This window comes from Mixophyes fleayi, chromosome 3 (assembly GCF_038048845.1).
Source record: "Mixophyes fleayi isolate aMixFle1 chromosome 3, aMixFle1.hap1, whole genome shotgun sequence".
Taxonomy (NCBI): domain Eukaryota; kingdom Metazoa; phylum Chordata; class Amphibia; order Anura; family Limnodynastidae; genus Mixophyes; species Mixophyes fleayi.
In genome coordinates, this window is record NC_134404.1 from 88,256,501 (window position 1) to 88,328,589 (window position 72,089).

Sequence of the window (72,089 nt, forward strand, 5' to 3'; positions counted from 1 at the left end):
AGTCTGGGTGAGAGATATTCTGCTCTATCTATAAAATCCAGCTGTGTCCTGGGACCAACAACTTACCATTTATTCCATCTCCTGTCTACCTGCGTTCATCTACCCGGCAGTACCAATCCAATGTAAACGGTCAGAAGGTTTTAGCAACCAGCAAAGAGGTGCTGTAGCAGCTACACCCCACAGAGAAGTGTAAGCGGCTCCTGGTAGGCTGGTGATGGAGCTTGGTGGTGACAGTGATTACCCACCTAAAACACGGGATACGTTTAGTTTAGTTTGGCCAATGGGGAAACTAGGATTAGTCAGTGACAACAAGTTGCTGAAAACCAGCAAAAATTATAAAGCGTAAAGGAGGGCGGGGCATCACAGCACAGACAGGGACTTGTCACTTAAAGTTTTTGTGTAATCAATGGCGAAACGTTTTTCATAGTCTGGATTGGTTGTCCCACAATAGGTCCACGTTCCAGTATCTGATATATCAGATATAGAGATCATACTGGATGTCTGACCTGAGTGATATTTATATGGTTGTAATCCTGCATAATATCAGAGTGGGTTCTTGTTTCATGTTCTATATAAGTTGCTGCTAAATGAACTCTTCAAGACAAATTTCTAGACCAAATCAAAATATATATTTTTTTATTAAGACCAATTTGTTAATTTTTGCATTAAATTATTTTCTCTCGTTCTGCTGTAAAATGTATAGTAATCTGGTAATAACCTGCGGGGACAGACTGTGGCCGGCTTATCCGAGTCCCATGGAACTTGTCCTAAAGATTTGTTGTGTATAATTTATTTCACTCTGTGTCTCTTTCCCTAGATTATCAACAGGAACCTGCGGGAGTGGCAGCCGCAGCCAGAAGCACCTTCTCTGTTAGTATCTATATGGTTTATTCCATGTACACATACATTCTATACGGTTCTAAAGAGGAACATTTGTGTATATAATCAGTGCTGTCCGTACTGTAATAGAAATATCAGGAAGTCTTTAAGTCCTGTACTGGTGACTCCAGACAGGATCTGTCTATACTGTTCTATTAATTGCATTCAGACTCTGTCTGTAATTTTCTAAAAACTCCAGAAATATCTATTATATACTGTTAAATTGTTGCTCATCCTACATTAAAAAAATCGTAGAAGAGAAACCTCCAGATAGGAACTATGACCATGGACTGTATCAGTAACTCTTGTGAATAGAAGACATAAGTTTAAATAATAATATTTTCTGGTCCTTCAGGATGAAACCTGTGGAGGAGGCTGCGGAAGATCCTGCAGAGATTGTGATGGCTGAACTGGTGAGTCCATGTCATCAGCCCCTTCCTCTATGTTATATAAAGTGAGATCATATTTACTGTCAGCAGTAAGACATTTGTACCTGCCACCTCTGTCACAGGTCATCTTTTGTAACTACTAAACATCTTCTATCAGAACGAAAGGTTCCCATCCCAGGAGAGGGACAGATAGCTAAGACGCTCAATGTGCTAATAACATACGTGCTCTGACCCTACCTCACCAGGTCTCCTGCACCACACCAGAGCTCTCACTAGTATAGTGCATTGACGTGGAGCAGGAGGCCAGCAATGGCAGTGATTAGCATGATACCTGGTGGTTACAGTCATTACCATGAGGAAGGACTTCTCTTTCTTTTCCCTACAGGCTGTAAGCTCTCTAAGCTGGGGGTATATTGCAGCAAGACCACCATCAACAAAATTGTGGCCAAGATCCAGGCACTCTGGCCAAGCAGCCAGTTTACCTCTGGCTTACACTAGGGTCTGTTAGTACAGTTGGGTGATGACCAGAAACACCTAACCATGCAGGATATTGAACTAGTTGATTTCAATTGGATTATTAGCAAATAATGTGCTGTTCATTTTGGGGCAACTTGCTGCAATATGGGACCAAATGGTCAATATCGTAGCATGGCCGGCCAACTCTGACTTCCCTAACTTCAGTGGCTGATCTTGTGTTGTACTCCTCATAATCCCACCACTGATTTTCCTTTAGGAGCGGCAACTGCAGATGAAAAGTGCTGTAAAACGAAAAGAGCAGAAAAGGAGCAGCATTGCAGGACTGAGGTAAATTATTCTCCTATTATTATTTCAAAATGATTGCAACTGTTCATCGCTATAACATAGTTTTCTTTCAGATTGCTATTTAACATCATATGCAATCTCATGCGATGGTCCTGCAAGCTGCTGCTCCTGTCTGGCATTCTGCTCCTGCTCTTCTATGTGCTCCTGCAGACATACGCGACCGTTACCACCAACTGCAGGAGCTGCACAAGAGGGATGATGGAGACTATGGAGTTAATCCTGAGGCCCTACCTTGCTATCAAGGTTGAGGGCCCAGTTCCCATATAATAGCTTGTCCCATCAGGAGAAAGGGTGCAGGCTCCTCTACCTGGTTGGTCTACTCCTTGTCCCCCAGTCCATACGGTGTAGATGTCCTGCTGCAAGGAGGCAGTGACCAACAGGAGAGGTTGTCGCTCTCTGTAGAGACCCATTCGTTCCAGCTCCAGCTGGGACGTATGGATCTCTACAGAGAGTGACGACCTCTCCTGTTGGTCACTGCTTCCTTGCAGCAGGACATCTACACCGTATCAGATGACTAAGGTAAGAACTGGACCTGTGAGTCAGACCAACCAGGTAGAAGACCCAGCACCCTATACTTTCTGCACCTCCCTCTAAAACATCTGCACCAGCATAGGAGAACCATACCATCTGCAGGAGCTCGCACAGGAGATCCATACCATCTGCAGGAGCTCGCACAGATGATCCATACCATCTGCAGGAGCTCGCACAGGAGATCCATACCATCTTCAGGAGCTCGCACAGGAGATCCATACCATCCGCAGGAGCTCGCACAGGAGATCCATACCATCTGCAGGAGCTCGCACAGGAGATCCATACCATCTTCAGGAGCTCGCACAGGAGATCCATAACATCTGCAGGAGCTCGCAATAAACCCATTGAACCAGAGTCTAGTACTGTTTCTTTCATACTGTCATTTATTGTTACAATGTCTAATTAAATATATAGATATACATTTCTTTAAAGAAGTTCCTCTCACCAATCATTAACCAGCGCTACAGCTAGAAGCAGGCTCCCACTAGAGCAGGGGGGGGGGGGGGGCAATGAGCATGGAGACCCCCTCTCATAATGTGAACCAATACCACCCTACTCTTTTTTTATTATTATTTTTTTCTATTTCCGAGGTACATGACTCAGAATCACCCGGTGCAGTGCAAACTGTGCTGGGGAATTGGGACTTTGGACCCTTTCCAAAAGGGAAAGGGCCCTGTGCCTCCCCATCCTGTAGAAGCCAAAAGGCCCCAGAGAGGGAAAAAAAGGGAGATCTTCAGTCCCTCCTTTGCTGAAGCTAGGGAGGGCCCCTTTATATCACCGACATAAAAGGCTCCCTCCAAAAGGAGGGAGCCTCAGATGACTTGGGGAAAGAGGGTCGCCCATAAGATCCTATACCCAAACCCCTACTTAATGTGGCAAAAACAAAGACACATAATCAAAAGAGTGCTTGGTACCAAGTGTAATAAATAAATAAATAAATAAGTGCCATAAGGCCCCAGCCTTTCGGACGGAAATATAAAAATGATGCTTGCACTCGGCCAACAGGCTAGGGCGAAAAAAATGGTGCTGCCTGAAAATTAAAGGTGCAGAGGGCCTTACTCTGTGCACAGGTGCCTCTTTCTCCACAATGCATTTTTGGGCATGTAGCAACTCGGGCTCCAGGCAGCCGGCCTCTTGGCCAGAGGACCAGGTGACGGCCCATCGCCTACAGGGGGGTGTCTTTAAGCCCCACTGCATCCATGGGCATGTACACCTACTCTTAGCCAAAAGGCCAAGAAGCACCTGTGTACCTGCTCGTTAATGCAAATATCTAATCAGCCAATCATGTGGCAGCAACACAATCATAAAAGCATGCAGACAGGCTGAAAAGGTTCAGTTGTTGTTCAGACCAAACACCAAAATGGGGAAGAAAAGTGATCCAAGTGAATTTGATCGTGGAATGATTGTTGATGCCAGACCGGGTGGTTTGATCATCTCAGAAAGTGCTGATCCCCTCTGGAGTTTACAGAGAACGGTGCACAATGGTTCAAGCTCACAGGGAGGCGTCAGTAACTGAAATAACCAATATGTTATAGCGGTGGTAGGCAGAGGGGCATGTCTGACTGCACAGTGCGTAGAACCTGGAAATGCATGGGCTGCAGCAGCAGAAAACCGCACTGGGTTCAACTCCTGTCAGCTAAAAACCCTTTGATGAACAAGCCCGGTTATAATTATAATAACAAAATATCACATTGCATAATGGCTAACAGTACAGAGAGAACAGTTTTATATGTAAATTATATGCACAAAAGGGCAATCATGTGAAATCAAACTTCATCAAGACCTCCTAGTGTATGTTTAGCCAGTGCATTCATTGTAATGTAGATCGCTGTTTAACGATGGACTGTACTTAATAACGTGGTTGACCAGAGAAGAGGTGTTTTCTTTCACCCATGCTACTTTCCAAAGGGGAACATCAAGCGTCGACCCTTTTTCATATGTTTCCGATTAAACAATACTGAGTAACTTACAAAACCTGGGAGAACCAACCTTCTCTATTTAAGTAGCTTTTATTGTCACATCATTTATACGTTTCCTGCGGCCAGAAATCGATGCGCTATGAGAGTTGAGGTGGAACAAGAACATTTCAAACTCGTTTTATTGCTCTTCATTGGGGAGTTATTACAGATGATCGAAATCCCCCCAAATCATGAAACATTGTTCAAAAGATGCAGAGTGAAAATTGTATATTTATTTTATAATGCTATTTGTAAATTATACTAATCAGGACCCATATATACCATCCATGTGTGTCTGTTATATACAGTGTTATATAAAAGTGTTCACCCCATCCCCCACTCTTCCCATTTTATTTTATTTTCTTCTCTTATATTATGTAATCAAAATGAATTCATATGGTAATTCTTAACACCAATCTAAATACATTTGACAAATATAAAATACATCTCTAAAGCTTTAGTTTAAATAATTGCAAAAAAAAAAGACTGGTTGCATATATATTCACACCCTTATTTTTATACTTGGTAGAAACTCATTTAGCAGGAATTAAAGCCGTGAGTATATTTGGGCAATCTTCTACCTGCTTTGCACACCAAGAAACTGCAATTTTCGACAATTCTACTTTGTCATTTTCAGTTACAAGAGGACCCTTGGTGGGGAATTTTCAAACCATTCCACAGATTGGGAATGTGACTTAGCTTTGACCGGGCTACTCTGGATCAATGATTTGCTCGGTATTTAAGCCACTCCAATGTGGCATTTGCTGTACGCTTCGGCTCACTGACCGGCTGTTGACTGCAGCAGGTTTTCCTGCAAGATTTGGCTACATCTTAGTCCACTCATTTTGCCCTCGATTTTATCAAGTTTTCCAGTCCTTGATGCAGAGGAAAAATCCCATAACATTATACCACCAGCATGATTCAATGTAGGGATCGTTCTTTTGGAATCACGTGCTGCGTTAGATTTCTGCCTAGCATTGAAGCCAAACGTTCAATCTTGGTCTCATCAGGACAGATAATCTTTCTCCACTTGGTATAAAGATCTTCCCCATGCTTTCAGACAAATTCTAGGCAAGATTTCATGTAGGCAGGCTACTGTTGTCCAATGGATAGTTTCTATCAACTCTGCAATGGAAAGCTAAACTGACAGAGCTGCCAGGCTCCTCATGGTGGGTACCCTGACAAGTGCCCTTCTCGGAGGGATATTCAGTTTTGTTCTAGACAAATTCACAGTTGTGCCACATTATCTTAATTTCTTTATGATGGATGTGATAGTGCTCTGGGGGATGGTAAACAGTTTGGAAATATCATTATAACCTTCTTCTGACCAGTGCTGATCATTAACATGTTCTATTTGAATTTTCTTTGAACTTCATGATGAAGCTTTGACCAACTTTAAGACCTCTCACAGACACGTGTGTTTATTTTCAGATTACGTGAAACACTAATTGTACACAGGTGGGGTCCAATTACTTATGTGACCTCTGAAGACAACTAATTACAGCAGGGTTTACTTGGGCAAAATACTCAAGCAATCGTTGTCTGTTTTATATTTGTAATTACTTAAGAAAAATGTTTAGCTATTTTGTTTTGGCATTGTGGACTGTTATGTTTTTATCAGTGGGAGGGGTTCTGGGATAAATCCATTATGATTCTATGATGTTAGAAAGTAAAATGTGTAAAAATCTCAAAGTGGTAAATACTTTTAATAGGCAAAAAGAGATGACAAAATAGGAAAAATGAATATCATGTGTTTTCCCCTGTGATCATTTTACGACACCATTTACATTTCAAATCCCCCCTCCAAATGCTGCACTTGCCCCTCTTCTTCAAGGATACTGGTCATGCATACTGCAGATACCCCAGACTGTTTGTGACTATTACACTGTTTCAATGTGAGCATATGTCTGCGACTCTCTAAAGCTAGTCTAGTCTGTGGATTATGGCAGATTCCAGGGGACTTGGGTTGTGGAAGTGAAGCTTGGGAAGGAAGACTGTTTTCAGTACAGAGGAATGCAGTTGTCCAGGGTATTCCATCTCCTATGGTCAGTAATGTGGATAAAAATGAAGCATCTAAATTGATAGCTGTGATTCAGGTCCAATCAGATGCCTCATTCAATGCACACCTTAGGTTTGAGTCATTAAGGAAAGTATCCCGCAAATGGGTGCTATCGTCAGCAGAAAATACCCTGCGCTTGCCCAGACCCGGACGGTATGCAATTGAACGCAGCCACGTCCAAGTCACCTATGAGTGCAAAGACACTTACTACAGCCACCGATTTAGGGGAGTGAACAGGGTGGGGAATGGGCGAACACACGTAGGCAATATACAGTAAGGGTGTTCTCGTACAGTCATGTCCAAGACAAACTCAGGTGCACACAGAAGTACGCTGGTTTACTGATGTATCTCTTGCTCCAACTAGGGGGCTAGTTTAAGTTCCGAATACTAGTGCGGACGGCTGAGTACTCCCAGTTCTGAGCTGGTGTAAAATTAAAATTCATTTGCAGAGTGGGAAAGGCCGCACCTGGCAAGGGACACACCTCATTACAATCATTTCAAATCTCGTTCATGCGCTGCTCTGCAAAATGAGGTGCATCGGTGTACCTACTCTGTGACGCGCCAGGAACAGAACGCCCTGACTCCACCAAACGCCTCCCCGTTGTGTGCAGATGTCAATTCCTCTATAACTGTGACCATTCTGCCCTGCAAACCTATAACATTAACTGAGACTGCAGCTGTAAAAACCACTGCGGTTCCAGAGCTGCATTTGTGCCGCCGAATCTTCAATTTGCCCATTGTAAATCAAGAGGTGATGGCTGGAAACTAAAATATAGTATATTTAACTAATTCACATTTTCACAAACCATCCGACACCCATTTCACCTGCTACAGAATAGTCTGCCCCCAACTGCGGTTCCCTGTGTTAAATTAATTCATTAATGTTAAGAAAGACATCTACCATAAACATTTGTATATGATTTGTGTACATTATAAAAGATAAATATTTTCATTTTAAGCATTATTAGATTATTAGAGCTACCAAAGTAAATACCATTTATATTTTATATCTGCACCAAGAAAGTTGGCATTTTGAAAATAATAATAGTTTTTGTTCTATTGCCCCTAAATATTGCTGCCTGCGACAGCTGCCCCAGTTTGCCTCCCCCTATGTACCCCCCAATCTTTAATAAATATCATTATATCAGGACAGGGACCAAGAATTGGAAAAGAAATGGGCAAGAAATTGACCAGCGAGAGGATGGGAGTATTTATAAAAATATTCAGAGGACATTAACTTTTCAGTATATTTTCTACCCAGAAAATAATGTGGATCTTGGAGGGGAAAACACAGTAAGCTGCGTATTACACCTGTAATAATGCAGTTTAGCAAAACATCAATGTTATAATGCAGTTACATCACAGATTACAGCATACTTGCCTACTTTCGGCAAGTGTAGTCCGGGAGAGGGGTGTGACTAAAGGTCTGGAGGGGGCCAAACACGTCAGGAAACTATGGACTACAGCGGCACAGGCTCACCAAAACTGGACATTTGAAGACTGGAAAAACATTGCCTGTTCTGCCGAATGTCGATTTCTGCTCCTACATGTAGATGGTATCCATCCCGCATGTGTCAGTGGTACTCTGGCTTCATATGATTTATATATTATGCTAAATGTTTTCTATGTTATTTTTAATTAATATCATTTTTATTACTACTTTTTTTAAAAAAAGAAATGTTCTGTCTCCTTTTCCTGACATATAGGAGCTTCTTGCAGAAACGGACGATTATTATGTGATTCAGCAACACTTCAGCTGTAAGTATAATCTAAATATATAGTAATTGATGGCCTAAACCATTGACATTTGGAATGATACTTTTAGTCCATGATGTATACACGCTGCAGGAGAATGTGGCTGCGATGTGTTTATAGCAGATTCTTTAGCAAAAAAAATTCACAATGGACTCAACACACGTTTCACTATGCAGAATATATTTTATCTACTCATCTGAACATGTTGCCCATCATGACTATGAACAACCTGTACTCTCATATGGACGAAAGCACTTAGACGCATATATATGTGTCAGTAAGTGAGGTTAACCTTACCTGCAAGTAAGATGCCACATCCCAGGCCAACCAGTGAAGAAGGAAGGGGAGTGCCTGGAGATCTGTCTATATAAGTCCTAGCATGTCACATGTCCTTTCTCATTTACTGCTCGAGATCCCACCCACCCATGCCCTTTATTGACCTCCCTGCTTCCGTGGCGTATGAGTTTTAATTTGGTTCCTCCCCACGTCACAGAGCAGGCACAGTTGGTAGGAAGTCACTGTGGGCAGTGGCTGATCGTTACAGCGTTATCGCTGTTTGACCACAGGTGCTATCCCCATCCAGGAACGTGACGCAGTCCTTTTTGATGAGGATCCCTTGGCCTGCATCTGAGGGCGGCCATTGCGTAGTCGGGAGGGGGCTTAGTCACTCTGACGTCAGAATTAGCATTGGCCAGGCAGTTAAGGATGTGTCCCGGGTACGTGGAGTCAGCCATCCACGCTTGGTTCCAAATATTAGTTTGATTTAGCTGTCTCACGGTTCACTTTCACCGCCATTTATTTAATAATTAATAAACTGTGACCTTCTTTAGCCACTTTCATATGTCTCAGTGTCTTTATTGTTAGATAAGTTAAGTAAGCTTGTATATGTCATTAGGAGGTTATGGTTAAGAGAGTGAAACACATCCAGGTTATGCAGTTTATAATTTTTATATATTTTTTACAATATGTTGCTGTTATTTCAGCTGGGGGCTGTAGGAGCAGAGCCAGGTCCTGAGTCCTCTGCTTCCTTAGGCTCAGGCTCACTGGGGTCACATGTGGGGGAAGGTTCTGGAGCCACGGCGAGCAGCCGATTCAGTATGGCTGCAGGGATTGGCCAAACCCATTTATAGCGTTCAAAATGCTCTCCATCAGGCCCTTCTTCTCCGTGCTAATTGGCACTCCTTCCTGGTGCTTCTTCTACCGAAGGCTGCGATTGATGGTTATTAGGAGCTCTTTGGTGGTCTTGTCCCATTTATCTATTGCTTCCAGGGACCGCACAGATGGACAATGTGCAGGACCAGCAGGCGGTGAGGAGGGCGGGATCTCTCACAGCTCCTCCTCCTGCTCCTCTGACTGGTCACTCACAGTGGGTGGTGGCTCCGCATCTAAGAAAAAGTGAATAAAATATCTTAAACCAAATTGATTTGGAGTTATCCATTTAATCCTGGAAAAGAAAACAAGGGTAGAGAGTGAACAATGGTACAGGAATATACACAAGTCTAGTGGTGTTATATTCTATATTGTACACAATAAGGGTAATTACCTGATTCTGTTTGTTGTGGTTTTGCAGAGGGGCCTGCGACACTCTCCACTCGCCCGACCCCTCATCTTCCTGGACAGCTATGCAGGCTAACGCGGTCAGCTTGAGAGACAGAGGTCCAAAGAGACAATGGGACTACCGTGATGGGGCTGCTACCAGAGTTTGTTTGGTCACCTGGTAACAGAAGAAAATGTAATTAATTGACAATGTAATGTATTGTCTTCTAAGACTGAGGTAATGTGGAGATGTTTCAATCAGCGGCTAATTCACACGATGGTATCGCTGATTGGCCGCATGTCACAACCCCTTCGAAGCAACCTGGCCCTTGGTCCCTTTGTGTGGGGGACCCCTCGTCCTGCTTTATGGGGGCACGTCCTTGTAAGCCCGGGCTGATTGCTCTCGCCGCCACCATACTTTTATTATTTAAAAAACTGGGACCTGTTTTTTTACCAAAATCAAGTTGTTGTCAGTGTGATTATATTATAGATAAGGTTTTAGGTGTTAAGTTAACAAGTAAAGAGGTTTGGTGCAATAAAGAGGTAAATCAATGGTATGCAGTTTAATACACAGTACAGAGATTCATCCCCCAAACACCTATCAGATATTCTTATCTGCATGTGAATGTGACATTCATAAAAATGTAAACTAGGCGGAGTACAGCATTTCCATCCCATTACTGATGTGTTCTGGTAAATAAATGTCCGTAGTGTATCCGATAATTTAAGAGATGGCTGATAGCGGGTGCTCACTGTGGCTCAGATATATTCAAAGTAGAGTGGCTGCAAAGCCAGTGATGGCTGTATAGTTAGTGTGTATAGTTCTAAGTGTGTATAGATACAAGTGTGAAACAAAAAATTTAAACAGCATAATTCGGAGTTATACCGGAGTTGAACAGGAGGAAACAGGAGAAGAACTTTCTGCCTATTAACACAGCTTCACAAGGACAACTGTCAGTATTCACCTGAAACTCCATATTCCACCTCTGATGTTTTCAACTCTCCCTGGCTACAAGCAACATGCAACATGAGGACTGCTTTGGACTCTGATCTCATTTTCCTCTCATCTCATGAAAGTTTGTTTTATTTATCAGTCTGCTTTCAATGCAAAATCCACTCTGTTTAATCAGACTGCTGTACTACTTGCTCAACCACTCCCTACCCATGCTACAGTTATTTCAGTCCCCTATCTCAGCACTGTACTTCAATTTTATTTAAGCTTTGTTTACCATCACAAGTAAGAAGAAATTATACTGTCTTTCAACCACTCTCCTCTCCCATGATTCTGCAAAATCTCAGCTATTCAATTACCTGCTCTTTATTACTCTCCATTCAACACTTCCACCCACTCCCCCACATGGCTCCCCACATCATTACGTTATACTATCCAGACATCCAGGAATACACTACATTTGCTGCATCCTAGCTCTGCACTACTTATCTGATTACACTGGACATTGCAATCAATTAGGCAATTCATTTAATTCCTCATTTTTGCTATTTGACTAATAGTCCCAATGCTTGCCAAAATATTTTTCTTTATCTCTTTTCATGGCATTATCTTTAGGACTATATCATCCCTCACCCATCCTGCAACACACACCTCTGTCCACATTGCCCCTTCATTACTTCACTCACCTCTAGTGAACACTCATGAACTCTTTTCCTATTTAAATTCAATAACTTTAACAGCCTCACCCTGCCGCCAGAAACTAAAAGGACACACATCTTACAATCATCTTACCTACCTTTCTTCCTTCCTTCTTCTATTAGCTGGTGATATATCACCTAATCCAGGTCCCCCTCACTTCTCCCACACACATATATCTGAACACTACAGAAATCTGGCAAACCTCAAACACATAACCTGTCTCCCCTCTCTTCCAAAGTCCTTTAAATGTGCCCTTTGGAATGCACGCTCTGTTTGTAACAAACTTACCTCAGTACATGATCTCTTCCTCTTAAACAACCCTAAACCTTCTGGCAATAACAGAAACATGGCTCACGCATTCAGACACTGCCTCACCTGCAGCCCTTTCACATGGTGGCCTCCATCTCACCCACACCCACAGACCAGGAGGCAGACAAGGAGGGGGGGTTGGACTACTTCTCTCCCCACAGTGCACATTCACAGTTATACCAAGTGTCCCATCACTCACATTCACATCTTTTGAAGTACATGCTGTTAGGATTTTTAACCCATTCTCTATGCATGTTGCTGTCATCTATCGCCCCCCCGGTCCACACCATCAATTTCTTGAACACTTCTCTGCATGGCTCCCTCACTTCTTATCTACTGATATCCCCACCATCATCATGGGTGATTTCAACATCCCTATTTCTAATCCACGTTCCAATGCTGCTTCCAAACTACTCTCTCTAACCTCCACACTTGACCTCTCCCAGTGGATTGAATCCGCTACTCATCAGGATAGCCACTGTCTTGATCTTGTTTTCTCTAGACTATGCTCAGTTTCTGATTTCCTTAACACTCCTTTCCCCCTCTCGGATCATCACCTTATTAGATACTTGCTCACTCCCAGTTCTTTACCCTCCCTAGTGTCAAACTCTTCCAAGCCTCCTCGTACCCGCAGGAATATCAACTCTATTGATTTTCAACAGTTTTCCACCTCTCTCCAACACCTTTTCTCCCCAATTTCTACATTCTCCTCCCCTGATCGGGCAGTACCCCATTTTCATCAAACCCTAGCAATTGCCCTGGATCAAGTGGCTCCAGCGACACTACATATTTCCCGTAGAATTCGTTGCCAACCGTGGAACACTACAGTAACACGAACTCTACAAAAACTTTCTCGTAAAGCAGAACGTCACTGGCGTACATCTTGTGCCTCTAATGATTTCATAACATATACTGATATCTACCACTCCTACAGAAATGCTCTGGACATTGCTAAACAAGCATTCTACCGATCTCTCATCTATGCTCAGGCTTCTAACCCCAAACGCCTCTTTAACACATTTAACTCTCTTCTGAATCCTCCTGCCCCAAATCCTCCAACTAACATCAGTGCACAGGATCTTGCTTCCTATTTCAAGGACAAAATTGATAAGATCAGGCTTGAAATGGTATCTCCCTTGACAAGCAATCTGCTCAATTCCTTTGTAGCACCCTCTGACACTCTCTCTTCATTTGATCCCACAAATGAAGAGGAAGTTTCTACTCTCTTCTCATCTTCCTACTCTACCTCCTGTCCTCTTGATCCCATTCCCTCTCAAATTGGTATGTCCCTGTCTCCTGTACTCATTCCCCCTCTAACTAAAATCTGTAATCTATCTCTTTCTACTAGTATTTTTCCAGCACTTTTCAAGCATGCAGTGATTACTCCCATTTAAAAAAAACAGAATTCTGACCCTAACTCTCTCATAAATTACTGCCCCATCTCCCAGCTCCCATGCCCCTCCAAGCTTCTCGAGAGAATTGCCTACTCCCGCCTCACACACTTTCTTACAGCAAACAACCTATTGGATCCTCTTCAGTCAGGCTCCTCTTCAGTCAGGCTTTCGCTCTCAACACTCCACAGAGACTGCGCTGACCAAAGTTGTCAATGATTTGATCACAGCAAAAAATAATAACCAATACTCTCTTCTAATTCTCCTGGATCTCTCTGCTGCATTTGACACTGTTGACCACTCTCTCCTCATATAAACGCTACAAACCCTAGGTCTTGAAGGCACTGTCCTATCCTGGTTCTCATCCTACCTATCTAATCGCTCTTTCAGTGTTAATTTCTCTGGATCCACCTTTGCTCCGCTTCCTATTGTCAGGAGCCGAGGCGGCCTTGGGCACCGCCGCGACTCACTTCCGGTGTCAGTGAACGTCCCGGCCGTCCCCATGACGACCGGGGCGTCACTTCCGGTTTCTCGGGCCCGACCGTTGCCAAGGCAACGGCCGGACGCCGTGTATAACAATCGATGCACCCCGGCAAGTGAGGCAGCCGGGCGCATGCGCTAGTGTAGCCTGCGGGCTAATTTAGCTGGGTAGCGCACCTGGGATGTATTTCAGGGCTAAGCCCTGAATGGCCAAACTCTGTATATAAGGAAGGGAGGGCTTAGCCTCCCTGCCGGTTATAGCGTCCAGTTCCTGTCTGCTTAATCTGCTCCTGTTTCTGCTGCTGCCTGAAATTGGTGAAAACCTGTTGGAATGTTACCCGTGTATGACCCTTAGCTTAGATTTGGACTTTGCTTGTGAATCTCGTGACCCTGACCTCTGGCTTGAATACCGACCTTCCTGTCTGCTCGTGACCCCTGACCTCAGCTTGTATATTCGTACTGTTGTCTGCTGCCGGCCCCTGACCTCTGCTTGGATTCCACTCCGCTTGCCTGGGTTCTCCCCAGCCGGTGCACACTTCACGACCCTCTGTCAGTCTGCAGCCCAGTCTGTCCCCACCATCAGGGGCTCCAGTGAACACCTGACTGGCAGAGTAGACTCCGGGCTATGTTGTGTCGGCTGGAGGGGTTCCTAACACCTATCAGTTGGAGTTCCACAAGGCTCAGTCCTAGGTCCTCTGCTATTCTCTATCTACACCACTTCTCTTGGAAAACTAATAAGCTCCTTTGGATTTCAGTATCAACTCTATGCGGATGATACACAAATTTATCTATCCTCTCCTGATCTTTCACCATCTGTGTTGTCTCACATTACTGACTGTCTTTCTGCCATTTCATCTTGGATGTCTTCTCGCCAACTCAAACTCAATCTTTCAAAAACTGAGTTAATAATATTCCCACCCAAAAACAGAAGCTTCCTGCCTGACATTTCTATTTCTGTTGATAACATGAATATAAATCCCACCCCGCAAGCTTGTTGCCTAGGTGTAATCCTTGATTCACAACTGTCGTTTATTCCCCACATCAACTCTATATCTAAATCATGTTACATACACCTAAAGAACATTTCCAGAATACGCACATATCTGACGCAAGACACCACAAAAACATTAATTCATGCACTCATCATCTCCCGCATCGACTATTGCAATTCCCTCCTTACTGGTCTTCCCAAAGTCAGACTTGAACCCCTACAATCTATTTTGCACGCAACGGCTAGATTGATTTTCCTTACAAACCGTTATTCCTCTGCTGAGCCACTCTGTCAGTCTCTACATTGGCTGCCTGTATTTCAACGAATTCAATATAAAATTCTTCTACTAACATACAAGGCCATCAACAAAATTGCACCGACATACATTTCCTCACTTGTCTCAAAATATCTCCCTACTCGATACCTACGTTCTGCACAAGATCTACGTCTCTCCTCCACTCTCCTCACATCCTCCCATTCTCGGTTACAGGATTTTTTCCGGGCTGCACCCACTTTGTGGAATTCCCTTCCACGCACAGTAAGACTTCCTCTAGTCTTCAAACCTTCAAGCGTTCACTGAAAACCCACCTCTTCAGACAAGGTTATGATATTCCTCAACCATCATCTTAATTTCCCTAGATTACCCTATTACCATCCTCTACACTGCTAACGCAAGACAACAACCTTCTGACCAACATTGCAACACACATAGCCCACTCAGTACTTTTACCTTTGCAGTCTGGCTGGTCCATTGTGCAATATGATGTAGCACATGCCCTTGTGTTTCTAACTCCCATTGTCCTATAGATTGTAAGCTTTCGAGCAGGGTTCTCTTACCTCTCTGTATGTATGTATTACCCAGTATTGTCTTATTAATGTTTGTTCCCAATTGTAAAGCGCTACGGAATTTGCTGGCGCTATATAAATAAATGTTGATGATGATGATCGGCGCTGGGCTCATGAGTTCAATTCCCATCCAGGGCCTTATCTGTGTGAAGTTTGTATGTTCTACCCTCTGGGTGCTCCGGTTTCCAGGTATGACCATCAAGAAGGACTCAGAAGTCCATGTTTAGCACATTTACATTAATGGTGAGAACACGTTTTCATTATTATTATCATTATTAAGCACCTGTTTTCCCCAGTAAGCTGCCTCTGCTAGAGGGAATGAAATCCAGCATCAAGCTGCCCCCGGGTCTGCCAGAAGCGAGGTAGAAAAAGCAGCAATGTCTGACATTATATAGAAGTCTAAACAGAGCAGTATATCATCATCATCACCATTTATTTATTTATATAGCGCCACTAATTCCGCAGCGCTGTACAGAGAACTCACTCACATCAGTCCCTGCCCCATTGGAGCTTACAGTCTAAATCCATAACACACAGGCAGACTAGGGTCAATAATTTGTTAGCAGCCAATTAACCTACTAGTATGTTTTTGGAGTGTGGGAGGAAACCGGAGCACCTGGAGGAAACCCACTCAAACACGGGGAGAACATACAAACTCCTCACAGATAAGGTCATGGTCGGGAATTGAACTCATGACCACAGTGCTGTGAGGCAGAAGTGCTAACCACTGAGCCATCGTGCAGTATATTAGGCGAAGGATGTAAAAGTAGTGGAAATTAATGAATAGGGGGGGGGGGTTAGTTATGTGTTACAAGTTTGGATGTTTCTCTCTCCACCTTACACAGGTGAATCTGTATACCTGAAAACAGTGCTTTTATAGGGGCAGTTCCAAAACCCAGAATAAATGGAGCACTGTAGGAGTGTTCTTATGTGAAGGGGGACAAATGGAAATGTATTACACCCCACATAGTCTGCAGTTTGTAAACAATGTTTATTGTCAGACATCCCCGCTCCCCAATCATTGATAATCATTCCTTCTGCTTTCCTCGTGATAAAACTAACTGCGCCCCCTATCTACGCAGCCATGACTCTGGTGGGGACTGTCCTACATAACCAGGGACTGCCGGGGCATATGGGTAAGGCCATAGTTGTCCTTCCTCTTTGGAAATGGGCCCATATAGAGTTCTCTAATGTGGTGGATTAAACCCTGTGGACTCTGGGTGGAGATAACGTCACCCCACTCCATGTGTCTCACTCTGAATTCCATAATATGTACTGTGGGCCCTTCCTGGACCTTAATTGTCATCAGGAAATACAGCAACCCCTTCACCTATGATATATATTCCATATATTCAACAATGAACATTCATCATCATCACCATTTATTTATATAGCGCCACTGATTCCACAGCAATGTACAGAGAACTCACTCACATCAGTCCCTGCCCCATTGGGCCCCAGAACTGTGAGGCAGAAGTGCTAACCACTAAGCCACCGTGCTGCCCACATTAAGAACATATCCCCATGTTCATTGGAACACAGGCTGAGCTCCACACTCCAAGGTCATTCTTACACAACTGAGCTTGGATGGGCAGCTCCTAAACACCCCCCATTATAATTTGCCACAGCAGTGTCCCTATTTTATCAGGTCTGCCTCTTTCAACAGGCCCTGGTGACATCACGCACTGTGACATCACGCACTTGACATCATAGTGAGTGACCACACTGCCCAGGGACAGTGCAGAGAGGCAGCTCAGAGAGAGCGAAGAAGTCAAACACACCACTGTGTTTTTCATAAGTCTCTCAATTGAAAGCTGTTTACAGGAGTTATGAGGTGAGGTCTAATTGTGAAGGTGCATGTGATAAGTATGAGAGAACCTGTTAATGTTTAGAGCACAGCACAGAGTATATCAGGAGATGAGTGATGTGTCAGTGAGGACAGGACTGCATGTGACAGGGGCAGTGACATGATGTGTGGATGGGTAATGGAGGCAGCAGGAAGCCACAGACTGAGAATTATATAGTAGAAGGAGCTGGTGCCCCATCATCACAGAGTATTTAATTAGATGATTTTGTGGAAGTTGTGGGAGGCAGTGACCTGTCCTCTCCTCGATAATAATATATAGCCCACTGCCCAGTGTAGATTCTCCTTTCCTGTATGTAAGTTTAAATATTTGTTTTATTTTATGTTGCACATTTTAAACTGCATTGAATGTGAATAATTATATGTAAATATTCCATCATTTGCTCTTTACAGAGATGATTTCTATTACGTGCTGTTTCTGAACCCTGCTATCACCTTATCGCAAAGGGGAAACATTTGTATTATCAGCAAACATTAAAGTGATAACGCCACAAAAAGCTAAAATTATATTATAATAAAAGAAAAAAATTAAACGTACCTGCACTCACCCAATCTGGTGCGTCCTGTGATGCCTGTAACGGCTGAAACAGGAAATCCCTTATTATGGTCGGGGTGGGATTTTTTTTCAAAGTTCTAGTGGTGTTGTCAAGGGCCCTCCCCCCATAGTTGTCACACTCACAACCTGTAACTGATTGTTATTTGTACCATGGATCCCGTTTCCTGTTGCTCACCGATCGGAGTATGCCTGGCTGTTTGTCTGGCACTGGTGTATATTAAATAAGCAGGTAAATAAGAATGTATTCTCTACTTGTCTATCCAGGTCGAATAATGATGAGCTTGAGACCCTGTGGAAACAACTGGGGGAGAGCCGGCAAGTGGAGGCAGAAGAACTGTGGATCAAGCAGCAGTTGGTATGACAACTATCTATAACCATTTGTATACATACAAACATACACGTACAGAGGTAATCACAACACGGTGTGGTCATGCCAGGCTGAGGGGCGTGTGACGGTCTCTGGGGCCGTGCTAAGCGCTTCTGAAGCATTAGGCTGTCTCCAATTCCCCTTCTCTAACAAACCCCCCAACTTGTCTGGGGACAAACGTGCCGACTGGTGGAATGGCGGCACAATGGCGTCAATTCGTGACTGTCCCACCTAAATCAGGACATCTGGGAGGTATGATTGGAATATGGCCATTGTGATACTATGAACCATGTGTGTGACATGTCATTGTGCATGATCCCACGCTTCATGTGTAGCCTCCAGCTTTCAGGAGCGCTTTATGTATTTATATATATATATATATATATATATATATATATAGCGGCAACATATACACATTACTCTTACGGAGACTATATACATTCACATCAGTTCCTGCTCCGACATCCGCGTGGCAGTGGGACACTAAAAGGTTAATATCCCTCACCATGCGAACGGCTGGAAACTGACTCACGGTACAGATTCAGTTTCCTACTATTCACATTATAGACGGGATTAATAATGTGATGCCCACTGTCTGTACTGAAAAATAAAAGTACGGAAAGTGTGACATACATTTATCTGTCTCTCTCTCACTCTCTGTCACTCTCTCTCTTTCTCCATCTCTGTCTCTCTCTCTCTCAACCTCTGTCTCTCTCTCACCCTCTCTCTCTCTCTCTCTCTCTCTCTCTCGCCCTCTGTCACTCTCTCTCTCTGTCTCTCTTTCTCTCTTATTTCTCTCTCACACTCTAAAACTGACCTTATATCTGCATTATTCCCTGGACAGGAGAGAAAATGCGACATCCTTGAAGGAAGAGAGGAGCTGCTATCAAGCCTGGTCAGTCCATCATTATATCACTTAATATTCCAATGTGATGATAGTCACAGCCGTGGTGCACTCTCTCCTCGCAAGTGTCCCATAAGACCAAAACTGAAGCTTTGTTCACACACTTTATTACTGTAGTATATACAGCAATCACCGTGGGTGTATTATATACCCAGCAATCACCCCGGGTGTATTATATACCCAGTAATCACCCCGGGTGTATTATATACCCAGTAATCACCCCGGGTGTATTATATACCAAGCAATCACCCCGGGTGTATTATATACCCAGCAATCACCCCGGGTGTATTATATACCCAGCAATCACCCCGGGTGTATTATATACCCAGCAATCACCCCGGGTGTATTATATACCCAGCAATCACCCCGGGTGTATTATATACCCAGTAATCACCCCGGGTGTATTATATACCCAGTAATCACCCCGGGTGTATTATATACCCAGCAATCACCCCGGGTGTATTATATTCCCAGCAATCACCCCGGGTGTATTATATACCCAGCAATCACCCCGGGTGTATTATATACCCAGCAATCACCCCGGGTGTATTATATACCTAGCAATCACCCCGGGTGTATTCATATAAACACATCAAGTAGTAATATCTCCCAATTTCATAGAACATAAACACTCTCAACCATATTTGCCTACTTTTTAAATCTGTAATCCAGGAGATCCAGAGTACAGATCATGTGACTGAGGGTAGCAGGAGGCGTTGCGATGTCGTTACGTCACTATAGCCCCGCCCCTACTATAAAATACAGAAATTCAAGGCCCGGGAGGTTTGCCTACTCTTCCGAGAGCTTTGGAGGACTCCACGAAATTTGGGAGCCTCCCGGAAAATTTCGGGAGAGTAGACAACTAACTATTGTTAAATCTAAAATTCTGACCCAAGTCAGCCTGTGGTGTCAAGTATATCTGGAAGCGCTTCAATCAGCTGGAGAGAATTGACACAGACCAAGTTCTGTATGCAAGGAATATTCTCTAGTTTATTGATACAAAGATACAGGTTTTTATAGGCTACTGAATAAATGAATCCTACGTCATATGCATACAATAGTTTATACCACTAGTTTATGAGAAGCGCTACTGATTAACTTTCTCACGTATTCTTGAGGTGTTTACTTTTCTCCCCCTTCTAAGGACAGATGAGCCTATTATTTCTTATCTCAAGGGGAGTTGGAGATATGCTATGTGCAACACCATGGATACAGCTCCCATACTACCAGCTGTATATGAAGCTCATTATTGTTTTCATAACTGGTTACATTCTTCAGGTGTTCTCTATTAGTTCAACTTCAAGGCCATAGGCTCACATATTGCAAAACTGCAAGTTAACAGAAAAATGAATAATCTCTTCTAGCAAATAATATTTCTATACAAGTTACAATAAAATGGCTGAACAAAGGCCTTATGAGGCCTTAACAAAAAATCATATTTAACATTTCCCATCTTTTATTCAATTTTCGACCCTTTCTCCTCCTACCTACCTAATCCTATCTATAGAACCACATTCTTAATAAGCAGGTACTTATACACATGTAGGAGGCCACATGCATAGAGTTGGTCCCCTTAGGAATCTGTCAACTCATCCCCCACTAATAAGCCTGTGATCCTCCCTGTCCTAACTTGATTTATGAGGAGATGCATTTTGGCAAATGTCCATGTCTAGAAAAGATGGTTTCTTAGAAGATGGTTTCTTAAAAGATGGTTTCTTAAAAGATAGTTAATGAGTCTATAGTAGTTCTGCAGGCCTTGCATGTCCTTTGTTCAATCTTTAGTAGTTTCTTGTTGCAAACTCTGCAGTTCTTTGGCTTTGCTAGTCCAAATAATTCATGACACTCATAGTCTGGTCAGGTTTCAGAAGTAATTTCTGTGATCATCAGAGGTTCGGGATTTTCAGTGGTTCCCTTTTTGGAGAGACAACAATCAAGTGTCAGTAACTTCTTAATCAGCCATATATTTAGTTTCATTATCACCTATACGATCAACAGGATTGCTAAACCATTTGCTACTAATGCCAATATTTCCAATATCCAACATGAATCATTACTGACAACTTTACCAATGAGGTTATGCATCTGCACAAAGACATTTTCAGAGTTTACTCTACTATGAGTGCAAATTGTTGAGCACTCCTTCCCATATGTTTCTCACAGTGGCATAGGCAATATGTCACTTAACTGTCTGTTTCATACTGGGTTAGGGAGGCCTTAATCCCTACTTCAGTCACAATTATTCTGGCAAGACATATCAATACAATGAGACAGTCATTTCTATTTATCAGAACAAGACTCCCCTGATTTGAAGACTTTGCAGTGTTATGCGTGAATCCAGGTGTCTCTTTCCTGTACTTTCACTGCCATGGGAGTCGTCAACAGGACTTGATAAGGACCCTTGTATCTGGGTTCAAGACTTCTCCTGATGTGCTTTCTCACGACCACCCAGCCCCCCAGGGTGCAGTTTATGGGTACCTGTATCAAAATTAGGGTTTGCAATGGAGGAGAATATTTGACCATGTATTTCAGTTAGTTGTTTCTATAATAAGGCAACATAATTCAACAAATCACTATATATGTAACGCCCCCTGCGGGGAAAAGACAGGGACAGACGCACACAAAAGAATTTACCTTGTAAACGATGGTCACCTCCAGTCCGCTTCCACTTTCCCAGCTGCGATCCTATCCCAGCAGATCCGCAGCCGCAGTCACCTCCAATCACGTCCCTCTGAGATAGAGACAGAGATTACGGCCGTGCCTACCAGGTAAGGGCTGTCCGAGACTACGGCAAAGCACAAGGACACGGTCAGTCCAAACTCCTTGCCGCCTCCTCAGTTTATTCTTGCCAAGACGCGGGGGACTACAGGCACTGAAGGCCAAGACTAATCCGAGGACTAATCCCGCCTCAAGTGCCTCACACACCTGCCGGTGAGGGCCTAACCGAAAGGAGGAATCGAGCGTGATACTCACCGGGACACTCCCACTTCCGATCCGGTTCTCCTGCACCTTCCCGACTCCTGCGGATGACAAGACACACAGCCTCCCTCTACGCTCTCCGTGAACTAAGATGGCACCCACAAACTGGACTAACTACAAACGGCGACCCGACCCTAACAACGTTCTAATGGCCGGCAACGCAACTACGTCAAACACTAGGACTAACTAAATGTGGTGCACTAACGGGACTACTAGTTACACGCTACGGGGAACACCAGCCGGTGTTCACAGCCTAAACCGGAGGGCGGTTCCTAACCCCCTCACCCAGGTCTTACCAAGAAGCTGCCTTCTTGCTATGGAGTCACACACAGGCCCCAAGTACGGGTTCTTTAAGCCCGGCTGAGGCTCAGTAAAACAGCACACTAACCCGCGGGCCGACTGCCGCACGGAACAGCCGATCGAACTGAACCGCCCGACTGCCTGTACTCGGGTATCTCACACGTGTCCCTTCGTCCGGAACCACAGGTCCACCTGCACGGAACCGGCCTTGAGGACCCTTGATCAGAACCACGGCCGCCCCTGGAACTGCCTCAAGGTGTGCTGCACTGCCACCAACTCACTCAGCCACCCCCCTTGGGTACCAGTGTGACCCCGGGGACCTAAGGGACAGGGACACTACGTGTGTTCTCCCCTGACTATGTGTATGCTGTTACTTACACTTGTCCCCACACAGCACGGGTTAGCACAGGAAAACCACAGGAAACAAGAGCCTACCTTTAATGGGGGCCTGACGTCTTGCCCCTGGACACAGTTAGAAAGCACACCAAAATACTGTAATGTAAACTACACTCGCCACACAGACAGAATAAATAGATACAGTCTACAGTACTTTACCGCTACTTACCCGAATACACCGCTGCTAGCCAACCAGCAGGTTGCTACAGCACCACGGGAGCCTACGCTCGACCGTACCTCCTAACCACGTGTGCTCACCTCACACAGGACCGCGTCTACTCTCACGAGGCTCCCACGCCTCTACCTCACACCACCAGGGCCTTAGGCCCTACACACCATGGGTCTCTGCCCAGCTACACACAGAGCCTTCTGCTCTGACTAATGGGCCTCAGCCCCCTCTCTAACCCAGGGCTCTGAGCCCACTCACTAGGGCCTTATGCCCTACTACCTAGGGGTCCTAGCCCCTGCCTGAGGCCTGTGGCCTTCCTAACTGACTGGGGGCCTTGTGCCCTTAATAGCAGATGGGCTACCAGCCCCTAACCAGGCCCTATGGCCTTCCTATGGCCTCTAGGCCACTAACTACCTAGGGCCTTGTGCCCTTGTACCTGGGGCTCAGAGTCCCCCTCTCTAACTAACAGGGGCTTGTCCCCTTTATATAGATACTAATGGCCTACTGGCCCACTACCACGTTGGGGCCTAGTGCCCAGGTCCCTGGGCCTTGTGCCCCTACTTTACAGTGTGCCACGGGCCTTGTGCCCGACTGTGCCCACGGGCCTAGTGCCCGAATTTACGTTGAGTATACTTACCTGCTCTGCGCAGGATACTCAACTTGACACGCCGTCTTCTGTTTCCTTCTGCGGGTCTTCCAGACCCTCCAGCCGGCGGCGCCTCTTCTCCGCTTCGGCGCTGGTTCTCCACTTGCAGCTGGGGCGGGGGCGCTCTCAGCCCTGACAAGGGCTCCCCGCCGACGATCTCCGCTCCGGTGCCTTGCTAGAAGTCTTCTGGCGGCAGGGTAGCTCACGGCCCTTACAAGGGCCCCCTGCCGCCGCTGCCGCTGGTCTTCTGGCTCGACGTCGTGGAGAGACGTCCTCTCTCTTCTCCGCCGACGGACTTGTGGCAAAATGGCGCCACCCGGCGACTTATATAGTCGCCGGCGTGACGTCATCCGCCGGCGCGAGCGCTGATTGGCTCGCGTCGGCGCCAATCTTTTGAATGGCCGGGCGCGAGCCGCGATTGGCTCGCGCATCCGGCCGCTGATTGGCCAGCGGGGAAAGATGAGCCCTGATTGGCTCATCCTTCCTCCGCGGACGGGACCTGCAGAAAGAAAGTTATACTCACCGCCGCTGGATCGCTGGACGGGTGAGTACTTCTCCTCTTCTTTCTTCACCCACTTGCAGGGCTCAGCTGCCGGGGGACTCTTCATCCCCTTCCCGGGCACCAGGTATATCTTCAGCCCCTCCAGGGGCATAGCGATGGCGGGCACCTTCGCCCGCTTCTCGGGCACCATCTCCACATTTCCGCCGCCTTTTTCCATTGTGGTCCCCACAATCGACGTCTTCTCCTCTACGTCCACCTCCAAGGGTCGCTTACCGGCATCCCTGACTTGCGTCCACCGGGTCCTTCGCGGTAAAGCCCTCTCGCGCAGGATCCACACCATCCTGGCAACTTCCTCGCCCGAAGTCGGTATCCAGGGAGTCTCTTCCTCGGCGCATGCCGGAACCTCCCATACGTCCGATACCTCCTCGGTTGTGCGGGAAGCTTCTTCAGAAGGTGATAACATCCACCACTCTCCAGCTGCGCTCTCTAAAGTACAGTCTTCGTCAGGCAGTACTTCTTCAGCAGCTCTCTCTTCCGGGGTACTGATGGCTTCCATCCTCTCAGGTACCACCGGGCAGACATCTTCACATGTCTCCGGACACAGCGTTGCCCCGTGGAGGGTCTGCTCAGTTCTCCCTTCGTCTTCAGGGACCAACTCTTCCACAGCCACGGACAAGTCGTCTGACGTATCCGACGTCTCCAATACCCCAGCTCCAGCATCCGGCTGACGCGGGTATTCCTGTCGCGAATCTTGCTTGGACGGGACGATCACCTGCGATCCAACAGTCAGCAGGCTCTGCCGATCCTTCCCTCCAGATTCCGACTTCTCTTGAGACCATGGATGGAAGGCTTCCTCGTCCTTCCACTCGAAGACTTCTACGTCTTCCCATTCATCGGAGACTTCTTCGTCCTCCCATTCATCAAAGAGCTCCTCGGCAACTGGGCACTGGTATGCGAAGTGTCCAGGCAACCCACACTTCCAGCACAGCATTTCTTCCACCGGTTGCCGTTTAGTACCTTTGCTCTTCTTCTTCCTTGTCTCACAACGTTCCAGGATTTGCTTCGTGAACGCTGCCACTTCGTCACGAGAGATGACACAGCTGTATCCCTCGTACAGCGGAATGATCCCCCGATGAGCCATCGTTGATCCTGCCGACTACGCCAAAATGTAACGCCCCCTGCGGGGAAAAGACAGGGACAGACGCACACAAAAGAATTTACCTTGTAAACGATGGTCACCTCCAGTCCGCTTCCACTTTCCCAGCTGCGATCCTATCCCAGCAGATCCGCAGCCGCAGTCACCTCCAATCACGTCCCTCTGAGATAGAGACAGAGATTACGGCCGTGCCTACCAGGTAAGGGCTGTCCGAGACTACGGCAAAGCACAAGGACACGGTCAGTCCAAACTCCTTGCCGCCTCCTCAGTTTATTCTTGCCAAGACGCGGGGGACTACAGGCACTGAAGGCCAAGACTAATCCGAGGACTAATCCCGCCTCAAGTGCCTCACACACCTGCCGGTGAGGGCCTAACCGAAAGGAGGAATCGAGCGTGATACTCACCGGGACACTCCCACTTCCGATCCGGTTCTCCTGCACCTTCCCGACTCCTGCGGATGACAAGACACACAGCCTCCCTCTACGCTCTCCGTGAACTAAGATGGCACCCACAAACTGGACTAACTACAAACGGCGACCCGACCCTAACAACGTTCTAATGGCCGGCAACGCAACTACGTCAAACACTAGGACTAACTAAATGTGGTGCACTAACGGGACTACTAGTTACACGCTACGGGGAACACCAGCCGGTGTTCACAGCCTAAACCGGAGGGCGGTTCCTAACCCCCTCACCCAGGTCTTACCAAGAAGCTGCCTTCTTGCTATGGAGTCACACACAGGCCCCAAGTACGGGTTCTTTAAGCCCGGCTGAGGCTCAGTAAAACAGCACACTAACCCGCGGGCCGACTGCCGCACGGAACAGCCGATCGAACTGAACCGCCCGACTGCCTGTACTCGGGTATCTCACACGTGTCCCTTCGTCCGGAACCACAGGTCCACCTGCACGGAACCGGCCTTGAGGACCCTTGATCAGAACCACGGCCGCCCCTGGAACTGCCTCAAGGTGTGCTGCACTGCCACCAACTCACTCAGCCACCCCCCTTGGGTACCAGTGTGACCCCGGGGACCTAAGGGACAGGGACACTACGTGTGTTCTCCCCTGACTATGTGTATGCTGTTACTTACACTTGTCCCCACACAGCACGGGTTAGCACAGGAAAACCACAGGAAACAAGAGCCTACCTTTAATGGGGGCCTGACGTCTTGCCCCTGGACACAGTTAGAAAGCACACCAAAATACTGTAATGTAAACTACACTCGCCACACAGACAGAATAAATAGATACAGTCTACAGTACTTTACCGCTACTTACCCGAATACACCGCTGCTAGCCAACCAGCAGGTTGCTACAGCACCACGGGAGCCTACGCTCGACCGTACCTCCTAACCACGTGTGCTCACCTCACACAGGACCGCGTCTACTCTCACGAGGCTCCCACGCCTCTACCTCACACCACCAGGGCCTTAGGCCCTACACACCATGGGTCTCTGCCCAGCTACACACAGAGCCTTCTGCTCTGACTAATGGGCCTCAGCCCCCTCTCTAACCCAGGGCTCTGAGCCCACTCACTAGGGCCTTATGCCCTACTACCTAGGGGTCCTAGCCCCTGCCTGAGGCCTGTGGCCTTCCTAACTGACTGGGGGCCTTGTGCCCTTAATAGCAGATGGGCTACCAGCCCCTAACCAGGCCCTATGGCCTTCCTATGGCCTCTAGGCCACTAACTACCTAGGGCCTTGTGCCCTTGTACCTGGGGCTCAGAGTCCCCCTCTCTAACTAACAGGGGCTTGTCCCCTTTATATAGATACTAATGGCCTACTGGCCCACTACCACGTTGGGGCCTAGTGCCCAGGTCCCTGGGCCTTGTGCCCCTACTTTACAGTGTGCCACGGGCCTTGTGCCCGACTGTGCCCACGGGCCTAGTGCCCGAATTTACGTTGAGTATACTTACCTGCTCTGCGCAGGATACTCAACTTGACACGCCGTCTTCTGTTTCCTTCTGCGGGTCTTCCAGACCCTCCAGCCGGCGGCGCCTCTTCTCCGCTTCGGCGCTGGTTCTCCACTTGCAGCTGGGGCGGGGGCGCTCTCAGCCCTGACAAGGGCTCCCCGCCGACGATCTCCGCTCCGGTGCCTTGCTAGAAGTCTTCTGGCGGCAGGGTAGCTCACGGCCCTTACAAGGGCCCCCTGCCGCCGCTGCCGCTGGTCTTCTGGCTCGACGTCGTGGAGAGACGTCCTCTCTCTTCTCCGCCGACGGACTTGTGGCAAAATGGCGCCACCCGGCGACTTATATAGTCGCCGGCGTGACGTCATCCGCCGGCGCGAGCGCTGATTGGCTCGCGTCGGCGCCAATCTTTTGAATGGCCGGGCGCGAGCCGCGATTGGCTCGCGCATCCGGCCGCTGATTGGCCAGCGGGGAAAGATGAGCCCTGATTGGCTCATCCTTCCTCCGCGGACGGGACCTGCAGAAAGAAAGTTATACTCACCGCCGCTGGATCGCTGGACGGGTGAGTACTTCTCCTCTTCTTTCTTCACCCACTTGCAGGGCTCAGCTGCCGGGGGACTCTTCATCCCCTTCCCGGGCACCAGGTATATCTTCAGCCCCTCCAGGGGCATAGCGATGGCGGGCACCTTCGCCCGCTTCTCGGGCACCATCTCCACATATACATGGTGTAGTTGCTATGGAAAATAACAGCCTGTTCTGTTTGCTGTGCCAAACAATATCTCATATGGTGTTAAACCTGTGTCTTTCCTAGCAGTATTTTTTACTGAGTGCAGGTAAACATGAGATCCATGGCAGACCTGTTTCAGCCATTATTTTCTGCATTTTCAATTTCAGTGTACCATTAAGGCGCTCCATACATCCTGAACTTTGGGATCTGTAGGGGGTGTGATAGTTTCTGGAATCCTTGCCCCGTAAAGTGTATCCCTCTGTCACTTACAATGACCTCTGGTACACCATATCATCAGATTACCTCATTCGCAATTTTCTTGGCTAATGCTTTAGCATTTGCTTTTCTATACAGCCATGTCTCCAGCCAGTGACTAAAGAAGTTGACACAGACAAGCACATTCTCAAAGCCCGAGCATTTGGGAAGTTATAAAGTCTATCTGTATCCTCTTATAGGGATATTATGTCTGGGGTGTGCTTTTCCATAGGACAGACTTACTCGGGTTACTTTGTGCACAGACTAGGCATTCTGCCACTAACGACTGTGCTGCTTGGGCGAACCCTGGTACTATCCATAAGCTGCTAGTGAGTACAACCATAGCATCTTTTCCCAGATGCACTTTCTCGTGTGCTATATTGGCCATAATGGGATAAACTACTTTTGGCAGACACAAACGCTGACCTTTACACCACTCCTTGCACTTCTAGTGCTCCATGTATTGCCCAAGTCTTTTTCTTATTTTCTGTTGCTTGTCTTTCCATAAGTTGGAGTGTGCTCTGGTCAAACAGGGGTCAGGGGGTCACCATGTAAATAGACTCCCCTTGGGGTACTGGGGCTATGGCGGCTTCTCGTGCGGCCTGGTCTATTTCACTTAGCTTCGGGGGTAGTATCTCTGTGTGTGTCTTCATCTTCATCACTGTTTGGAGGACAGCTGGAATGCAGTGAACAATGCCCTGGTATGTTCATCATATTGACTGGTTTGCTTGCTGAACCCATAAGGTCCCTACTTTTCCATACAGGGCCATAATCATGCGCAATTACAAATGCATAACTTGAATCAGTGTAAATATTTACTCTTTGTCCTTTTGCATATATGCATGCAAGTGTCAGGGCCTTTAGTTCAGCTTCTTGTGCTGACATGTGACTCGGTAGAGTCTGTTGAATCACTATTTCTGTGTGTGTGGTTACAGCACACCCTGTATACGGGACAGGATCTATGTGATAGTGTGAACCATCTACAAAAAGAGTGATGTCTGCATCTGGTAATGGTTTATCTTTAATGTGAGATAAAACCAGAGATTCTTGTTTCATTAGTTCTATGCAATCATGTTCAGAAAAATTTTGTTTGCATTTTTTTTTTTTTTCCTTTCTTTCTGTTCAAGCTGGAATGGAATTCCCCCAAATCCCTAGGGTAACCCCAATATATACAGGTACTTCTCCCATCTTTTGAAACTTGCTGCAATAAGGCAGCAGGATTCAACATTGTGCACTGCTTAAGTGTAACGTTACTGGGAGTAAGCAGTGCTACTTCATTAGGATAGGCTTCAGTAAGGAGCATGTGGAATCCAAGGAAAAGGTTCTTGGTTTCTGAGTTCCACAAAGTTTACACTCATTAGATGGAGTGTACAGTACAACGGTTAAGACAGATGTGGTAACTTTAATTCTTCTGGAAGAGAAACACTTAGCTTAAATAACCTGTTAATAAGCCACATCATCAGTTCTATTAGTGTATATAATAATGTGTTGGGCCACAATACTCACAAACACATTCCTGCATTGGGTGTAAACCCCTGTAGTCATGGGTTGCTCTTTTCTTTATTTGGTTGGGTTAAACTTTCATATTAGAATTTTCTAATTATGTATAATGATCTATACATTACTATGGGCCTGAGTCTGGTTCTTCCAAACTTGGCTTTCCTTTCTAGTCTAGTACACATCTACAGCGCACAGCAAAGGAAAATAACGTGCAATCGATATTCCTCCTGCTAATATCAATGAACTCCCCTCTCTGGTCTCCCTTGGACCTTTAAAAAACTTAAAATACAGTTTACTCAGATTCCCCTTGTCTGAAGGTCTTAACATATATCTGTGAACATGAGAGGCTCTGGGGCCTCTTGTGCTTCCTTTTTTTTTTTTTTTTTTTTTCTTCTAATAAAAAAGGAAAGGGAGGAAGAAAATACACAGTGCGCTCGGCAAGTGTTATATGTCACTCATTTCACAATAGGAGGGAATGTCCTTTGTGCTGTATATCTTCATACTTAGTAAATCTGGCCGGTAACAAATGTTTTGCTTGTGCTTGGTTTCTGTCACAACGTACGATACCGTTAAGGTAACTGGGTGTCCTAGCACAATATCTATACTCTTTTCAAGCACTAAAGCAGAGTAGTATGCAAGTGACCTTAGCTTGCGACCATGTATTTGTGTCATTACATCTTGTACATGTGCACTGACTTCATAACAAAATAATGTGAAAGGCTTGTCATAATCTGGCAAAGCCAGTGCTGGCGCTGAAGTTATTTCAGCTTAAAATTGGTTAAACATTTGGTTCTGCTCAGAGGAGAGTATAAATGGCTTGCTATGATCCAGAAGTGCTAATGCAGGAGCACATACAATTGCTCTTAAAGTCTTAAATCTTTTTCATTTCTGTAAAAATATAGAATTCCCATCAATGCATTACCATACCCACAATAAAAAGAATTATTTACAGTATATGACAATTATAGCACAGTAAATAAGGGCAGTAAATGTCTTTACAAACACTGATTTACTCAAAACTGTAATGAGGATACAAATAAAAACCTTTTGCTTTCTGCACATACAGAAAAACCACCTAGTTCATGCATTTGCTATGTGAATAGCACATAAACTCTAATATCTCTTCCAAAACAAGGTAATCATTACTCAGAAGAGTTTGCGTTATTTAAATCCTTCATTAGTTTATACTTATGTTTGTTGTGGTGCAAAGATGGTGCATTGGAAGTTAAATCAATGCAATCTGGATTGCCTAATGGGTCTTTGCAGCTGGAGACCTGTGAATAAAAAAACTTTTGCATAGAGATTAACATTTATTTACTAGGAATTACTGTAACTGTAACATGCGTGTATACTGTTATCAGGTAACCAGTGAACAGCTGCTAAAAGCTTAACTGTGACGCTATGCGTTCCATGCCTTGATTTCCTCAAAGGGGCAGTCCCTAATTTCACAAATAGAGAATGTCAAAGTGACGAGACCTGGGCGAGTGTTCAAAGCCACTCCTTTCTTATCATCTCTTAGTACAGCCCTTTTAAATGACACTAATTAAATTTCCGGGTTTAGAAACATTCAATCTGGAATCTTGGTTCCAAGTATTCAACCATTTTAAAAGCAGCACTGTCTCATAAATCAGAGTACTCTCGTTAGACACAATACATTGTGTCTGTAAATCATTCAACATTTTCTCAACAAAATCTCTCTCCCGTGACCAAATATTCACACATATTTCTAGATTCTGTGATTTTCGTGTTCAAAGTAAAAATATATTCACTTAAGTCTCGCTCACAGACGACATTTTATCTCGTAACATTTCTTTAAAGGCATAACAAACCCTCCTGATTTCTGAGAACATTCATCAGCGCCATTTTAACACAGATAAAAACAGCATGTAAGCTCACTCCCACAATTCTCAACTTCATTAAAGAGAAAGCTATATTTCTGAACTTCAGAAACAAAATTATTTTGTTCAAATACAGAAACGGCTTGTTGGATCCCAGCCAGCTTTGTTCTGACACTAGTACTTATAGTGATAATGTACATTATTTACAATCTTGTCCGTGCAATCGGACCAAACATTTTAAAACTTCTTTTGTATCTTTTTAAAAGCTTATCATTAAGCAATGAATGTACAACTTTTTCAACCTTGAAACATGTCTCTTGTAAAAAACGGACAAGACAGACAAACATTGTGATTTAAAGTAAATCAAACATCTCCCTTATAGAGCACTAAGACAGAGAACAAACAATGTGAATTATCACGGATCTCTCTCACACGCAGTAAGACGGAGACAAAACTCACATACAGAGAAAGAAAACTTAACTGACATCTTCCAGCCTACTGCTGTGGAACTACAAGTCCCAGCATTACACTAAATACAAGTTAGCTTCAACATGTTATCATCAATCAGCACTCCGGACACATTTTTTTAATTTTACATACATTGTCAAAAAACAAAAAACAGTGTGCTTCTTATCTCAACACACTGAAATCATTTACACAGAATAAGGGAGGGGCACATTTCACTTATTCAGCTGCACAGGATCAAACATACATTTATAATATACAACCTACTTGATTCATTATTCAGCTTCCGATGCATTTAGCATATCCACATATATTTCGACTTTTCAGATCTCTTAACTTTCCTGTGCCACCTCAAACAATCTCTTGGGGTTTGATCTCAATACCCCTTTGTTCTTGTCACATTACCACTTGCAACACCTTTGTTTCTCCATCCACACATATCTTTGGCTATCCCCGCTTTCTTGTCAAATTCCCTGCAGACCTTCTACTCCCCCATTTCCTTTAGTCTTTGTGCATCATATCTATGAGGGAGCTGCTGTCATTTGTTTACTATCTATATTACTCGTATTGACAGTATTCTGTTGAGTCCAAATCGGGACTCTTATCTAGTTTCTGTGGGTTGTCCTTGCACTGGACGTCCCGTTCTGTGGACTCCTTGTACTGGATGTCCGTGCTAAATAGCTTCTTTGACAGTATCTGGGACGAAGGTCTTTTGGAAATCTCTCTTACACAATTTGGGCAGATTACAGAATCTCCCTTCTTTGATATACCTCTGGGGATGGTGTCTAAAATGTTCACTCAATGTTCAAAACAATAACTCTCTAAATCCCTCTATTCCATTACATGCTTCTTTGATCAATGTCTTATGTGACTTTTATGCTTTATACATCATACATAGGTACAAACACATGCACTCAAAATTCAATCATCTTTCAAAAATCTAATCAACAATACAATTACAGTAAACAAATTGGGTTAATACTGTATTATATTAATCAGATGATACTTGAGACTCACAAATTCGCGTGTCAGGTGCCTCAGACAGACATGAGGTGACCCAGACTAGGAAGACCAACGAGTAGAAATCTACTGACCGCGGATGTTGGGGTTCAATGTGCTGGGAAACCTCCGTTGTCTGTCTTGTAGCCTGCTGGACAGCGAATCTCTGTGGCGACCTCCAAGTTGTTAAATCTAAAATTCTGACCCAAGTCAGCCTGTGGTGTCAAGTATATCTGGAAGCGCTTCAATCAGCTGGAGAGAATTGACACAGACCAAGTTCTGTATGCAAGGAATATTCTCTAGTTTATTGATACAAAGATACAGGTTTTTATAGGCTACTGAATAAATGAATCCTACGTCATATGCATACAATAGTTTATACCACTAGTTTATGAGAAGCGCTACTGATTAACTTTCTCACGTATTCTTGAGGTGTTTACTTTTCTCCCCCTTCTAAGGACAGATGAGCCTATTATTTCTTATCTCAAGGGGAGTTGGAGATATGCTATGTGCAACACCATGGATACAGCTCCTATACTACCAGCTGTATATGAAGCTCATTATTGTTTTCATAACTGGTTACATTCTTCAGGTGTTCTCTATTAGTTCAACTTCAAGGCCATAGGCTCACATATTGCAAAACTGCAAGTTAACAGAAAAATGAATAATCTCTTCTAGCAAATAATATTTCTATACAAGTTACAATAAAATGGCTGAACAAAGGCCTTATGAGGCCTTAACAAAAAATCATATTTAACACTATGCTCTCAACCCAGAGCTTTATTTATCTCTTTTCAAGGTCTTCCACAGTAGTTTGCATGGAGACGCTCTGTCCTCTGGATTATTGCCCCAGTGTCCTAACTGCTATTGTATCAGGGCCCATCGTTCTCGTTATCCTACAAGACAGTGCGCTGAATCTGTCTCCTCCATCTAATGCCCACATTGGGCCTTACTAGCATAAAAAAGTCATAATTTCTGGAATAAATGGCTGCAGTGATTTATAAGTAGATATTTATATAATATCACATCAGAATATGCTACAGAACTCCAGATATAATAATAGTTGTACAGTAAAATTCTACAGCAAAACAGTGTTACAGTAAAATTGGTCAAATTCTGTCATTTGTTTAATAAAATAGAGGACATCCAGGTGGTCTTACGTTTACTCCGTCCAAAAAATCCCCTACGTAGTCTTCTGTTTGCCAAATAATGTAATACAGTGACAGGGAACGATCCGCACTTATTCTGTTCATTTATAGTCTGATTTATGGTACAAATCAAAGCCTCCTAGAAACTTGGACACAGCGGCGCAGCAACATAACCGTACCCTGCAAATAAGCCCCTTTGTGCGAGGAGAGGGCACTACACAATGTGTTACACAAATATACAATATGGTGTGCGCTACGTATTCATATACTCAGATCTAAATGTAATTCTCTCTATTGCAGCTCAGCAGCTATATGCGGGAGAATGATCTCCTGAAGAGTAGGCTCACCAGGCTGCGGCTGCTGGCCACAGAGCAGGAGGTACAGTATAACAGTTACTATAAAGAGGTGGCGCTCAGGTGGTGGCTTTGCTTACATTACCCGTGGTGCCGCCACTTCAGAGCTGAGGGTACATTTTACACGGCACTCAGTTCATAGGTGCAGAGAGAACATGACACAGCTGTGTGACCAGTAAATAACATGGACTCATGTATGTAGTAACTGATAGCCAGGCGGGATGGAGGAGCAGGTGCTTTGCTGCCGGAAATATTTTATTGTGTTTATTACATGTGTGCCCAGTGTAAAGTGTACAGACATGTAAATGTGTAATGTATTTCATACTTGCCAACTTTTTCTTGTTGGCTTCAGGGAGATCCCGGGAAAATGGACGTACGGGCACGGGCTTGGCCCTGCCCCCTAAATTTGGGCAATTGCAGCAGGGGGCGGGGCTAAGATCACGCGATATTTGCGTCATTAAGACCCTGAAGTCATGTTGTCTTACCTGTCAGTCTTTTATTACATCTTGGTCTCCATGAAAATGGCCACCTCCATAGGCATCAATACATGGACATAGGACACAATTTCTGAACTGTCATCATGCCACAGATGGCGAAGCCAACTACGTCTTGTACTGGCTCAGCATCAGGGAGAATGCCAGACTCTTCAGGGAGTGAGGGAGATCACCCCTATTTCAGGGAGTCTCCCTGACATTCAGGGAGAGTTGGCAAGTATGATGTATTTATGTATAAACAGTAGGAGAAGTGGCGATATGGCGATACCACCATATACACCCCTACATCCACCTCTGTCTAACACTTATGGATTCCACTCACCCAGTGGTCCAATAGAGATCTGGGGGGCCCAGTGTAGATGGTGCTAGACATCAGGGACAAAATAATGTCAGTCTGGGTGAGAGATATTCTGCTCTATCTATAAAATCCAGCTGTGTCCTGGGACCAACAACTTACCATTTATTCCATCTCCTGTCTACCTGCGTTCATCTACCCGGCAGTACCAATCCAATGTAAACGGTCAGAAGGTTTTAGCAACCAGCAAAGAGGTGCTGTAGCAGCTACACCCCACAGAGAAGTGTAAGCGGCTCCTGGTAGGCTGGTGATGGAGCTTGGTGGTGACAGTGATTACCCACCTAAAACACGGGATACGTTTAGTTTAGTTTGGCCAATGGGGAAACTAGGATTAGTCAGTGACAACAAGTTGCTGAAAACCAGCAAAAATTATAAAGCGTAAAGGAGGGCGGGGCATCACAGCACAGACAGGGACTTGTCACTTAAAGTTTTTGTGTAATCAATGGCGAAACGTTTTTCATAGTCTGGATTGGTTGTCCCACAATAGGTCCACGTTCCAGTATCTGATATATCAGATATAGAGATCATACTGGATGTCTGACCTGAGTGATATTTATATGGTTGTAATCCTGCATAATATCAGAGTGGGTTCTTGTTTCATGTTCTATATAAGTTGCTGCTAAATGAACTCTTCAAGACAAATTTCTAGACCAAATCAAAATATATATTTTTTTATTAAGACCAATTTGTTAATTTTTCCATTAAATTATTTTCTCTCGTTCTGCTGTAAAATGTATAGTAATCTGGTAATAACCTGCGTGGACAGACTGTGGCCGGCTTATCCGAGTCCCATGGAACTTGTCCTAAAGATTTGTTGTGTATAATTTATTTCACTCTGTGTCTCTTTCCCTAGATTATCAACAGGAACCTGCGGGAGTGGCAGCCGCAGCCAGAAGCACCTTCTCTGTTAGTATCTATATGGTTTATTCCATGTACACATACATTCTATACGGTTCTAAAGAGGAACATTTGTGTATATAATCAGTGCTGTCCGTACTGTAATAGAAATATCAGGAAGTCTTTAAGTCCTGTACTGGTGACTCCAGACAGGATCTGTCTATACTGTTCTATTAATTGCATTCAGACTCTGCCTGTAATTTTCTAAAAACTCCAGAAATATCTATTATATACTGTTAAATTGTTGCTCATCCTACATTAAAAAAATCGTAGAAGAGAAACCTCCAGATAGGAACTATGACCATGGACTGTATCAGTAAATCTTGTGAATAGAAGACATAAGTTTAAATAATAATATTTTCTGGTCCTTCAGGATGAAAACTGTGGAGGAGGCTGCGGAAGATCCTGCAGAGATTGTGATGGCTGAACTGGTGAGTCCATGTCATCAGCCCCTTCCTCTATGTTATATAAAGTGAGATCATATTTACTGTCAGCAGTAAGACATTTGTACCTGCCACCTCTGTCACAGGTCATCTTTTGTAACTACTAAACATCTTCTATCAGAACGAAAGGTTCCCATCCCAGGAGAGGGACAGATAGCTAAGACGCTCAATGTGCTAATAACATACGTGCTCTGACCCTACCTCACCAGGTCTCCTGCACCACACCAGAACTCTCACTAGTATAGTGCATTGACGTGGAGCAGGAGGCCAGCAATGGCAGTGATTAGCATGATACCTGGTGGTTACAGTCATTACCATGAGGAAGGACTTCTCTTTCTTTTCCCTACAGGCTGTAAGCTCTCTAAGCTGGGGGTACATTGCAGCAAGACCACCATCAACAAAATTGTGGCCAAGATCCAGGCACTCTGGCCAAGCAGCCAGTTTACCTCTGGCTTACACTAGGGTCTGTTAGTACAGTTGGGTGATGACCAGAAACACCTAACCATGCAGGATATTGAACTAGTTGATTTCAATTGGATTATTAGCAAATAATGTGCTGTTCATTTTGGGGCAACTTGCTGCAATATGGGACCAAATGGTCAATATCGTAGCATGGCCGGCCAACTCTGACTTCCCTAACTTCAGTGGCTGATCTTGTGTTGTACTCCTCATAATCCCACCACTGATTTTCCTTTAGGAGCGGCAACTGCAGATGAAAAGTGCTGTAAAACGAAAAGAGCAGAAAAGGAGCAGCATTGCAGGACTGAGGTAAATTATTCTCCTATTATTATTTCAAAATGATTGCAACTGTTCATCGCTATAACATAGTTTTCTTTCAGATTGCTATTTAACATCATATGCAATCTCATGCGCTGGTCATGCAAGCTGCTGCTCCTGTCTGGCATTCTGCTCCTGCTCTTCTATGTGCTCCTGCAGACATACGCGACCGTTACCACCAACTGCAGGAGCTGCACAAGAGGGATGATGGAGACTATGGAGTTAATCCTGAGGCCCTACCTTGCTATCAAGGTTGAGGGCCCAGTTCCCATATAATAGCTTGTCCCATCAGGAGAAAGGGTGCAGGCTCCTCTACCTGGTTGGTCTACTCCTTGTCCCCCAGTCCATACGGTGTAGATGTCCTGCTGCAAGGAGGCAGTGACCAACAGGAGAGGTTGTCGCTCTCTGTAGAGACCCATTCGTTCCAGCTCCAGCTGGGACGTATGGATCTCTATAGAGAGTGACGACCTCTCCTGTTGGTCACTGCTTCCTTGCAGCAGGACATCTACACCGTATCAGATGACTAAGGTAAGAACTGGACCTGTGAGTCAGACCAACCAGGTAGAAGACCCAGCACCCTATACTTTCTGCACCTCCCTCTAAAACATCTGCACCAGCATAGGAGAACCATACCATCTGCAGGAGCTCGCACAGGAGATCCATACCATCTGCAGGAGCTCGCACAGGAGATCCATACCATCTGCAGGAGCTCGCACAGGAGATCCATACCATCTTCAGGAGCTCGCACAGGAGATCCATACCATCCGCAGGAGCTCGCACAGGAGATCCATACCATCTGCAGGAGCTCGCACAGGAGATCCATACCATCTTCAGGAGCTCGCACAGGAGATCCATAACATCTGCAGGAGCTCGCAATAAACCCATTGAACCAGAGTCTAGTACTGTTTCTTTCATACTGTCATTTATTGTTACAATGTCTAATTAAATATATAGATATACATTTCTTTAAAGAAGTTCCTCTCACCAATCATTAACCAGCGCTACAGCTAGAAGCAGGCTCCCACTAGAGCAGGGGTGGGGGGGGGGGGCAATGAGCATGGAGACCCCCTCTCATAATGTGAACCAATACCACCCTACTCTTTTTTTATTATTATTTTTTTTTATTTCCGAGGTACATGACTCAGAATCACCCGGTGCAGTGCAAACTGTGCTGGGGAATTGGGACTTTGGACCCTTTCCAAAAGGGAAAGGGCCCTGTGCCTCCCCATCCTGTAGAAGCCAAAAGGCCCCAGAGAGGGAAAAAAAGGGAGATCTTCAGTCCCTCCTTTGCTGAAGCTAGGGAGGGCCCCTTTATATCACCGACATAAAAGGCTCCCTCCAAAAGGAGGGAGCCTCAGATGACTTGGGGAAAGAGGGTCGCCCATAAGATCCTATACCCAAACCCCTACTTAATGTGGCAAAAACAAAGACACATAATTAAAAGAGTGCTTGGTACCAAGTGTAATAAATAAATAAATAAATAAGTGCCATAAGGCCCCAGCCTTTCGGACAGAAATATAAAAATGATGCTTGCACTCGGCCAACAGGTTAGGGCGAAAAAAATGGTGCTGCCTGAAAATTAAAGGTGCAGAGGGCCTTACTCTGTGCACAGGTGCCTCTTTCTCCACAATGCATTTTTGGGCATGTAGCAACTCGGGCTCCAGGCAGCCGGCCTCTTGGCCAGAGGACCAGGTGACGGCCCATCGCCTACAGGGGGGTGTCTTTAAGCCCCACTGCATCCATGGGCATGTACACCTACTCTTAGCCAAAAGGCCAAGAAGCACCTGTGTACCTGCTCGTTAATGCAAATATCTAATCAGCCAATCATGTGGCAGCAACACAATCATAAAAGCATGCAGACAGGCTGAAAAGGTTCAGTTGTTGTTCAGACCAAACACCAAAATGGGGAAGAAAAGTGATCCAAGTGAATTTGATCGTGGAATGATTGTTGATGCCAGACCGGGTGGTTTGATCATCTCAGAAAGTGCTGATCCCCTCTGGAGTTTACAGAGAACGGTGCGCAATGGTTCAAGCTCACAGGGAGGCGTCAGTAACTGAAATAACCAATGTGTTATAGCGGTGGTAGGCAGAGGGGCATGTCTGACTGCACAGTGCGTAGAACCTGGAAATGCATGGGCTGCAGCAGCAGAAAACCGCACTGGGTTCAACTCCTGTCAGCTAAAAACCCTTTGATGAACAAGCCCGGTTATAATTATAATAACAAAATATCACATTGCATAATGGCTAACAGTACAGAGAGAACAGTTTTATATGTAAATTATATGCACAAAAGGGCAATCATGTGAAATCAAACTTCATCAAGACCTCCTAGTGTATGTTTAGCCAGTGCATTCATTGTAATGTAGATCGCTGTTTAACGATGGACTGTACTTAATAACGTGGTTGACCAGAGAAGAGGTGTTTTCTTTCACCCATGCTACTTTCCAAAGGGGAACATCAAGCGTCGACCCTTTTTCATATGTTTCCGATTTAACAATACTGAGTAACTTACAAAACCTGGGAGAACCAACCTTCTCTATTTAAGTAGCTTTTACTGTCACATCATTTATACGTTTCCTGCGGCCAGAAATCGATGCGCTATGAGAGTTGAGGTGGAACAAGAACATTTCAAACTCGTTTTATTGCTCTTCATTGGGGAGTTATTACAGATGATCGAAATCCCCCCAAATCATGAAACATTGTTCAAAAGATGCAGAGTGAAAATTGTATATTTATTTTATAATGCTATTTGTAAATTATACTAATCAGGACCAATATATACCATCCATGTGTGTCTGTTATATACAGTGTTATATAAAAGTGTTCACCCCCTCCCCCACTCTTCCCATTTTATTTTATTTTCTTCTCTTATACTATGTAATCAAAATGAATTTATATGGTAATTCTTAACACCGATCTAAATACATTTGACAAATATAAAATACATCTCTAAAGCTTTAGTTTAAATAATTGCAAAAAAAAAATGACTGGTTGCATATATATTCACACCCTTATTTTTATACTTGGTAGAAACTCATTTAGCAGGAATTAAAGCCGTGAGTATATTTGGGCAATCTTCTACCTGCTTTGCACACCAAGAAACTGCAATTTTCGACAATTCTGCTTTGTCATTTTCAGTTACAAGAGGACCCTTGGTGGGGAATTTTCAAACCATTCCACAGATTGGGAATGTGACTTAGCTTTGACCGGGCTACTCTGGATCAATGATTTGCTCGGTATTTAAGCCACTCCAATGTGGCATTTGCTGTACGCTTCGGCTCACTGACCGGCTGTTGACTGCAGCAGGTTTTCCTGCAAGATTTGGCTACATCTTAGTCCACTCATTTTGCCCACGATTTTATCAAGTTTTCCAGTCCTTGATGCAGAGGAAAAATCCCATAACATTATACCACCAGCATGATTCAATGTAGGGATCGTTCTTTTGGAATCACGTGCTGCGTTAGATTTCTGCCTAGCATTGAAGCCAAACGTTCAATCTTGGTCTCATCAGGACAGATAATCTTTCTCCACTTGGTATAAAGATCTTCCCCATGCTTTCAGACAAATTCTAGGCAAGATTTCATGTAGGCAGGCTACTGTTGTCCAATGGATAGTTTCTATCAACTCTGCAATGGAAAGCTAAACTGACAGAGCTGCCAGGCTCCTCTTGGTGGGTACCCTGACAAGTGCCCTTCTCGGAGGGATATTCAGTTTTGTTCTAGACAAATTCACAGTTGTGCCACATTATCTTAATTTCTTTATGATGGATGTGATAGTGCTCTGGGGGATGGTAAACAGTTTGGAAATATCATTATAACCTTCTTCTGACCAGTGCTGATCATTAACATGTTCTATTTGAATTTTCTTTGAACTTCATGATGAAGCTTTGACCAACTTTAAGACCTCTCACAGACACGTGTGTTTATTTTCAGATTACGTGAAACACTAATTGTACACAGGTGGGGTCCAATTACTTATGTGACCTCTGAAGACAACTAATTACAGCAGGGTTTACTTGGGCAAAATACTCAAGCAATCGTTGTCTGTTTTATATTTGTAATTACTTAAGAAAAATGTTTAGCTATTTTGTTTTGGCATTGTGGACTGTTATGTTTTTATCAGTGGGAGGGGTTCTGGGATAAATCCATTATGATTCTATGATGTTAGAAAGTAAAATGTGTAAAAATCTCAAAGTGGTAAATACTTTTAATAGGCAAAAAGAGATGACAAAATAGGAAAAATGAATACCATGTGTTTTCCCCTGTGATCATTTTACGACACCATTTACATTTCAAATCCCCCCTCCAAATGCTGCACTTGCCCCTCTTCTTCAAGGATACTGGTCATGCATACTGCAGATACCCCAGACTGTTTGTGACTATTACACTGTTTCAATGTGAGCATATGTCTGCGACTCTCTAAAGCTAGTCTAGTCTGTGGATTATGGCAGATTCCAGGGGACTTGGGTTGTGGAAGTGAAGTTTGGGAAGGAAGACTGTTTTCAGTACAGAGGAATGCAGTTGTCCAGGGTATTCCATCTCCTATGGTCAGTAATGTGGATAAAAATGAAGCATCTAAATTGATAGCTGTGATTCAGGTCCAATCAGATGCCTCATTCAATGCACACCTTAGGTTTGAGTCATTAAGGAACGTATCCCGCAAATGGGTGCTATCGTCAGCAGAAAATACCCTGCGCTTGCCCAGACCCGGACGGTATGCAATTGAACGCAGCCACGTCCAAGTCACCTATGAGTGCAAAGACACTTACTACAGCCACCGATTTAGGGGAGTGAACAGGGTGGGGAATGGGCGAACACACGTAGGCAATATACAGTAAGGGTGTTCTCGTACAGTCATGTCCAAGACAAACTCAGGTGCACACAGAAGTACGCTGGTTTACTGATGTATCTCTTGCTCCAACTAGGGGGCTAGTTTAAGTTCCGAATACTAGTGCGGACGGCTGAGTACTCCCAGTTCTGAGCTGGTGTAAAATTAAAATTCATTTGCAGAGTGGGAAAGGCCGCACCTGGCAAGGGACACACCTCATTACAATCATTTCAAATCTCGTTCATGCGCTGCTCTGCAAAATGAGGTGCATCGGTGTACCTACTCTGTGACGCGCCAGGAACAGAACGCCCTGACTCCACCAAACGCCTCCCCGTTGTGTGCAGATGTCAATTCCTCTATAACTGTGACCATTCTGCCCTGCAAACCTATAACATTAACTGAGACTGCAGCTGTAAAAACCACTGCGGTTCCAGAGCTGCATTTGTGCCGCCGAATCTTCAATTTGCCCATTGTAAATCAAGAGGTGATGGCTGGAAACTAAAATATAGTATATTTAACTAATTCACATTTTCACAAACCATCCGACACCCATTTCACCTGCTACAGAATAGTCTGCCCCCAACTGCGGTTCCCTGTGTTAAATTAATTCATTAATGTTAAGAAAGACATCTACCATAAACATTTGTATATGATTTGTGTACATTATAAAAGACAAATATTTTCATTTTAAGCATTATTAGATTATTAGAGCTACCAAAGTAAATACCATTTATATTTTATATCTGCACCAAGAAAGTTGGCATTTTGAAAATAATAATAGTTTTTGTTCTATTGCCCCCTAAATATTGCTGCCTGCGACAGCTGCCCCAGTTTGCCTCCCCCTATGTACCCCCCAATCTTTAATAAATATCATTATATCAGGACAGGGACCAAGAATTGGAAAAGAAATGGGCAAGAAATTGACCAGCGAGAGGATGGGAGTATTTATAAAAATATTCAGAGGACATTAACTTTTCAGTATATTTTCTACCCAGAAAATAATGTGGATCTTGGAGGGGAAAACACAGTAAGCTGCGTATTACACCTGTAATAATTAGGGATGAGCGCACTCGGATTTATGAAATCCGAGCCCACCCGAACGTTGCGGATCCGAGTCGGATCCGAGACAGATCCGGGTATTGGCGCCAAATTCAAATGTGAAACTGAGGCTCTGACTCATAATCCCGTTGTCGGATCTCGCGATACTCGGATCCTATAAATTCCCCGCTAGTCGCCGCCATCTTCACTCGGGCATTGATCAGGGTAGAGGGAGGGTGTGTTAGGTGGTCCTCTGTCCTGGTAGATCTCGTGCTGTGCTGTTTAGTTCTGTGCTGTGCTGTGCTATGCTGTGCTGTGCTGTGCTGTGCTGTGCTGTGCTGTGTTCTGCAGTATCAGTCCAGTGGTGCTGTGTGCTGTGCTCTGTCCTTCTGAGGTCAGTGGTGCTGCTGGGTCCTGTGCTGTGTCCTGTTCAGTCCAGTGGTGCTGTGTCCTGTGCTCTGTGCTTCTAAGGGCATAGTTATTTAGCCAATATTCCCCTGTGTTTAAAAAAATAAAAAAAAGTTTTTTTAAAAAATACCAAAAACTACTTTAATTTTTTTTAATTACCACAAAATTTGCACAACCAATCCTGCAGTATAAGCCCATTGGTACTGCAATATTACCAAGTTCACACATTCAGCAGTAAAAGTCCAGTGGTACTGCAATATTACAAAATTTACACATTCTGCAGTATCAGTCCAGTGGTGCTGTGTCCTGTGCTCTGTCCTGCTGAGTTCCGTAGTGCTGCTGGGTCCTGTGCCGTGTCCTGTTCAGTCCAGTGGTGCTGTGTCCTGTGCTCTGTGCTTCTAAGGGCATAGTTATTTCCCCATTATTCCCAAGTTTTTAAAAAATAAAAAAAAGTAAAAAAAAATAAAAAAGTAAAAAAAATAAATATAATAATTATAACCAAATTTGCAAAACCAATCCAGCAGTATAAGTCCATTGGTACTGCAATATTACAAAGTTCACACATTCTGCAGTATCAGTCCAGTGGTGCTGTGTCCTGTGCTCTGTCCTGCTGAGTTCCGTAGTGCTGCTGGGTCCTGTGCCGTGTCCTGTTCAGTCCAGTGGTGCTGTGTCCTGTGCTGTGTGCTTCTAAGGGCATAGTTATTTCCCCACTATTCCCAAGTTTTTTAAAAATAAAAAAAAAGTAAAAAAAAATAAAAAATTTAAAAAAAAAAAAATATATAATAATTATAACCAAATTTGCAAAACCAATCCAGCAGTATAAGTCCATTGGTACTGCAATATTACCAAGTTCACACATTCTGCAGTATCTTGTGCTACATATAATGGAGACCAAAAATTTGGAGGATAAAGTAGGGAAAGATCAAGACCCACTTCCTCCTAATGCTGAAGCTGCTGCCACTAGTCATGACATAGACGATGAAATGCCATCAACGTCGTCTTCCAAGCCCGATGCCCAATCTCGTAGTACCGGGCATGTAAAATCCAAAAAGCCCAAGTTAAGAAAAAGTAGCAAAAAGAGAAACTTAAAATCATCTGAGGAGAAACGTAAAGTTGCCAATATGCCATTTACGACACGGAGTGGCAAGGAACGGCTTAGGCCCTGGCCCGTGTTCATGACTAGTGGTTCAGCTTCACCCACGGATCTTAGCCCTCCTCCTCCTCCCCCCCCCTACAAAAAATTGAAGAGAGTTATGCTGTCAGCAACAAAACAGCAAACAACTCTGCCTTCTAAAGAGAAATTATCACAAATCCACAAGGCGAGTCCAAGGATGTTGGTGGTTGTCAAGCCTGACCTTCCCATCACTGTACGGGAAGAGGTGGCTCGGGAGGAGGCTATTGATGATGTAGCTGGCGCTGTGGAGGAACTTGATGATGAGGATGGTGATGTGGTTATTGTAAATGAGGCACCAGGGGGGGAAACAGCTGATGTCCATGGGATGAAAAAGCCCATCGTCATGCCTGGTCAGAAGACCAAAAAATGCACCTCTTCGGTCTGGAGTTATTTTTATCCAAATCCAGACAACCAATGTATGGCCATATGTAGCTTATGTAAAGCTCAAATAAGCAGGGGTAAGGATCTTGCCCACCTAGGAACATCCTCCCTTATACGTCACCTGAATAACCTTCATAGTTCAGTGGTTAGTTCAGAAACTGGGGCTAGGACCCTCATCGGTACAGGGACACCTAAATCCCGTGGTCCAGTTGGATACACACCAGCAACACCCTCCTCGTCAACTTCCTCCAAAATCTCCATCAGATTCAGTCCTGCAGTGGGATTTAGAGGGTTGATGGAGGTATTGTGTCCCCGGTACCAAATCCCCTCGAGATTCCACTTCACTAGGCAGGCGATACCAAAAATGTACAGAGAAGTACGATCAAGTGTCCTCAGTGCTCTTAAAAATGCGGTTGTACCCACTGTCCACTTAACCACGGACATGTGGACAAGTGGTTCTGGGCAAACGAAGGACTATATGACTGTGACAGCCCACTGGGTATATGCATCCCCTTCCGCAGCAACAGCAACAGCTGCATCAGTAGCAGCATCTACAAAATGGCTGCTCATGCAAAGGCAGGCAACATTGTGTATTACAGGCTTTAATAAGAGGCACAACGCTGACAACATATTAGAGAAAATGAGGGAAATTATCTCCCAGTGGCTTACCCCACTTAGACTCTCATGGGGATTTGTGGTGTCAGACAATGCCAGTAACATTGTGCGGGCATTAAATATGGGCAATTTCCAGCACGTCCCATGTTTTGCCCACACCATTAATTTGGTGGTGCAGCATTACCTCAAGAGTGACAGGGGTGTGCAGGAGATGCTTGCGGTGGCGCGCAAAATTGCTGGACACTTTCGGCATTCAGCCAGTGCCTACTGCAGACTAGAGGCACATCAAAAAAGCATGAACCTGCCCTGCCATCACCTCAAACAAGAGGTTGTGACGCGCTGGAACTCCACCCTCTATATGCTGCAGAGGATGGAGGAGCAGCAAAAGGCTATTCAGGCCTACACAGCCACCTACGACATAGGCAAAGGAGTGGGGATGCTCCTCAGTCAAGCGCAGTGGAGACTGATTTCCGTGTTGTGCAAGGTTCTGCAGCCATTTGAACTTGCCACACGAGAAGTCAGTTCTGACACTGCCAGCTTGAGTCAGGTCATTCCCCTGATCAGGCTGTTGCAGAAGCAGCTGGAGAAAGTGAGGGAGGAGCTGGTAAGCCATTGCGATTACACCAAGCATGTAGCTCTTGTGGATGTAGCCCTTCGTACGCTTTGCCAGGATCCGAGGGTGGTCACTCTTTTAAAGTCAGAGGAATACATTCTGGCCACCGTGCTCAATCCTCGGTTTAAAGCGTATGTTGTGTCTCTGTTTCCGGCGGACACAAGTCTACAGCGGTGCAAAGACCTGCTGGTCAGGAGATTGTCCTCTGAAGAGGACCGTGACATGCCAACAGCTCCACCCTCATTTTCTTCCACATCTATGGCTGCGAGGAAAAAGCTCAGTTTTCCCAAAAGAGGCACTGGCGGGGATGCTGATAACATCTGGTCCGGACTGAAGGACCTGCCAACCATTGCAGACATGTCTACTCTCGCTGCATTGGATGCTGTCACAATAGAAAAAATTGTGGATGATTACTTTGCTGACACCATCCAAGTAGACATGTCAGACAGTCCATATTGTTACTGGCAGGAAAAAAAGGCAGTTTGGAAGCCCCTGTACAAACTGGCTCTATTTTACCTGAGTTGTCCCCCCTCCAGTGTGTACTCGGAAAGAGTTTTTAGTGCAGCGGGGAACCTGGTCAGTGAGCGGCGAAGGAGGTTGCTTCCTCACAACGTTGAAAAAATGATGTTTATAAAAATGAATAATCAATTCCTCAATGAAGTAAAGCACTGCCCTCCAGATACTACAGAGGGACCTGTGGTTGTGGAGTCCAGCGGGGACGAATTGATAATGTGTGATGAGGAGGAAGTACACACTGTAGGGGGAGAGGAATCAGAGGTTGAGGATGAGGACGACATCTTGCCTCAGTAGAGCCTGTTTAGTCTGTACAGGGAGAGATGAATAGCTTTTTTGGTGTGGGGGCCCAAACAAACCAATCATTTCAGCCAAAGTTGTTTGGTAGGCCCTGTCGCTGAAATGATTGGTTTGTTAAAGTGTGCATGTCCTATTTCAACAACATAAGGGTGGGTGTGAGGGCCCAAGGACAATTCCATCTTGGAACTTTTTTTTTGGCATTATATGACCAATCAACAGTCGTTTGCCATGTTCAAAAAGTAAAACCAAATTTTAAAAAATTCAAGAAATTAAACCAAAAGTAAAATGCCGTGTCATAATTTAAAACAAGAGTTTTTGACGTGCTCTAAAACTACTGTATTGTTGTTTATATTTTATAAACACTACACTTGAAAGCTTGAGTCTTTCAATAAAAAAGTAACTGTCCATTGCACGAATATTTGCAACAGGGACAATTTTAGGGTTAAGAAAGCCAACTGATAACACTTCGACGCTGTCTGTCTTTATAAACACTACACTTGGAAGTTGGAGGAGGTATTGTGGCCCCGGCACCAAATTTAATACCGGGGCCACTCCACTGTGCAGTCCATATTTAGGTGTATCAGATATTAAACAACGGTGACAGTTGATGCCCAATTTTTTAATTATATTGTGGCCTCGGTACCAAATTGTGTACCGGGGCCACCACACTACGCAGTCCAGATACTTGTTTGGTGGAATTCAGACCAGTTGAGGGTTTTATTATTATATTGTGGGGACCACTCTATCTATACCACACTACAACTCTATACCACTCTATTTCATACTTTAATTCTATTTAATACTTTAATTCTATTTCATACTTTAATTCTATTTAATACTTTAATTCTATTTCATACTTTAATTCTATTTAATACTTTAATTCTATTACTAATTACCATAAAGAGGAACAAAATAAACCAATTTTACCAAAAGTATAATATGACTTAGACTTACAAACACTACACTTGAAAGATGGTGCCTTTAAATGAAAAAGTCAGTCTTCATTGCACGACTATGTGCAACAGGGACAGTTTTTTGGTTTACAAAGTCAACCAATAACACTTGCACCCTGTCTGTCTTTAACATACTTGATGGGATCTCAATGACGAATTGTCTGTACCATGTTTGGAGGAGGTATTGTGGCCCCGGTATCAAATTGGGTACCGGGGCCACCCCACTACGCAGTCCAGATACTTGTTTGGTGGAATTCTGACACGTGGAGGGTTTTTTAATTATATTGTGGCCTCGGTACCAAATTGTGTACCGGGCCACCACACTACGCAGTCAAGATAGATAGATGCGTATCATAGATAAAGTACATTCAGTGGTATGGGGCAAATTGAAAAATATTCAAAATGCACTGACATTATCAAAAACAAGAGGTTGTCACACGCTAAAACTCCAACATGTATATGTGTCACTCACCGGACCGTGAGTGCCTCTTCCCGGACATTTAGGAACCGTGGCCGTCCACCATCCTGAGGGTCTGCGCATGCGCAGCCCTTTTCTATACTTCAGTGTATACCACTTTAACTTAATTGGCAGATCAGGCAACCTCCCTATATTAAGCACCTGTGGTCACTACCACGTTGCCTGATCTTGGAGTCTCATTCCTCATGAGTCTCTGAAGGTGTTCCTGTATTACTTGTGTATTCAGTGCTGCTGATTCCTGTGGTTTCCAAACCACTTCTACTACTGTGGTTCCATACCACTTCTACCATCAACTGTATCATCATGACTGTTTGCTGATTCCTATCCGCTGCCTCCGTGCACTACAGTCTTCTACACCACTTCAACGTTATTTTATATCAATGTGACTGTTTGCTCATTGCTATCCGCTGCCTCCGTGCACTCCAGCTTTTACCTCACTCACCTGCTTCTCATCAAGTCTGTTTGCTGACTACTATCCGCTGCCTCCGTGCACTACAGTCTCCTGCTTGCAACTCGCCTGTGTTCAACATCGTGACTGCCAGCTGACTACTATCCGCTGCCTCCGTGCACTACAGTCTCCTGCTTGCAACTCGCCTGTGTTCAACATCGTGACTGCCAGCTGACTGCTATCCGCTGCCTCTGTGCACTACAGTCTCCTGCTTGCAACTCGCCTGTGTTCAACATCGTGACTGCCAGCTGACTACTATCCGCTGCCTCCGTGCACTACACTCTCATCTCATCTTTGCTGTGTCTTCCTCGAGACTGCCGCTTTTCATTACCATCTGCTACACTTCGTGATCTACAGCTCCTGCCCTGCGCTGCACTCCTGTTTCCCATCGCTGTTGGTTCCTGTGGTTGCTACTGGTTACCTCCGTGTGCCGCTGAGTCCTGCCGCTGTGGTCAGCGCTATCGTCCATCTCCTGCTGATCCACTCTCCACGCCTTCACGTGTTCCACTGGCCTCTACCCTCCTGTCAGCATTGGATTTGTATCTCTTCTACTACCCTCTGCTGGATCATCTCCATTCTCCTGGGTTTCCTATGAGTCCAGTTCCACGTGTTGCTGACTCCTGTGGATTCGTGTCCCTGTCGGTCTACTCACCTGTGCGCTGCACCTGCTAGACCGCTGCTTCTCCTATCCAGGGACTTCCTATCCAGTTGGCCTCCAGCCGCTCAGGTACCGCTGCAATCCCATCTGACTGCTACTGCTGAACCACGGTATGCATACTTCTCATTGACTGTGCTGTGTATTGCATATCTTGCTGGACTGTGTTTGGTTCTCTCTGGAGTCTGCTATCCGCTGAGTCTATTGCCATCATTGACTGTGTTATCATTGTGCTGGACTACTTCAAGAGACTTTCTAGATTGCAGACCTGATCAGTCATTTACATATATATATACCTATATTGTGCATATTACTGTGGATCGTGTATAAGGTGCCTGTGTATATCCTGTGTTGCAGTCTCCCCCCGTGCACCCCCTCATATATATATAGCAGTGGTACAACTTGCTACCGCAGACCACTGACTACCTGGATACCTCCACTTGGATTCCATTCCTTCACTCAGACAGCGGTACAACTTGCTACCCGCAGACCGCGGACTCTCATCACCTCCTTGTTTCTGTTGGACATTCCTCCTCACTATAGCAGTGGTACAACTTGCTATCGCAGACCACTGACTACCTTCACGTGTCCTTGTCCATACAGTTCCTTGTGTATCATTACCTCATTATTACCAGTGTTGCTAGTCATAGACTTTCCTGAGCATCTCATCGGTCATCATTTCATGTTCCGTGATCACCCAGCTACCAGAGTACCCTATTACCATCTACATTGCTCTGGTAAGCCTACCTTCTGGTGATCCCTGGGTAAAGACTCCTAGTGCCCGTGACAGTAAGATCAGGCCATGACAGACCCAGATGTGGAACCTACCGCCAAAGAGATGCTGCAACATCTGGTTAGCCGTGTGGAGCAACAGGATGCCCGCCAACAGCTGTTACTTCAGTGTTATCAGTCATTAACCTCCCAAGGAACATCTGGACAGACTGTGACAGCTACTACTGAAGCTCCTGTGCTTTCCTCCGTTTCCCCATTGCCATCCCAGGTGTCTATAGCTTCCACGCTTCACCTGCCTACTCCGTCAAAGTACGATGGAGACCCCAAAACTTGTAGGGGTTTCCTTAACCAATGTTCAGTCCATTTTGAGCTCCAACCTCAAAATTTTTCTACCCATCGTTCCAGAGTGGCCTATCTTATCTCTTTGTTTTCAGGACAAGCCCTGGCTTGGGCCTCCCCTCTGTGGGAGAGGAACGATCCAATATTACAAGATAGTGCCAAATTCATTTCTACATTCCGAAGTGTGTTCGATGAACCAGGTCGTGTGACCTCCGCTGCTTCCAGCATCCTCCGTCTGCGACAAGGATCTCATACTGTAGGCCAGTACGTCATTCAATTTAGGATCTTAGCCTCTGAACTTCAGTGGAACACTGAGGCCCTAGTTGCCGCCTTCTGGCAGGGGCTTTCCGATAAAATTAAAGATGCACTGACTACCCAAGAGCTTCCTTCGTCACTTGAAGATTTGATCTCTCTATGCCATCGTGTTGATATGAGATTTCGTGAAAGAGAGGCTGAGAAAACGACTTCTGCTAAAGCACCTTTTCGCTCTAACCCTCAATTTCGTCCAGTGTCACCCGCTGTGATTCCCATGGAGATTGGACGTTCCAAGTTATCTTCTGAGGAGAGGAAACGAAGAGTCAAGAATAGACTCTGTATCTATTGTGCTGATTCCACTCATGTCCTCAGCTCCTGCCCTAAGAGATCGGGAAATGCCAGGCCCTAACTAGTTCTGGAGAGGTGAAGTTAGGGTCCCTGGAGTCCTCTCCATCGTCTATGAAATCTAAAGTCTGCGCTTTTGATGTGACTATTTCCTTTGCTACCAAGACCTTTGAGTCACAGGCATTGATTGATTCCGGAGCAGCAGGAAATTTTATTTCCAAATCGTTAGTTAATCAATGGTCTCTACCAATGATTACCTTAAAAACTCCCATTACTGTGACGGCTATCGATGGATCACGTCTCATCAACGGTCTCATCACCCAGAGTACGTCTCCAGTAACCCTTCAGATTGGTGCCCTGCATCATGAAGAGATATCGTTTTTAATTCTTCCTGTTACGACAAGTCCGATTGTTCTAGGCCTTCCATGGCTTCAGTGTCACTCTCCCCAGATTGACTGGCGCACCCCTCAAGTCACGTCTTGGGGGCCTGAATGTCACCATCATTGCCTTTCCCAAGTCATTCCTCTCAAGGTACAGCAAGCTTCCATTTCAGCTATTTCACCGGGACTCCCTCCTCAATATGCGTCATTTACCGATGTTTTTGATAAAGCTCAGTCTGAACGTCTTCCTCCTCATCGTTCTTGGGATTGTCCGATTGATCTTCTTCCTGGCAAGACTCCTCCCAGAGGCCGGGTCTATCCACTCTCGTTACCTGAAACTCAAGCTACATCTGAATATATACGGGAGAACCTCCAGCGTGGGTTCATTCGACCTTCCACCTCGCCCGCTGGAGCTGGGTTCTTCTTTGTCAAAAAGAAGGATGGATCATTACGCCCTTGTATAGATTTTCGTGGACTCAATGCCATTACTATCAAGAACCGGTATCCCATTCCGTTGATCACTGAGCTATTTGACCGCATCAAGGGAGCCCGTATTTTTACTAAGTTGGATCTTCGTGGTGCTTACAATTTAATCAGAATTCGTTCCGGTGACGAATGGAAGACGGCGTTTAACACCAGAGACGGGCATTACGAATATCTGGTAATGCCTTTCGGGCTATGTAATGCCCCCGCTGTTTTTCAGGGCTTCATTAATGAGATTTTTCGGGACTTATTATATGTATGTGTCGTCGTCTACCTGGACGACATATTGATTTTTTCACAGGACCTGCCTTCTCACCACCAACATGTGGCAGAAGTCCTCTCCAGGCTACGGAAAAATTCATTGTTCTGTAAATTAGAAAAATGTTCATTCGAATTACCCCAGATTCCATTCTTGGGGTATATTGTTTCCGGAGTTGGTCTGAAGATGGATCCTGACAAAGTAAATGCTGTACTACATTGGCCCCAGCCAACTACTCTTCGTGCCATCCAGCGTTTTTTAGGTTTTGCCAATTACTATAGACGCTTCATTCAAGATTTTTCTTCCATTGCATCTCCTATTGTGGCCCTGACTCGTAAAGGGGCTAATCCTAAGCAATGGTCTACTGAGGCTATTCAAGCCTTTCAAACATTAAAAGAGTCCTTCTCTTCGGCTCCAATCCTTCGTCAGCCTGATGTGACACTCCCTTTTTTCCTAGAAGTAGATGCCTCTAATGTGAGCTTAGGAGCTATTCTCTCCCAACGCTCGGAACAGCAAAAATTCCACCCTTGTGCCTTCTATTCTCGGGGTCTCCTACCCGCAGAGAAGAATTATACCATCGGAGACAAGGAATTACTGGCTATCAAAGCCGCATTAGAGGAATGGAGATACTTGTTGGAGGGAGCTCGCCATCCGGTGACGATCTTCACGGATCATAAGAACTTGTCATATCTCCAGTCTGCCCAATGCTTGAACCCTCGTCAAGCAAGATGGTCTCTTTTCTTTTCCCGTTTTGAACTAATAATTACCTTCAAACCAGCTGCCAAGAACAAAAAAGCTGATGCCTTATCTAGAGCCTTTGCTACGTCCTCTGATATAGAAGAGGTTTCCAACCATACCATTCTAGACCCCAAATGTATCTCACTGGCTGCTTCATCCACCAAAACGCTACCATTTGGGAAGACCCTCGTGCCTTCTACTCTAAGGAGGAAAATCCTTTCGTGGTTCCATGCCTCTCGTTTTTCTGGACACGCCGGTGAACACAAGACTTTTGAGATCCTCTCTCGAAGTTACTGGTGGCCTTCAATGAGGAGAGACGTCAAAGAGTTCATTGCTTCCTGTGAATTATGTTCGCAATTCAAATCCTCCCGCAGAACCCCAGCAGGGTTGCTGCGACCACTACCCATTCCGTCCAAACCATGGACCCATATTAGTATGGATTTCGTTACTGACTTACCACCTAGTAAGAACCATAACACTATTTGGGTGGTAGTGGACAGATTTTCGAAGATGGCTCATTTCATCCCTCTGTCTGGTTTGCCTTCCTCGTCTATCCTGGCTGAACATTTCATTAAAGAGATCTTCCGTATCCATGGATGTCCATCTGAGATTGTGTCTGATAGAGGAGTACAATTCGTGTCCAGATTCTGGCGAGCCCTTTGTAAAACCTTGGGCATACGATTAGCACTCTCATCTTCTTACCATCCACAATCCAATGGACAAACCGAACGTGTCAATCAAGATCTTGAGACTTTTATAAGGATATTTTCATCAGCCAATCAAGACAACTGGGTAGAGTTACTCCCTTGGGCTGAGTTCGCCCATAACAACATGTACCATGAGTCATCATCCAAAACTCCATTCTTTGTGGTCTACGGTCACCATCCGTCTTTTCCGGAATTTCCTGCCCTCCCGCCCACCCAAGTTCCTGCGGTGGAGACTGTTTGTCAGACCTTTAAAAATATCTGGTCTCAGGTTAGAACCTGTTTAAAGAAGACATCTGTCAAATATAAATCTTTCGCTGATAAGAAGAGGCGGGCTATTCCACCACTAAAAATTGGAGATCGTGTCTGGTTATCCACAAAAAATATTCGTTTGAAGGTTCCATCCATGAAATTCGCCCCTCGTTTTATTGGTCCATATAGGATCATTCAAGTTATCAATCCAGTATGTGTGAAACTCCTTCTTCCTAAGAGTCTTCGGATTTCTAATGCCTTCCATGTATCTTTGCTCAAACCTCTTATTATCAACCGTTTTTCAACTCCTCCCTCAGCTCCGCAGCCAGTTCAAGTCCATCAGGAGGAGGATTTTGAGATTACCGAGGTACTAGATGCAAAAATTTCGCGAGGAGTCCTCCACTTCCTCGTTCATTGGAAGGGCTTTGGTCCTGAGGAGCGCTCTTGGATCAAAGCTGAAGATCTTAATGCTCCTGCCCTTTTGAAGAAGTTTTACTCCAAAAATCCGGACAAGCCCGGTTCCAGGCGTTCTGTGCCCACCTTTAAAAGGGGGGGTACTGTCACTCACCGGACCGTGAGTGCCTCTTCCCGGACATTTAGGAACCGTGGCCGTCCACCATCCTGAGGGTCTGCGCATGCGCAGCCCTTTTCTATACTTCAGTGTATACCACTTTAACTTAATTGGCAGATCAGGCAACCTCCCTATATTAAGCACCTGTGGTCACTACCACGTTGCCTGATCTTGGAGTCTCATTCCTCATGAGTCTCTGAAGGTGTTCCTGTATTACTTGTGTATTCAGTGCTGCTGATTCCTGTGGTTTCCAAACCACTTCTACTACTGTGGTTCCATACCACTTCTACCATCAACTGTATCATCATGACTGTTTGCTGATTCCTATCCGCTGCCTCCGTGCACTACAGTCTTCTACACCACTTCAACGTTATTTTATATCAATGTGACTGTTTGCTCATTGCTATCCGCTGCCTCCGTGCACTCCAGCTTTTACCTCACTCACCTGCTTCTCATCAAGTCTGTTTGCTGACTACTATCCGCTGCCTCCGTGCACTACAGTCTCCTGCTTGCAACTCGCCTGTGTTCAACATCGTGACTGCCAGCTGACTACTATCCGCTGCCTCCGTGCACTACAGTCTCCTGCTTGCAACTCGCCTGTGTTCAACATCGTGACTGCCAGCTGACTGCTATCCGCTGCCTCTGTGCACTACAGTCTCCTGCTTGCAACTCGCCTGTGTTCAACATCGTGACTGCCAGCTGACTACTATCCGCTGCCTCCGTGCACTACACTCTCATCTCATCTTTGCTGTGTCTTCCTCGAGACTGCCGCTTTTCATTACCATCTGCTACACTTCGTGATCTACAGCTCCTGCCCTGCGCTGCACTCCTGTTTCCCATCGCTGTTGGTTCCTGTGGTTGCTACTGGTTACCTCCGTGTGCCGCTGAGTCCTGCCGCTGTGGTCAGCGCTATCGTCCATCTCCTGCTGATCCACTCTCCACGCCTTCACGTGTTCCACTGGCCTCTACCCTCCTGTCAGCATTGGATTTGTATCTCTTCTACTACCCTCTGCTGGATCATCTCCATTCTCCTGGGTTTCCTATGAGTCCAGTTCCACGTGTTGCTGACTCCTGTGGATTCGTGTCCCTGTCGGTCTACTCACCTGTGCGCTGCACCTGCTAGACCGCTGCTTCTCCTATCCAGGGACTTCCTATCCAGTTGGCCTCCAGCCGCTCAGGTACCGCTGCAATCCCATCTGACTGCTACTGCTGAACCACGGTATGCATACTTCTCATTGACTGTGCTGTGTATTGCATATCTTGCTGGACTGTGTTTGGTTCTCTCTGGAGTCTGCTATCCGCTGAGTCTATTGCCATCATTGACTGTGTTATCATTGTGCTGGACTACTTCAAGAGACTTTCTAGATTGCAGACCTGATCAGTCATTTACATATATATATACCTATATTGTGCATATTACTGTGGATCGTGTATAAGGTGCCTGTGTATATCCTGTGTTGCAGTCTCCCCCCGTGCACCCCCTCATATATATATAGCAGTGGTACAACTTGCTACCGCAGACCACTGACTACCTGGATACCTCCACTTGGATTCCATTCCTTCACTCAGACAGCGGTACAACTTGCTACCCGCAGACCGCGGACTCTCATCACCTCCTTGTTTCTGTTGGACATTCCTCCTCACTATAGCAGTGGTACAACTTGCTATCGCAGACCACTGACTACCTTCACGTGTCCTTGTCCATACAGTTCCTTGTGTATCATTACCTCATTATTACCAGTGTTGCTAGTCATAGACTTTCCTGAGCATCTCATCGGTCATCATTTCATGTTCCGTGATCACCCAGCTACCAGAGTACCCTATTACCATCTACATTGCTCTGGTAAGCCTACCTTCTGGTGATCCCTGGGTAAAGACTCCTAGTGCCCGTGACAATATGATGGAGAGGATGGAGGAGCAGCCGTATGTGTAGTGTAATGCAGACCTGTTGAAGGTTTTTTATATATTTTATTGTGGTGCCCAGTGCCCACTCCTCTACGCAGTCCAGGTACATTTATTGGTGCGATTCATAAAAGTTCAGGGTTTTTAATATATTGTGGTGACCCACTCCTCTACGCAGTCCAGGTACATTTATTGGTGCGATTCATAAAAGTTCAGGGTTTTTAATATATATTGTGGTGACCCACTCCTCTACGCAGTCCAGGTACATTTATTGGTGCGATTCATAAAAGTTCAGGGTTTTTAATATATATTGTGGTGACCCACTCCTCTACGCAGTCCAGGTACATTTATTGGTGCGATTCATAAAAGTTCAGGGTTTTTAATATATATTGTGGTGACCCACTCCTCTACGCAGTCCAGGTACATTTATTGGTGCGATTCATAAAAGTTCAGGGTTTTTAATATATTGTGGTGACCCACTCCTCTACGCAGTCCAGGTACATTTATTGGTGCGATTCATAAAAGTTCAGGGTTTTTAATATATTGTGGTGACCCACTCCTCTACGCAGTCCAGGTACATTTATTGGTGCGATTCATAAAAGTTCAGGGTTTTTAATATATATTGTGGTGACCCACTCCTCTACGCAGTCCAGGTACATTTATTGGTGCGATTCATAAAAGTTCAGGGTTTTTAATATATATTGTGGTGACCCACTCCTCTACGCAGTCCAGGTACATTTATTGGTGCGATTCATAAAAGTTCAGGGTTTTTAATATATATTGTGGTGACCCACTCCTCTACGCAGTCCAGGTACATTTATTGGTGCGATTCATAAAAGTTCAGGGTTTTTAATATATTGTGGTGACCCACTCCTCTACGCAGTCCAGGTACATTTATTGGTGCGATTCATAAAAGTTCAGGGTTTTTAATATATATTGTGGTGACCCACTCCTCTACGCAGTCCAGGTACATTTATTGGTGCGATTCATAAAAGTTCAGGGTTTTTAATATATATTGTGGTGACCCACTCCTCTACGCAGTCCAGGTACATTTATTGGTGCGATTCATAAAAGTTCAGGGTTTTTAATATATATTGTGGTGACCCACTCCTCTACGCAGTCCAGGTACATTTATTGGTGCGATTCATAAAAGTTCAGGGTTTTTAATATATATTGTGGTGACCCACTCCTCTACGCAGTCCAGGTACATTTATTGGTGCGATTCATAAAAGTTCAGGGTTTTTAATATATATTGTGGTGACCCACTCCTCTACGCAGTCCAGGTACATTTATTGGTGCGAATCATAAAAGTTCAGGGTTTTTAATATATATTGTGGTGACCCACTCCTCTACGCAGTCCAGAAAGATACCTTGTTGCAACGTTTTGGACTAATAACTATATTGTGAGGTGTTCAGAATACACTGTAAATTAGTGGAAATGCTTGTTATTGAATGTTATTGAGGTTAATAATAGCCTAGGAGTGAAAATAAGCCCAAAAACTTGATTTTTAAACTTTTTATGTTTTTTTCAAAAAAAATCCGAATCCAAAACCTTAAATCCGAACCGAGACCTTTCGTCAAGTGTTTTGCGAGACAAATCCGAACCCCAAAAATAACGAAAATCCGGATCCAAAACACAAAACACGAGACCTCAAAAGTCGCCGGTGCACATCCCTAGTAATAATGCAGTTTAGCAAAACATCAATGTTATAATGCAGTTACATCACAGATTACAGCATACTTGCCTACTTTCGGCAAGTGTAGTCCGGGAGAGGGGTGTGACTAAAGGTCTGGAGGGGGCCAAACACGTCAGGAAACTATGGACTACAGCGGCACAGGCTCACCAAAACTGGACATTTGAAGACTGGAAAAACATTGCCTGTTCTGCCGAATGTCGATTTCTGCTCCTACATGTAGATGGTATCCATCCCGCATGTGTCAGTGGTACTCTGGCTTCATATGATTTATATATTATGCTAAATGTTTTCTATGTTATTTTTAATTAATATCATTTTTATTACTACTTTTTTTTAAAAAAAGAAATGTTCTGTCTCCTTTTCCTGACATATAGGAGCTTCTTGCAGAAACGGACGATTATTATGTGATTCAGCAACACTTCAGCTGTAAGTATAATCTAAATATATAGTAATTGATGGCCTAAACCATTGAAATTTGGAATGATACTTTTAGTCCATGATGTATACACGCTGCAGGAGAATGTGGCTGCGATGTGTTTATAGCAGATTCTTTAGCAAAAAAATTCACAATGGACTCAGCACACGTTTCACTATGCAGAATATATTTTATCTACTCATCTGAACATGTTGCCCATCATGACTATGAACAACCTGTACTCTCATATGAACGAAAGCACTTAGACGCATATATATGTGGCAGTAAGTGAGGTTAACCTTACCTGCAAGTAAGATGCCACATCCCAGGCCAACCAGTGAAGAAGGAAGGGGAGTGCCTGGAGATCTGTCTATATAAGTCCTAGCATGTCACATGTCCTTTCTCATTTACTGCTCGAGATCCCACCCACCCATGCCCTTTATTGACCTCCCTGCTTCCGTGGCGTATGAGTTTTAATTTGGTTCCTCCCCACGTCACAGAGCAGGCACAGTTGGTAGGAAGTCACTGTGGGCAGTGGCTGATCGTTACAGCGTTATCGCTGTTTGACCACAGGTGCTATCCCCATCCAGGAACGTGACGCGGTCCTTTTTGATGAGGATCCCTTGGCCCGCATCTGAGGGCGGCCATTGCGTAGTCGGGAGGGGGCTTAGTCACTCTGACGTCAGAATTAGCGTTGGCCAGGCAGTTAAGGATGTGTCCCGGGTACGTGGAGTCAGCCATCCACGCTTGGTTCCAAATATTAGTTTGATTTAGCTGTCTCACGGTTCACTTTCACCGCCATTTATTTAATAATTAATAAACTGTGACCTTCTTTAGCCACTTTCATATGTCTCAGTGTCTTTATTGTTAGATAAGTTAAGTAAGCTTGTATATGTCATTAGGAGGTTATGGTTAAGAGAGTGAAACACATCCAGGTTATGCAGTTTATAATTTTTATATATTTTTTACAATATGTTGCTGTTATTTCAGCTGGGGGCTGTAGGAGCAGAGCCAGGTCCTGAGTCCTCTGCTTCCTTAGGCTCAGGCTCACTGGGGTCACATGTGGGGGAAGGTTCTGGAGCCACGGCGAGCAGCCGATTCAGTATGGCTGCAGGGATTGGCCAAACCCATTTATAGCGTTCAAAATGCTCTCCATCAGGCCCTTCTTCTCCGTGCTAATTGGCACTCCTTCCTGGTGCTTCTTCTACCAAAGTCTGCGATTGATGGTTATTAGGAGCTCTTTGGTGGTCTTGTCCCATTTATCTATTGCTTCCAGTGACCGCACAGATGGACAATGTGCAGGACCAGCAGGCGGTGAGGAGGGCGGGATCTCTCACAGCTCCTCCTCCTGCTCCTCTGACTGGTCACTCACAGTGGGTGGTGGCTCCGCATCTAAGAAAAAGTGAATAAAATATCTTAAACCAAATTGATTTGGAGTTATCCATTTAATCCTGGAAAAGAAAACAAGGGTAGAGAGTGAACAATGGTACAGGAATATACACAAGTCTAGTGGTGTTATATTCTATATTGTACACAATAAGGGTAATTACCTGATTCTGTTTGTTGTGGTTTTGCAGAGGGGCCTGCGACACTCTCCACTCGCCCGACCCCCTCATCTTCCTGGACAGCTATGCAGGCTAACGCGGTCAGCTTGAGAGACAGAGGTCCAAAGAGACAATGGGACTACCGTGATGGGGCTGCTACCAGAGTTTGTTTGGTCACCTGGTAACAGAAGAAAATGTAATTAATTGACAATGTAATGTATTGTCTTCTAAGACTGAGGTAATGTGGAGATGTTTCAATCAGCGGCTAATTCACACGATGGTATCGCTGATTGGCCGCATGTCACAACCCCTTCGAAGCAACCTGGCCCTTGGTCCCTTTGTGTGGGGGACCCCTCGTCCTGCTTTATGGGGGCACGTCCTTGTAAGCCCGGGCTGATTGCTCTCGCCGCCACCATACTTTTATTATTTAAAAAACTGGGACCTGTTTTTTTACCAAAATCAAGTTGTTGTCAGTGTGATTATATTATAGATAAGGTTTTAGGTGTTAAGTTAACAAGTAAAGAGGTTTGGTGCAATAAAGAGGTAAATCAATGGTATGCAGTTTAATACACAGTACAGAGATTCATCCCCCAAACACCTATCAGATATTCTTATCTGCATGTGAATGTGACATTCATAAAAATGTAAACTAGGCGGAGTACAGCATTTCCATCCCATTACTGATGTGTTCTGGTAAATAAATGTCCGTAGTGTATCCGATAATTTAAGAAATGGCTGATAGCGGGTGCTCACTGTGGCTCAGATATATTCAAAGTAGAATGGCTGCAAAGACAGTGATGGCTGTATAGTTAGTGTGTATAGTTCTAAGTGTGTATAGATACAAGTGTGAAACAAAAAATTTAAACAGCATAATTCGGAGTTATACCGGAGTTGAACAGGAGGAAACAGGAGAAGAACTTTCTGCCTATTAACACAGCTTCACAAGGACAACTGTCAGTATTCACCTGAAACTCCATAATCCACCTCTGATGTTTTCAACTCTCCCTGGCTACAAGCTACATGCAACATGAGGACTGCTTTGGACTCTGATCTCATGAAAGTTTGTTTTATTTATCAGTCTGCTTTCAATGCAAAATCCACTCTGTTTAATCAGACTGCTGTACTACTTGCTCAACCACTCCCTACCCATGCTACAGTTATTTCAGTCCCCTATCTCAGCACTGTACTTCAATTTTATTTAAGCTTTGTTTACCATCACAAGTAAGAAGAAATTATACTGTCTTTCAACCACTCTCCTCTCCCATAATTCTGCAAAATCTCAGCTATTCAATTACCTGCTCTTTATTACTCTCCATTCAACACTTCCACCCACTCCCCCACATGGCTCCCCACATCATTACGTTATACTATCCAGACATCCAGGAATACACTACATTTGCTGCATCCTAGCTCTGCACTACTTATCTGATTACACTGGACATTGCAATCAATTAGGCAATTCATTTAATTCCTCATTTTTGCTATTTGACTAATAGTCCCAATGCTTGCCAAAATATTTTTCTTTATCTCTTTTCATGGCATTATCTTTAGGACTATATCATCCCTCACCCATCCTGCAACACACACCTCTGTCCACATTGCCCCTTCATTACTTCACTCACCTCTAGTGAACACTCATGAACTCTTTTCCTATTTAAATTCAATAACTTTAACAGCCTCACCCTGCCGCCAGAAACTAAAAGGACACACATCTTACAATAATCTTACCTACCTTTCTTCCTTCCTTCTTCTATTAGCTGGTGATATATCACCTAATCCAGGTCCCCCTCACTTCTCCCACACACACATATATCTGAACACTACAGAAATCTGGCAAACCTCAAACACATAACCTGTCTCCCCTCTCTTCCAAAGTCCTTTAAATGTGCCCTTTGGAATGCACGCTCTGTTTGTAACAAACTTACCTCCGTACATGATCTCTTCCTCTTAAACAACCCTAAACCTTCTGGCAATAACAGAAACATGGCTCACGCATTCAGACACTGCCTCACCTGCAGCCCTTTCACATGGTGGCCTCCATCTCACCCATACCCACAGACCAGGAGGCAGACAAGGAGGGGGGGTTGGACTACTTCTCTCCCCACAGTGCACATTCACAGTTATACCAAGTGTCCCATCACTCACATTCACATCTTTTGAAGTACATGCTGTTAGGATTTTTAACCCATTCTCTATGCATGTTGCTGTCATCTATCGCCCCCCCTGGTCCACACCATCAATTTCTTGAACACTTCTCTGCATGGCTCCCTCACTTCTTATCTACTGATATCCCCACCATCATCATGGGTGATTTCAACATCCCTATTTCTAATCCACGTTCCAATGCTGCTTCCAAACTACTCTCTCTAACCTCCACACTTGACCTCTCCCAGTGGATTGAATCCGCTACTCATCAGGATAGCCACTGTCTTGATCTTGTTTTCTCTAGACTATGCTCAGTTTCTGATTTCCTTAACACTCCTTTCCCCCTCTCGGATCATCACCTTATTAGATACTTGCTCACCCCCAGTTCTTTACCCTCCCTAGTGTCAAACTCTTCCAAGCCTCCTCGTACCCGCAGGAATATCAACTCTATTGATTTTCAACAGTTTTCCACCTCTCTCCAACACCTTTTCTCCCCAATTTCTACATTCTCCTCCCCTGATCGGGCAGTACCCCATTTTCATCAAACCCTAGCAATTGCCCTGGATCAAGTGGCTCCAGCGACACTACATATTTCCCGTAGAATTCGTTGCCAACCGTGGAACACTACAGTAACACGAACTCTACAAAAACTTTCTCGTAAAGCAGAACGTCACTGGCGTACATCTTGTGCCTCTAATGATTTCATAACATATACTGATATCTACCACTCCTACAGAAATGCTCTGGACATTGCTAAACAAGCATTCTACCGATCTCTCATCTATGCTCAGGCTTCTAACCCCAAACGCCTCTTTAACACATTTAACTCTCTTCTGAATCCTCCTGCCCCAAATCCTCCAACTAACATCAGTGCACAGGATCTTGCTTCCTATTTCAAGGACAAAATTGATAAGATCAGGCTTGAAATGGTATCTCCCTTGACAAGCAATCTGCTCAATTCCTTTGTAGCACCCTCTGACACTCTCTCTTCATTTGATCCCACAAATGAAGAGGAAGTTTCTACTCTCTTCTCATCTTCCTACTCTACCTCCTGTCCTCTTGATCCCATTCCCTCTCAAATTGGTATGTCCCTGTCTCCTGTACTCATTCCCCCTCTAACTAAAATCTGTAATCTATCTCTTTCTACTAGTATTTTTCCAGCACTTTTCAAGCATGCAGTGATTACTCCCATTTAAAAAAACAGAATTCTGACCCTAACTCTCTCATAAATTACTGCCCCATCTCCCAGCTCCCATGCCCCTCCAAGCTTCTCGAGAGAATTGCCTACTCCCGCCTCACACACTTTCTTACAGCAAACAACCTATTGGATCCTCTTCAGTCAGGCTCCTCTTCAGTCAGGCTTTCGCTCTCAACACTCCACAGAGACTGCGCTGACCAAAGTTGTCAATGATTTGATCACAGCAAAAAATAATAACCAATACTCTCTTCTAATTCTCCTGGATCTCTCTGCTGCATTTGACACTGTTGACCACTCTCTCCTCATATAAACGCTACAAACCCTAGGTCTTGAAGGCACTGTCCTATCCTGGTTCTCATCCTACCTATCTAATCGCTCTTTCAGTGTTAATTTCTCTGGATCCACCTTTGCTCCGCTTCCTATTGTCAGGAGCCGAGGCGGCCTTGGGCACCGCCGCGACTCACTTCCGGTGTCAGTGAACGTCCCGGCCGTCCCCATGACGACCGGGGCGTCACTTCCGGTTTCTCAGGCCCGACCGTTGCCAAGGCAACGGCCGGACGCCGTGTATAACAATCGATGCACCCCGGCAAGTGAGGCAGCCGGGCGCATGCGCTAGTGTAGCCTGCGGGCTAATTTAGCTGGGTAGCGCACCTGGGATGTATTTCAGGGCTAAGCCCTGAATGGCCAAACTCTGTATATAAGGAAGGGAGGGCTTAGCCTCCCTGCCGGTTATAGCGTCCAGTTCCTGTCTGCTTAATCTGCTCCTGTTTCTGCTGCTGCCTGAAATTGGTGAAAACCTGTTGGACTGTTACCCGTGTATGACCCTTAGCTTAGATTTGGACTTTGCTTGTGAATCTCGTGACCCTGACCTCTGGCTTGAATACCGACCTTCCTGTCTGCTCGTGACCCCTGACCTCAGCTTGTATATTCGTACTGTTGTCTGCTGCCGGCCCCTGACCTCTGCTTGGATTCCACTCCGCTTGCCTGGGTTCTCCCCAGCCGGTGCACACTTCACGACCCTCTGTCAGTCTGCAGCCCAGTCTGTCCCCACCATCAGGGGCTCCAGTGAACACCTGACTGGCAGAGTAGACTCCGGGCTATGTTGTGTCGGCTGGAGGGGTTCCTAACACCTATCAGTTGGAGTTCCACAAGGCTCAGTCCTAGGTCCTCTGCTATTCTCTATCTACACCACTTCTCTTGGAAAACTAATAAGCTCCTTTGGATTTCAGTATCAACTCTATGCGGATGATACACAAATTTATCTATCCTCTCCTGATCTTTCACCATCTGTGTTGTCTCGCATTACTGACTGTCTTTCTGCCATTTCATCTTGGATGTCTTCTCGCCAACTCAAACTCAATCTTTCAAAAACTGAGTTAATAATATTCCCACCCAAAAACAGAAGCTTCCTGCCTGACATTTCTATTTCTGTTGATAACATGAATATAAATCCCACCCCGCAAGCTTGTTGCCTAGGTGTAATCCTTGATTCACAACTGTCGTTTATTCCCCACATCAACTCTATATCTAAATCATGTTACATACACCTAAAGAACATTTCCAGAATACGCACATATCTGACGCAAGACACCACAAAAACATTAATTCATGCACTCATCATCTCCCGCATCGACTATTGCAATTCCCTCCTTACTGGTCTTCCCAAAGTCAGACTTGAACCCCTACAATCTATTTTGCACGCAACGGCTAGATTGATTTTCCTTACAAACCGTTATTCCTCTGCTGAGCCACTCTGTCAGTCTCTACATTGGCTGCCTGTATTTCAACGAATTCAATATAAAATTCTTCTACTAACATACAAGGCCATCAACAAAATTGCACCGACATACATTTCCTCACTTGTCTCAAAATATCTCTCTACTCGATACCTACGTTCTGCACAAGATCTACGTCTCTCCTCCACTCTCCTCACATCCTCCCATTCTCGGTTACAGGATTTTTTCCGGGCTGCACCCACTTTGTGGAATTCCCTTCCACGCACAGTAAGACTTCCTCTAGTCTTCAAACCTTCAAGCGTTTACTGAAAACCCACCTCTTCAGACAAGGTTATGATATTCCTCAACCATCATCTTAATTTCCCTAGATTACCCTTTTACCATCCTCTACACTGCTAACGCAAGACAACAACCTTCTGACCAACATTGCAACACACATAGCCCACTCAGTACTTTTACCTTTGCAGTCTGGCTGGTCCATTGTGCAATATGATGTAGCACATGCCCTTGTGTTTCTAACTCCCATTGTCCTATAGATTGTAAGCTTTCGAGCAGGGTTCTCTTACCTCTCTGTATGTATGTATTACCCAGTATTGTCTTATTAATGTTTGTTCCCAATTGTAAAGCGCTACGGAATTTGCTGGCGCTATATAAATAAATGTTGATGATGATGATCAGCGCTGGGCTCATGAGTTCAATTCCCATCCAGGGCCTTATCTGTGTGAAGTTTGTATGTTCTACCCTCTGGGTGCTCCGGTTTCCAGGTATGACCATCAAGAAGGACTCAGAAGTCCATGTTTAGCACATTTACATTAATGGTGAGAACACGTTTTCATTATTATTATCATTATTAAGCACCTGTTTTCCCCAGTAAGCTGCCTCTGCTAGAGGGAATGAAATCCAGCATCAAGCTGCCCCCGGGTCTGCCAGAAGCGAGGTAGAAAAAGCAGCAATGTCTGACATTATATAGAAGTCTAAACAGAGCAGTATATCATCATCATCACCATTTATTTATTTATATAGCGCCACTAATTCCGCAGCGCTGTACAGAGAACTCACTCACATCAGTCCCTGCCCCATTGGAGCTTACAGTCTAAATCCATAACACACAGGCAGACTAGGGTCAATAATTTGTTAGCAGCCAATTAACCTACTAGTATGTTTTTGGAGTGTGGGAGGAAACCGGAGCACCTGGAGGAAACCCACTCAAACACGGGGAGAACATACAAACTCCTCACAGATAAGGTCATGGTCGGGAATTGAACTCATGACCACAGTGCTGTGAGGCAGAAGTGCTAACCACTGAGCCATCGTGCAGTATATTAGGCGAAGGATGTAAAAGTAGTGGAAATTAATGAATAGGGGGGGGTTAGTTATGTGTTACAAGTTTGGATGTTTCTCTCTCCACCTTACACAGGTGAATCTGTATACCTGAAAACAGTGCTTTTATAGGGGCAGTTCCAAAACCCAGAATAAATGGAGCACTGTAGGAGTGTTCTTATGTGAAGGGGGACAAATGGAAATGTATTACACCCCACATAGTCTGCAGTTTGTAAACAATGTTTATTGTCAGACATCCCCGCTCCCCAATCATTGATAATCATTCCTTCTGCTTTCCTCGTGATAAAACTAACTGCGCCCCCTATCTACGCAGTCATGACTCTGGTGGGGACTGTCCTACATAACCAGGGACTGCCGGGGCATATGGGTAAGGCCATAGTTGTCCTTCCTCTTTGGAAATGGGCCCATATAGAGTTCTCTAATGTGGTGGATTAAACCCTGTGGACTCTGGGTGGAGATAACGTCACCCCACTCCATGTGTCTCACTCTGAATTCCATAATATGTACTGTGGGCCCTTCCTGGACCTTAATTGTCATCAGGAAATACAGCAACCCCTTCACCTATGATATATATTCCATATATTCAACAATGAACATTCATCATCATCACCATTTATTTATATAGCGCCACTGATTCCACAGCAATGTACAGAGAACTCACTCACATCAGTCCCTGCCCCATTGGGCCCCAGAACTGTGAGGCAGAAGTGCTAACCACTAAGCCACCGTGCTGCCCACATTAAGAACATATCCCCATGTTCATTGGAACACAGGCTGAGCTCCACACTACAAGGTCATTCTTACACAACTGAGCTTGGATGGGCAGCTCCTAAACACCCCCCATTATAATTTGCCACAGCAGTGTGCCTATTTTATCAGGTCTGCCTCTTTCAACAGGCCCTGGTGACATCACGCACTGTGACATCACGCACTTGACATCATAGTGAGTGACCACACTGCCCAGGGACAGTGCAGAGAGGCAGCTCAGAGAGAGCGAAGAAGTCAAACACACCACTGTGTTTTTCATAAGTCTCTCAATTGAAAGCTGTTTACAGGAGTTATGAGGTGAGGTCTAATTGTGAAGGTGCATGTGATAAGTATGAGAGAACCTGTTAATGTTTAGAGCACAGCACAGAGTATATCAGGAGATGAGTGATGTGTCAGTGAGGACAGGACTGCATGTGACAGGGGCAGTGACATGATGTGTGGATGGGTAATGGAGGCAGCAGGAAGCCACAGACTGAGAATTATATAGTAGAAGGAGCAGGTGCCCCATCAGCACAGAGTATTTAATTAGATGATTTTGTGGAAGTTGTGGGAGGCAGTGACCTGTCCTCTCCTCGATAATAATATATAGCCCACTGCCCAGTGTAGATTCACCTTTCCTGTATGTAAGTTTAAATATTTGTTTTATTTTATGTTGCACATTTTAAACTGCATTGAATGTGAATAATTAAATGTAAATATTCCATCATTCGCTCTTTACAGAGATGATTTCTATTACATGCTGTTTCTGAACCCTGCTATCACCTTATCGCAAAGGGGAAACATTTGTATTATCAGCAAACATTAAAGTGATAACGCCACAAAAAGCTAAAATTATATTATAATAAAAGAAAAAAATTAAACGTACCTGCACTCACCCAATCTGGTGCGTCCTGTGATGCCTGTAACGGCTGAAACAGGAAATCCCTTATTATGGTCGGGGTGGGATTTTTTTTCAAAGTTCTAGTGGTGTTGTCAAGGGCCCTCCCCCCATAGTTGTCACACTCACAACCTGTAACTGATTGTTATTTGTACCATGGATCCCGTTTCCTGTTGCTCACCGATCGGACTATGCCTGGCTGTTTGTCTGGCACTGGTGTATATTAAATAAGCAGGTAAATAAGAATGTATTCTCTACTTGTCTATCCAGGTCGAATAATGATGAGCTTGAGACCCTGTGGAAACAACTGGGGGAGAGCCGGCAAGTGGAGGCAGAAGAATTGTGGATCAAGCAGCAGTTGGTATGACAACTATCTATAACCATTTGTATACATACAAACATACACGTACAGAGGTAATCACAACACGGTGTGGTCATGCCAGGCTGAGGGGCGTGTGACGGTCTCTGGGGCCGTGCTAAGCGCTTCTGAAGCATTAGGCTGTCTCCAATTCCCCTTCTCTAACAAACCCCCCAACTTGTCTGGGGACAAACGTGCCGACTGGTGGAATGGCGGTACAGTGGCGTCAATTCGTGACTGTCCCACCTAAATCAGGACATCTGGGAGGTATGATTGGAATATGGCCATTGTGATACTATGAACCATGTATGTGACATGTCATTGTGCATGATCCCACGCTTCATGTGTAGCCTCCAGCTTTCAGGAGCGCTTTATATATTTATATATATATATATATATATATATATATATATATATATATATAGCGGCAACATATACACATTACTCTTACGGAGACTATATACATTCACATCAGTTCCTGCTCCGACATCCGCGTGGCAGTGGGACACTAAAAGGTTAATATCCCTCACCATGCGAACGGCTGGAAACTGACTCACGGTACAGATTCAGTTTCCTACTATTCACATTATAGACGGGATTAATAATGTGATGCCCACTGTCTGTACTGAAAAATAAAAGTACGGAAAGTGTGACATACATTTATCTGTCTCTCTCTCACTCTCTGTCACTCTCTCTCTTTCTCCATCTCTGTCTCTCTCTCTCTCAACCTCTGTCTCTCTCTCACCCTCTCTCTCTCTCTCTCTCTCTCTCTCTCTCGCCCTCTGTCACTCTCTCTCTCTGTCTCTCTTTCTCTCTTATTTCTCTCTCACACTCTAAAACTGACCTTATATCTGCATTATTCCCTGGACAGGAGAGAAAATGCGACATCCTTGAAGGAAGAGAGGAGCTGCTATCAAGCCTGGTCAGTCCATCATTATATCACTTAATATTCCAATGTGATGATAGTCACAGCCGTGGTGCACTCTCTCCTCGCAAGTGTCCCATAAGACCAAAACTGAAGCTTTGTTCACACACTTTATTACTGTAGTATATACAGCAATCACCGTGGGTGTATTATATACCCAGCAATCACCCCGGGTGTATTATATACCCAGCAATCACTCCGGGTGTATTATATACCCAGCAATCACCCCGGGTGTATTATATACCCAGCAATCACCCCGGGTGTATTATATACCTAGCAATCACCCCGGGTGTATTCATATAAACACATCAAGTAGTAATATCTCCCAATTTCATAGAACATAAACACTCTCAACCATATTTGCCTACTTTTTAAATCTGTAATCCAGGAGATCCAGAGTACAGATCATGTGACTGAGGGTAGCAGGAGGCGTTGCGATGTCGTTACGTCACTATAGCCCCGCCCCTACTATAAAATACAGAAATTCAAGGCCCGGGAGGTTTGCCTACTCTTCCGAGAGCTTTGGAGGACTCCACGAAATTTGGGAGCCTCCCGGAAAATTTCGGGAGAGTAGACAACTAACTATGCTCTCAACCCAGAGCTTTATTTATCTCTTTTCAAGGTCTTCCACAGTAGTTGGCATGGAGACGCTCTGTCCTCTGGATTATTGCCCCAGTGTCCTAACTGCTATTGTATCAGGGCCCATCGTTCTTGTTATCCTACAAGACAGTGCGCTGAATCTGTCTCCTCCATCTAATGCCCACATTGGGCCTTACTAGCATAAAAAAGTCATAATTTCTGGAATAAATGGCTGCAGTGATTTATAAGTAGATATTTATATAATATCACATCAGAATATGCTACAGAACTCCAGATATAATAATAGTTGTACAGTAAAATTCTACAGTAAAACAGTGTTACAGTAAAATTGGTCAAATTCTGTCATTTGTTTAATAAAATAGAGGACATCCAGGTGGTCTTACATTTACTCCGTCCAAAAAATCCCCTACGTAGTCTTCTGTTTGCCAAATAATGTAATACAGTGACAGGGAACGATCCGCACTTATTCTGTTCATTTATAGTCTGATTTATGGTACAAATCAAAGCCTCCTAGAAACTTGGACACAGCGGCGCAGCAACATAACCGTACCCTGCAAATAAGCCCCTTTGTGCGAGGAGAGGGCACTACACAATGTGTTACACAAATATACAATATGGTGTGCGCTATGTATTCATATACTCAGATCTAAATGTAATTCTCTCTATTGCAGCTCAGCAGCTATATGCGGGAGAATGATCTCCTGAAGAGTAGGCTCACCAGGCTGCGGCTGCTGGCCACAGAGCAGGAGGTACAGTATAACAGTTACTATAAAGAGGTGGCACTCAGGTGGTGGCTTTGCTTACATTACCCGTGGTGCCGCCACTTCAGAGCTGAGGGTACATTTTACACGGCACTCAGTTCATAGGTGCAGAGAGAACATGACACAGCTGTGTGACCAGTAAATAACATGGACTCATGTATGTAGTAACTGATAGCCGGGCGGGATGGAGGAGCAGGTGCTTTGCTGCCGGAAATATTTTATTGTGTTTATTACATGTGTGCCCAGTGTAAAGTGTACAGACATGTAAATGTGTAATGTATTTATGTATAAACAGTAGGAGAAGTGGCGATATGGCGATACCACCATATACACCCCTACATCCACCTCTGTCTAACACTTATGGATTCCACTCACCCAGTGGTCCAATAGAGATCTGGGGGGCCCAGTGTAGATGGTGCTAGACATCAGGGACAAAATAATGTCAGTCTGGGTGAGAGATATTCTGCTCTATCTACAAAATCCAGCTGTGTCCTGGGACCAACAACTTACCATTTATTCCATCTCCTGTCTACCTGCGTTCATCTACCCGGCAGTACCAATCCAATGTAAATGGTCAGAAGGTTTTAGCAACCAGCAAAGAGGTGCTGTAGCAGCTACACCCCACAGAGAAGTGTAAGCGGCTCCTGGTAGGCTGGTGATGGAGCTTGGTGGTGACAGTGATTACCCACCTAAAACACGGGATACGTTTAGTTTAGTTTGGCCAATGGGGAAACTAGGATTAGTCAGTGACAACAAGTTGCTGAAAACCAGCAA

The 72,089-nt window shown here is 44.8% G+C and overlaps 1 long non-coding RNA gene across 1 annotated transcript; it reads right to left on the reverse strand.

The window, feature by feature from the left end:
* Positions 1-21,147: 21,147 nt before the first annotated feature.
* LOC142143789 (uncharacterized) lies at positions 21,148-33,873 on the reverse strand. Its single transcript, XR_012689579.1, has 2 exons — positions 32,389-33,873; positions 21,148-21,763 (listed from the first exon to the last, which is right to left on the reverse strand). It is a non-coding gene; the product is annotated as an uncharacterized LOC142143789 (long non-coding RNA).
* Positions 33,874-72,089: the final 38,216 nt, after the last annotated feature.